Source organism: Octopus bimaculoides, chromosome 1, assembly GCF_046866305.1.
Source record: "Octopus bimaculoides isolate indiv1 chromosome 1, ASM4686630v1, whole genome shotgun sequence".
Lineage (NCBI taxonomy): Eukaryota > Metazoa > Mollusca > Cephalopoda > Octopoda > Octopodidae > Octopus > Octopus bimaculoides.
The window spans coordinates 96,475,283-96,547,371 of record NC_142928.1 but is presented as its reverse complement, the minus strand read 5'-3'; the positions used below and the strand labels follow the sequence as shown (position 1 = coordinate 96,547,371).

At 37.1% G+C, this 72,089-nt stretch overlaps 4 protein-coding genes across 7 annotated transcripts in view; 2 read left to right on the top strand and 2 right to left on the bottom strand.

The window, feature by feature from the left end:
- The window catches only part of LOC106876023 (protein O-mannosyl-transferase 2), a 3,226-nt gene extending 1,627 nt beyond the window's left edge, over window positions 1-1,599 (top strand). Inside the window, exon 1 of the mRNA XM_014924397.3 lies at window positions 1-1,599. This exon is cut by the window's left edge and continues 1,627 nt beyond it. Coding sequence (XP_014779883.1) covers window positions 1-1,202 — 1,202 coding nt within the window. The 3' untranslated portion in view covers window positions 1,203-1,599.
- A 17,036-nt stretch (window positions 1,600-18,635) lies between these two features.
- Window positions 18,636-43,160, bottom strand: LOC106876027 (coiled-coil domain-containing protein 157). 3 transcript variants are annotated; one of them, XM_089354377.1, is made up of 11 exons: window positions 43,033-43,160; window positions 41,003-41,324; window positions 39,574-39,766; window positions 36,002-36,456; window positions 33,444-33,652; window positions 30,201-30,391; window positions 28,108-28,284; window positions 27,122-27,290; window positions 23,569-23,717; window positions 20,139-20,550; window positions 18,636-18,746 (listed from the first exon to the last, which is right to left on the bottom strand). In XM_089354377.1, exons 2-11 carry the CDS (start codon window positions 41,263-41,265, stop codon window positions 18,742-18,744), a joined length of 2,223 nt encoding a protein of 740 aa, XP_089210503.1. In that variant the 5' UTR covers window positions 41,266-41,324; window positions 43,033-43,160; the 3' UTR covers window positions 18,636-18,741. The 3 variants fall into 3 exon arrangements, with proteins under 3 accessions (XP_089210503.1, XP_014779887.1, XP_089210508.1); XM_014924401.3 differs by lacking the exon at window positions 18,636-18,746 and adding an exon at window positions 18,796-19,126; XM_089354382.1 differs by lacking the exons at window positions 18,636-18,746; window positions 41,003-41,324 and adding an exon at window positions 18,796-19,126 and having other exon boundaries at window positions 43,033-43,153.
- Window positions 43,161-61,613: 18,453 nt separating this feature from the next.
- The window catches only part of LOC106876508 (translationally-controlled tumor protein homolog), a 17,820-nt gene continuing 7,344 nt past the window's right edge, over window positions 61,614-72,089 (top strand). The window contains exons 1-3 of one of the 2 annotated variants that reach the window (XM_089354350.1): window positions 61,614-61,886; window positions 63,259-63,329; window positions 70,290-70,468. In XM_089354350.1, the coding sequence (XP_089210476.1) occupies window positions 63,288-63,329; window positions 70,290-70,468 (221 nt within the window). In that variant the 5' untranslated portion in view covers window positions 61,614-61,886; window positions 63,259-63,287. Of the gene's footprint in view, window positions 61,887-63,022; window positions 63,179-63,258; window positions 63,330-70,289; window positions 70,469-72,089 lie in introns of those variants that run through there. The other variant, XM_014925084.3, reaches the window with a different exon arrangement.
- The window catches only part of LOC106876509 (FUN14 domain-containing protein 1), a 30,769-nt gene continuing 28,969 nt past the window's right edge, over window positions 70,290-72,089 (bottom strand). Inside the window, exon 5 of the mRNA XM_089354368.1 lies at window positions 70,290-72,089. This exon is cut by the window's right edge and continues 3,311 nt beyond it. The gene's annotated coding sequence lies outside the window, so the exon portion shown is untranslated.

Below are 72,089 nucleotides of genomic sequence, written 5' to 3'. Positions count from 1 at the left end.
TTTCTCTGAAACAAAAGAGAGCTGGTGGTGCTTACTTGCATTCCCATCACCACCTTTATCCAGAGGAACATCCTCCTCGACAGCAACAAGTTACTACCTACAGCCACAAAGATGAGAATAACTTGTGGAAAATTAAATATCCAGATAGAGAAGCACCATTTTCAACATCACCTCAGATTCTGAAAAATGGAGATCTGATTCGGCTGGAACATGTAATAACTCGTCGGAACCTACACAGTCACCAAGAAGTAGCTCCCATTACACAGAGACATTATCAAGTGACAGGTTATGGTCAGGATGGTGTAGGCGATGGTAATGATATGTGGATTGTTGAAATTGTTGGAGTATCTGATAGGAATTCTGTACAGACTGTACGCAGTAAAGTCCGTTTAATACATTACTATATGCGATGTGCTCTTCAGTCCCATGATATGAGATTGCCGAAATGGGGCTGGGAACAGCTTGAAGTCACTTGCAACCCTAATATCAAAGATCCCAAAACTTTGTGGAGTGTAGAAGAAGTGTGGGATTCACGGTTGCCTAATGTTAGTTTTGAGGTATACTCTCCTAATTTCCTAGAGAAATTTATTGAGAGCCATGTTGTTATGACTCAAGGCAACAGTGGCCTAAAACCAAGTGAAGGTGAACTGACGTCCAGACCCTGGCAGTGGCCCATTGACTACAGAGGGCAAACATTTTCTGGTAAAGATCATCGAATATATTTATTAGGTAATCCAGTGGTTTTCTGGGGAAATATTGCTGTCTTTGTGCTATTTCTCATCATTTATATTGTATATGTAATCCGGCACCAGCGAGATCCCACATATCAGGAGAAATTAATTAGTTTTAACCAGAGGACATTTAATTCCTGTTGGTGGTTGATTCTTGGTTGGGCCTTACATTATTTTCCATTCTGGGGTATGAGTCGTGTTCTATATTTCCATCATTATTTCCCAGCATTCCTATTCAATGCCATGTTCACTGCTATCATGCTTGATTATCTCATCACACATTTTACCATAAGTTTCCCTGAACATTTAGCAACAACTTTCTACCACTGGTCACTAGGATTGGTAATTTCATGCCTTGGATTCAGCTTCTATTTATTTGCCCCACTTGCTTATGGTATGTCTGGTCCAGAGGCTGCTGATGAATCAAGTAAAATGCATAAGTTAAAATGGCTGAATTCCTGGGAAATCTAATACATACAGAGATGTCTAGCTGTTATTTCCTTATGCAAACTACTGAGCTTTCTGAATACCTTAATTTAAGACCATTATATTCAATTACTTCATTAGTTTTGTAATTCCATTTCTATTACACACATGTGCTGAACAAATTACTAATTATGTTAAGTTCCTTCAACATAAAATGTTCTTCCTTAGTGGATATATTTAACTTAGTATGCTCTTAGAAATTTACACTTGTATGGCTTTAACAATTTTTCAACAAAATTTATAATTTCTAATTCTAATTTGGCAGCAATACTTTTTATCTTAAGCATACAAAATATTGTAATTTTTTGATAATTTATTCTTTCATTTATTTCTTTAATTTACTCAACCAATTTTTTTAATTACCTAAATGTATTTTCACCAATTGTTTTATTGTACACACACACACACACATCCATCCATGTATACACACATGCTATATATGTGTGTGTGTGTACTTTCATAGTCTTCTATGTCACATCTAGTCACTGTTCTTCCTATGTCACAGCCCTTGTTTCACTTGTACATGCACAGCATTTTTGGACCACATGTATTTTGTTCCCATGCTATTTATTTTGAGGCCAGATGTCCAACTCTGTTTGCATGATCTATAGCTTATCTGAGGTTTCCGTGATGGGCACTTTGTCACTATGGATTAGAGGTGATTAGTAACTCACCACTGATGTTGATGCCACCTTTCTGACCACTAATTACCATATCAAGATGTGAAAACCTTTGAAGAGATGGCATTTCCCTGTTTGGTTACTTTCCTGATTGGAACTCTTATGAGTGAGGATAGAAGATCTGTATTAGTGGTACATCCTGAATTCACTTCCCTGAGAAGTTTGATTTGTTGAGTGTTGATCCCTTGCATCTCCAGAGACTTCAGCACATCATTCACTTTGATGCTACGCATCAAAGTGAAGGAAGTGCTATATATATATATATATTTATATATATATATATATATATATATATTTAAAACCTCTCTTTCATTGGACACTGTGCAGGTGGCATGTAAAAAACACCATTTTGAACGTGGCCGTTGCCAGTACCATGTGACTGGCCCTCGTGCCGGTGGCATGTAAAAACACCCACTACACTCTTGGAGTGGTTGGCATTAGGAAGGGCATCCAGCTGTAGAAACTCTGCCAGATCAGATTGGAGCCTGATGCAGCCATCCGGTTCACCAGTCCTCAGTCAAATCATCCAACCCATACTAGCATGGAAAGCGGACATTAAACGATGATGATAATGATAATGATATTTAAAAGAAAAGTTCTTCCTCATATATATATGTGTGTGTGTATGTATATATATATATATATATATATATATATATATATATATAAATTTCTAAAATTTCTTTTGCTGCTCTATGTTTAATAATATATATATATATATATATATATATATATATATTTATTTATTTATTTGGATGAGAATTTAGCTGAGCAGTTCAGTAACTGAGAGTTATGATAGTGTTTCAGTTTATATAGTATTTTTTTATTTTTATTTTGTTTGGATGTATGTATGTGAAATGGTAGCAAACTGAGCTTACAACTATATTCACTGGTTGCTCACCTACTATACAGTACTTGCTATACATAGATACTGCATGTGAACATGTCATTATGTAATGTCTATGCATAGACACTGCATACTGACATTGATCCCACCAAAATGACATCTAAAATTCATTATCATTAATCATCATCATCATTTTTGTGTCTACTTTCCCATATTAGAAATGTTGGGAGGGACATTTTGAGACAGTGTGGGTTTTTTTTTTTTGGTTGGAAGCTTTTGCTGTACCAACTCTTTAGTCACTTCTTATGTTACACTGAGACTCAATGTACCTATTTTACTATATTGCTACACATGGACATGTGTACTTGCTACACATGGACATGTGTGCATTCTTTTGTTTTCTGAGGTTTTCTTTTATAGTGATTGTTACCCAGGTCATGCTGGAGCACTACCTTGAATATGTGTCTAGCATGCAAACAGAACCAACATGCAACATTTCTAAAAGAGTGTTATTTCTCACTAACTTAAAATAAATACATCCCCAAATACTCAGTTTTACACAAATGAAATTAAGATCATCAAATAATAAAACAGTGCTAAACTAAGCCAAGAGAGTAGGTGATATTTTCTTGATCTACGGTAGCAAGTTGACAGAATTGTTAGCATGCCAGGCAAAATTCTTAGCAGTATCTCATCTGTCTTTACGTTCTGAGTTCAAATTCTGCCGAGGTTAACTTTACCTTTCATCCTTTCAGGGTCAATAAAATAAGTACCAGTTGAACATTGAGATCACTTAGCCCCTCCTCCAAAATTGATGGCCTTGTACCAAAATTTGAAATCAATATTTTCTTGACCTGCTAGAAATAGCAACCAAATCTTCCTGAAATCAAACCCCCATCATCTTAAGCAAGGAAGAGCACTTTGTGGATATTGCTTGTCCTAGATGACCCTAAAAATACAATGTGATCGTGGCTGGAATGCCTTTCATTAAAGCAGTCTGGATCAAAGCTGACCTTGTGCTAAACAGCACCTACAATGCTAAATGATATACTTTTTAGGTATTTATCTTAATAACCATAACAGCACACTCAGTACACACCATTGTAAGCACGTGCAGATTGAGACATGTTTGAACACATTTATCTATATGAAATATCAATCCAAAAATTACATTGTGTTGCACTCATATTCATATTTTATTTTATCTTATTTACGTTTAAAAAAAATTTTTTACTATCTTTTTCTCTTTACCAGAGTCACAAGTACATTGTCATGTTTATTTTGAATTATTTTTATTGATCTAATTGTTTTGATATGCAAAATTTTTGTTTTTATATGAAATTTGGTGGCTTATGACAAAATTATTTAAGAACAGATATTTCATCATAAATTTGAAACAGACATTGTGTGTGTGCTTGTATATGTATATATGTGTGTAATATCTACCTGTGGTGGATGCATGTGCTTAATGAGTTTAACAGGGGGATGGCACATACACACACACATAGACATATTTATAATTGTATCACATATTGACCAGACTGTTCGATGTTCTTATACATTGCTAGTCACAATGCACTTACTTGTATTGTAGCTTACCCCTGAACAGAATGTCAGTCCATCAAAGTACAATCAAACAAGCTTTTGTCAACATCATAAAATGTCTTCTTACACAGTTAAAAGATTAATTTAAGATTTTCTGAATGAATTGTAATATCACTTGTGATTTTCATTACTCTGAGTGGTTGGCGTTAGGAAGGGCATCCAGCTGTAGAAACTCTGCCAAATTTAGATTGGAGCCTGGTGTTGCCATCCGGTTTCACCAGTCCTCAGTCAAGTCGTCCAACCCATGCTAGCATGGAAAGCGGACGTTAAACGATGATGATGATGATGATGATGATAAATAATTTGAAGGAATTTCCAAAATCAGGTTATGGACTTATCAAGGTTTTGTAGTCTAATCTATAGCATTTATCCCACCTTACAATATGTGTGTATATATATTTTTCACAAGGAAAAAGTTGACAGTGACACTGAAGTCTGATGAAGGTTAGTATATATATATATATATATATATATATATATATATATATATATATTCTTGGCAAACAGGACACAGTCGTGCATTTAGAGAATTAACATATATATTAGGGCTATTAGACAAAAGAAACAGGCTTGGAAGGACTGGAAGAATGGTGGTAGCAGGGAATTGTATCAGACTGTCAGAAGGGAAGTTAGGAGACAGGTTTATTTAGCCAGAGGGGAAGCAGATGAGAAAAAATTTGCCAATGTTCTGCGCCATGAGGACCAAAGACTTGAGGTATTTCGTGTTGCAAGACAGTGTGTGAGAGAGAATCGTGATGCCGTGGGAGAGAAATGTGTTTGCATGGATGATGATACACTTGCACTAAACGAGGCAGCAAAGAAAGAGGTTTGGAGATGCCACTACAAATGATTTCTCAATAAAGAAAACCAATGGGAGAAAGAGAGTCTGCCGAATGTCGACCCAACAGAGGGACCAGTGATTCGAGTTGACAGTACCATGGTAGATAAAGCAATTAAGAGTATGAAGACAGGGAAAGCCCCCGGCCTATCAGGAATCACTGCAGAGATGCTCAAAATATCTGGCTGTGTCAGCTATAGCCTAGTCATCCATATAGTTAACCAGGTGATACCCGAAGGAGTCATACCCAATGGCTGGTGTAGCAGCACCATAGTCAACTGCTACAAAGGTAAAGGTGACGCTTTAGATACAAATAATTACAGAGGTTGTTAGATCAGGTAATGAAAGTCATGGAGAGGGTCATAGCCCAACTAATTAGGGAGAGAGTTAGTTTAGATGAGATGCAGTCTGGGTTTGTGCCAGGAAAAAGCACCACTGCTGCTATATTTCTGGTGAGACATCTGCAGGAGAAATAAAACCTCTGTACCTAGCCTTCGTTGACATGGAGAAAGCCTTTGACAGGGTCCCCCGATCCCTTCTCTGGTGGTCAATTAGGAAACTAGGGATAGAAGAATGGTTAGTGAGAGCTGTGCGAGCCATGTACAGAGACGCTATCAGTAAGGTGAGAGTTGGCCAGTGGCACATAAAAGCACCCACTACACTCTTGAAGTGGTTGGCGTTGGGAAGGGCATCCAGCTGTAGAAACTCTACCAAATCAGATTGGAACCTGGTTCACCTGTCCTCAGTCAAATCGTCCAACCCATGCTAGCATGGAAAGCGGACATTAAACGATGATGATGATGATATGAGTATGTGTGTGCGTGTGTATATATATATATATAGAGAGAGAGAGAAAGAAGAGAGCCTTCTATATTATCTGTGCAAAGAAATCATTAGTTTTCTGTAATATCAGCATGTAAAAATTGCTTAATATGGAAAGCAATTTTTAGGTACCTTTGTTAAGAATATCCTAATTCCACCCTGAGATCTTTACATGGAACTATGTGTGTGTGTTTTTTTTATAACAAGTTATATATAAAAACAATTTGGCATTAAACTGAAGGATTATCCAATACATGTTAGTAGAGTACATATTTATTAAGTTTTACCAGGAAAAGGTTGACAGTGACTTCGAAGTTTCAGCATACTCGCCTTCATCAGACTTCAGTGTCACTGTCAACTTTTTCCTTGTGAAAAATATATATACACACATATTGTAAGGTGGGATAAATGCTATAGATTAGACTATAAAACCTTGATAAGTCCATAACCTGATTTTGGAAATTCCTTCAAATCATTTATATGTAATGAAAATCACAAGTGATATTACAATTCATTCAGAAAATCTTAAATTAATCTTTTAACTGTGTAAGAAGACATTTTATGATGTTGACAAAAGCTTGTTTGATTGTACTTTAACTACTGTAATATTTTCTCCACCACTTCTCTTATAAGTCTGCAGTATTAAAGGTATAAAGTTAAAATTATCATCATCATCATCATTGTCATCACCTTCATGATTAAACATTCATGAATCAATAATGTGCTTTTTCCCAAATAATGTCACTAATCTGATATTTCAAAATCATTTTCAAATTATTTGGTCGAAAGCAAACCAATATTTCATCCTATAATTGGTTTGCAAGATTCTTGATGTGGACTTGTGTGTTGAAACAGATTTTGTTATATCTTGTGATGTTCATTACACCAATAATTAATACATGCACTGGTTCAAATTCACTTATTTTATTTCATCATCTGGTTAGCTATTTAACCAACTAACTAATCAATTGTTTAATTAGTCATTCAGTTAATTTATCAATCAGTTGTGTTTGCCACAGTCATTTTGCTGCTATCCATGACCTCTTCAATGATATGTCCTCTCTGTCCCAGTTCTGTTTCAGGTCTGTTTGAGACATGTCTTTGAAGAGGTCACGAATGGTGACAAAAGAATTTTGGCAAACGCAACTGATTGATTGATAAACTGAGTGACTAAGCAAACAACTAATTAGTTAGTTGGTTAAATAGCTAACCAATTGATGAATAATAAAGAAGTGAAATTGAACCAGTGCATGTATTTATTATTGGTATAATGACCCTCTAAATATACAACAAACTAATAATTATGATATTTTCTTTGATTGGCACAAAATTGAAAATTGCAGTCATCATATAACTCAATTAAATTGACCCCAATCAATTCATTTAACAATTCCAGGGGAAGCAAAGGTAAAATCACCTCTGTAGGATTTAAACTTGGAATTAAAAAAATTAAGCTAAACATTGAAAGCCTGTTAATCTTGTGCTCTTTACATTCAAATATCAACTTTGCTTTTGTAACAGTAATGTTTCTTAGACATAAGGCCCATTTTATTAAAGAGGATAATTGAAATAGTCTGGGTACTTATTTTAAATATTCTACAAAGGTGAAAACCAAATTTCATCATTGCCATCATTTTTATATCTGCTTTTCTATGCTGGCATGGGTTGTATGGGAGTCTTTGAGGCAGTGTTTAACACTTGAATACCCTTTATGGCACCAACCCATTTAATTACTTCTTATGACATGGAAGAACACAGTGTACCTATTCTAAAAATCAAGAGGATACACACAGTTTAAACCTAAATCTAATAAATCTTACAAAATTCACCCTAAATGGTTTTTAAGTATTCACTCCATGGAACTAGCTTTAAATGGGTAAGTGAGTGTGTTTCTTGGAACAATAGTTTCTATAGCTGAATATTCTGCCTACTGCACAACAGTGAATTAAAAATGAAACTTGTTCTTCCTTTGTACAATTAGACCAAGTAGAGCAAGTACAGTTAGGTGCCTCATTCAAAGAGGTACCACAGTGACAACAGAGAAATTTTTCTAATACCTTAGCATATATGCTAAGGTATTAAACGTCAAACTTCTTGTTTATTTTCTTATCAATTTACCAAAGGGTTTCCTGTTTTCTGTTGGTTTGTTTTATTTATTCTTTAATCATCACAGATAATTGATTGACTTGCTAGTCTGCTGTCACGTATTATCTCAACTGAGAATGTTCTTTTATTTATGTCATTTCACCTTGACATTATTTTCAATTATTTTGATAACACAAACTCTGGATTTTTTTATTGATTTAAGCTATTTTCGTTGATGGCTACATTTGCAGATGGAATAGCAGTATGGACTGGATACTTTAACAGTAATTTAGTGACTGCTGTTAGTGGATTTAAAACCCTGCCAAGGTTGACATGAAGTTTGCCTCTCATCTTTTGAGAATCTATAAAATATGACTAGTAAATATAATAGAATCATTTACGCCAGTAATAATCTTTATGTCAGGCATAGGCATCCTTTTTCAAGAAGTGAGTCGCATGAAACATGGCTTATAATCTGACAGGCTGCACTACTAAAAGAAATTCAAGTTATATTTCACTAAGCATGTCATTCAGAAAGTCTTGCATGCTGCAGGATGTCCATGATGGTTTATGTCATCATTTTTCCTGCTAGAAATAGCAGCCAAATGTTCTTTAAACTACACATTATTATCTTAAAAAGGATGCCTTACATAATATTGTTAAAGGTATGCAACACCTGACAATAAGACATGATTTTCACAACTGGAATTACTTTGATTGTGTATGTGTGATCTGGGTCAGTTGGGGCCAAACTTCAACAACTGTGATCAATTGAATTAACTATACTCCCAAAATTGGCCTTGTCTCTAATTAAAGTAATGCTTTAAAAATCATTGAAAAATATAAACAAAAAACACAGTTCCACTGTTACGTGTTGCCTAAAGAAGACAACAGCTATGTAACAACTTCACTTCTGAGAACACCTCACTGAAATAAAGGAAGGATTGTTGGCAAAATGGGTCTGGCATAAACATAATTAGACTTTATATCTAATTTTGGATCTCATCACTTTGCATTCAAATTCTGCAATTTAGTCTATTTTGCTGGCTTTCATCCCTCTGAGAATCAGTATAATTGGTTCCAGTGATAAACTAATGCTAACCCAATCAACTATCTCTACTTCTATTATGAAAACTATTTTGTACTCTGGCTAAAGAATTAATTTTTTGTATTCATATAGTCAAAAAATAAATCATAGAGAAAACTGTGTTATCTCACTTAATTCTTTATGATTTGAATTCATATCTCATTGATGTCTTTCATTTTTATCTATTAAGAAGGCAACAATGACACAATCATTAGTACATCAGGCAAAATGCTTAGCAGCATTTTGTTTATCTTTACATTCTGAGTTCAAATTCCACTGAGGTCAACTTTCGGGGTTGACAAAATAAGTACCAGTTGAGTCCTAAGGTTGATGTAATTGACTTAGTCCTTCCTCCGAAATTGCTGGCCTTGTGCTAAAATTTAAAACCATTATTACCCATTTAAAATTGATAAATTAAATTATCAGTAATGCTGTGAGGTCATGAACTCTGTTAAACTCATTACAATAATGGCTTAGTGATTTATGAAAAAACCATTATTATTGTGGTATTTCGTCCTGTTTTTTTTTTTTTTTTCATTGTAAGTTCAAATCCCACGGAAGTCAATTTTGCCTTTCATCCTTTCAGTGTTGAAAACATAAACTACCAGTCAAATCCTGGGGTTAATAGCATTGACCAACCCCCTCCCACTAAAAGTGTTGATCTTGTTTTCAAGATTGACTTTGCCTTTCATCCTTTTGGGATCAATAAAATAAATACCGTTTAAACACTGGGATTGACATAATCAACTTATCCCCTCTCCTGAACTTGATGGCCTTGTGTCAAAATTTAAAATCATTATTAAGGCTGTGAATTGGCAGAATGGTTAGCATACTGAACAAAACACTTAGCAGCACTTTGTCCATCTTTACATTTTTAGTTCAAATTTTATCAAGGACTAGGGCCAATGTTATTGACTTCCCCTTCCCTTCAAAAGCTATTGGTCCAGTGCCAAAATTTGGAACCCTTTATCATCATCATCATTATTTAACATCCACTTTCCATGTTGGCATGGGTTGGACAGTTTGATAGGAGCTGTCCAGACTCCAGTTGTCTGTTTTTGGCATAGTTTCTATGGCTGGATGCCCTTCTTAATGCCAACCACTTTACAGAGTATGCTGGGCGCTTTTTACATACCATCAGCACAGATGTGGTTGGATAGCCCCAACATAAGTGCATTCGACATGGCATGACACTTACCAGACAAAGACCTCTCAGCTGGGAGAGGGAGTGGTGGCATGGCTATAGAGGCCATGCCTGTATGTATGGATGGCTGTGATTTTATTCAGCTTGACGTGTCTTCTCCTGTACAGCTAATGACCACAAGTCCCAGTCCTTTATCCCTTATCATCTCAGTAAGGCCCAGCATTTATTTTTATTATTGTTGTTGTTACTAGAGAAGGCACTAAACACTCTAACTAGTGGTTAAGGTGTTCAACTTATAAGATTTGGGGCTTCAATTCTTTGACTGAATGACATATTATATCCTTAAGCAAGGCATTTCATTTCACATTGCTCCTATCTATTCCTTTGTAATAAGTACCAGATGGGTGTTGGTGGAGCCCCACCTTCCTCCAGCTGTCATATCTCAGATCTTTTGTTGAGTTATGGATCAGGCAATAGGGAGGGTATCTATGTCTGCTCGCAACTGCATAGACATCTATAACAGTTAGCGAAAGCATGGTATGTATTACTAAGCCATGTTTATTAACTCACTAGTGACAGCTGGCTGTACATTTACTACTGCTACTTCTACTATTGATTTTTTCTTGTTGTTTAGTAGCCAACACTCCAGCAGATATCTGATCAAGACATTCCAGCTTTGACAATCCTGTCTCCCCCACCACTTAGATGGTATACCTAGAATTAAATTATCCAAAGTATATAGCAGTATTTGATTTGAAGGAGATTTGCCTCTTATATACAAATAACCATGTAGAAGGGGGTCCTTCTTTAGGTCATTGTACAAGAGAGTAGCAATTTAGCAGACACAGTGGAATACAAAGCTGTGTATTTTACTTTCTGCTTTTTCTTCTATTTGTGAAGTTTATTAAACTAGCACTTGTGATATACTAAGGCAAATTCAACTGTCTGTACTACATACACACACACAAATCAGAAATTCTCATTTAGAATTTGTCATCAGAAAAATATGTGCATCTTACATGTTTTAATCAACAATTTTTTCTAGCATAATGGGAATGTTATGATGATGATAAGGAGTTCAGTGATGATGAATGATTTGCTTCATTTTAATTATTTTATTTTTTAAAACATTATGTAAAAAATGACTTGGTATCATCCATTCCTTCTTTGATTATATATTTGTGATTATTATTGTATACACACCATTAAACAGTATTATAATTTAAGATTGGCATATTACACACAATCATTGCTATGGGCTGGTGCAATTGGATCCTGAAATACTCAAGTTTTGGTGTTAACTAATATTATAGTTAAAATATAACTCTTGGTTTTTTTGGTTAAGTTTAAAGCATTAAATTTTCAAGTCTTGAAATAGTTTCTATTTTTACACAAAATTGCATGAGAAGTAATTGAAATAATTTTGGTCACACTAGTATTTTAATTATAGTTACATTAGATGGAATGCTACTTTAACTATGACCTGCCAAAAGTATTAAATACAGCTTTATTTCTTTCATAGCTATGCACATACTACATTATCATAAACATTCTCATACTTTTACACCATTTTTTTCATATCTTATTAAAAGTATATTCAACAATAAAATGCATTATATTTCACATATTATTAATACCATTAAAACATTTTCTCATCTAATAACTTTTACTAAATGTATGTTTACAATTGTATTATTAATAAAATTCTGACAGTATTCATTCTCTTTTTAAAATTGAGAAATATTTTTTGCTGATGTGTGGTAGAGATAAAAGAAAAAAAAAAGAAATTTTCAAAATATTTTATATCTGACTTTTAAAATGTTTTATATGAAACTGTGATAAATATTTTCTCAATTAGAATGACTCACACTATTCATAAATTGATATCATAAATTGGTCTTTAATAACAAAGTTCTTTTGTTTTATCTAGAAGAATAATTTTATTTGTTATGTTTATCATCTGATAATGACCAATCAAACAAAATTTTCCAGTTTCAATTTGTTTAGAAGATAAAATAACTGCTTCTATGAAAATCCCCAAATTTTAACTATTTTATTTTTCTCTCACACACATGCCTTTTCCAATAGGGAAGTCAACTGTTTAATTAAAAGAATTTAACTTTACAATCTCATCAAGTTGTCCTAGTGATTTCTTGATGTCTTGTTTCACAGCAGTGAAGTAAATGACTGAAGGATCTTTTTTTTTTTTTTATACAAATCCTCTCAAGTTAAAAATATTATGAATGCTCTAAATTAATTATAATCACTAAATGCTATATCATTGTTTCTGTATATATCTACAGAATAAAGACATGTATCAGTGTTTTATTATTATTTTTTCTTTTTTATGTGTTTCTGTTATTCAGCTTTTTTTTATTCCACCTACTGGATGAAGCCTTAGTATATCATTGCCAGTTTATTTACACTGGCCAGAGAGCAATTGATGATACTGGCCAATTGTGGGTTGGACAAAATTGTTATGTGATTAACCTTGGTCCTTGGTAATCTTTCAAAATTATTGACCTTCCAAATATGCATATTGCCTAACTCCCCAATCAATGATGAAAATATATATCTGTGATCCTACATGGTGTATAAAATCACAAGTTGCAAATGTAATAAACACTACATTGGAAGTACCATCAGGCAAGTACATATATGAGTTAAAGAACAACTTTATACTAATGCTTCTTGTGTCCAAAACACAAGCACCTATTGAAATTCAATTTCCAAGATATCCAGGTTTCCATTGACACCACAGAATGAAACATTAGGAAGCTAAGAAGCTATCATAGTTAGCAAGACCAAACCACATACCAACAACAGAACTAAGTTGCATGCAGCTGATTGACTATGATGGCAATTTTATCTTGTGCGTGTAATGAAACCCTGAATATACACACACAACTGAACAGGGAAGTCTGCTCACAACGACTGAAGATTTCTTGAAGAAGGAGTCTTTACCCAAAATATTGAAATACAAGTTAAAAAAGTACAAACCTTATACTTGTATTATTTCTTATAACTTGCATTGTTTTGGCATTAAAATATTAAAAACATTTATATCTATCTACCTACCTATCTATCTGTCTGTCTGTCTGCCTATCTATCTATCTATCTATCTATCTATCTATTTGTGTGTGTGTTTGAAATAATGAAGAAAAGAATGTAGAGGTGAACAGATTGTTAAACAGTATAAGTAGGTTACTATTGATTGATTAGAAGTTTATAAGGAAATAGAAATAACAAGTTAGTGAAAGTTTCCTAGAGAATTCAGTGAGCTGATTTTCTGTAAGGAATAAGATAAATCCAACAGTGAGAAAGAGAATATTTTGGATCTTGTTCAAAACGGGGGCACCAGTATTTTCTTAATGAAACACTTTGAAACTTGGGACACTGGTAGAATGTGTCATATAAAATATCTTTTTCTCTTAGTCTTCTTAACAAAAAAACGTACATCGCAAGTTATTTTATGTTAAAGTTGTCGTATTTCTGTAATTTCAACCAATGACTGACGTCCATTCAGCCGAATACATTAAATGCTGACTACGTAAACAAACGATTCTCAAACGATTCTGGCGGTGATAAAATTATTATTTCCTTGTCAAAAAATGGCTGAAGCATATTGGCAGTAGGATTAGGGTTAGGGTTAGGCAGTAACTAATAAACCTTTCATACAGTTCAGGCAGATGTTAACGAAATTATAAATGGAGATTAAATACGCTTTACACCGCTTAAACTGCCAAAGGAGTAAGTGTAAACAGCTGAATACTTGTCAGTGATTGGTTGAAATTATCGAAATAAGACAATTTTTTACATGAAATAAATTCGAATACAAAAATTTTTTTCTGTTCTATAACACAAAATAGATAAGTATATGAAGTTTGAAAGTCTTTCGGTACCAAAAACACTACATAAAACATTAATGAAAACTGGTGCCCCCGTTTTGAACAAGATCCAATATTTTTTCACTCCTCACAACAAATCGACTTTTCTGCAAACTCATTCTCGATTATTTTTTGACAGACCAGTATAGATCAGTTTTCTCATATTTTAATGTAGGGTTTATACAAGAACAAATATATATCTATACTCTAATAAAACTTTTTAAAAAAAGCTACTTATTAATTAGTATGTATATGTAACTTATTAAAGTCTATTCTGTCCAGAAATTTCTTATAAATTACTATTTTAATATGCTTTTATCAAAATGTGGTTTTGAAAGTTTTTTATTATTGAAGATTTCAGCTTCAATAATAAAAACCTAGTTTTTATTCACTGCAACATAGTTATATTACACTGTGAGACAACTTCTTTGAATGTTTTTGTCCATACTTTGGCATAAAAACAGAAACGTACACCACTTAACTTTCTGAAAAATTGATATTTTTAAGTGAAATTTTCTACAAATATATTTCAGATGATGTATATTATAATATCAAAATTTAATGGGGGGGAAAATTAGAGGTGGGTTGCAATATTTTACGCATCTTGACTTGGTTTCCTCAAACATTTTAATGATGCAAATTACAGTTATGTTGAAAAAAAATTACTTTTGTGGGCTATTCCATCATTTCCTGAAAATTTTCTGAACAAAATCCTTGTAAAAAAAAATATAGATAAAATGCTAACAATAATTATTAAATACATATTTCTTTCATTATTTAATTGTAGTTGTCTGTCTTTATGTTCTGAGTTCAAATTCTGCCAATGTTGACTTTGCCTTTCATCCTTTCAGGGTCGATAAATTAAGTACCAGTTGCTTACTGGGGTTGATCTAATTGACTGGCCCCCTCCCCCAAAATTTCGGGCCTTGTGCCTAGAGTAGAAAAGATTATTTTATAGTAGTCTTAATCTTTGTGCTTTAAACAAGCTCAAAAGTAACCAATCCTCTAGCATACTAAATATGCTAGAAACAACAGGGATCATGTGGACTTCAGAACTAATTTTTTTCACTATAATTGTAATTTACATTATCAAAACATATGAAAAAACAGAGTCAAAATGCATAAAATATCTGCCCCCGCCCACTTTTTCTTTTCTTCTTCCTATAAAATTGTAATCATCGGAAATATATTTGTAAAAAATTTCCATTTTTCAGAAAGTTATAAGAAAACAAAGTTGGTAGTGGGAGTTGGGGGAGGGGACACCTTTCTGTAGTTATTTAGTGAACAAGTGGAGCATTATTAGGCAAATTAAGGACCCAAAAGAAAATTGGATATAAGAAATCAGAAAAATTTCACAAATTGGGAATCAAAAATGTAAATATCATTTGGTGAAGAGCAGAAAACTGTCTGGAAAGCAGTCTTTCTGCTAGCATTTATAAAGACTAACATATTTTTATTTTTCAATTATATTATATGAGTAACGTTGTCATGGTGATTTGAACTCATGACAATTTTGCTGATTGGAGAAAACAGTGTCCAGAATATACTGAGCTTATACATTTCCTATGCCGGAGTGGGTTCCAACACAGCAAAATAATGGAGCACTAATTAATTGTACAGAAGTCTTGATGCATCTTACATCTGTAAGCTATACCTCCACAGCTTTGTTAACTGACCTATTGAAAATTAACCAACTTCACCAGCACACTAATTGGAAATGAATTGTTAATCCTTTAGCAGATGTTTTGGGCCCCTCATTATTCAGTCTAGAGCCAAATTAATGAACTTGCTCAAAATAACATTTTAATCAGATTCATTTATTATGAATTATTCTCTTTTGAACTGACTCATATCATAAAAATTCATTCTTTCCTTCACTTTTCTCATAACCAGGTTTCAAAAAAAGTGCTGAGGTTGATTTTGACTAAACTTTTGAGACAGTGCCCCAGCATGGCCACAGTCTAGTGGCTGAAACAAGTAAAAGATAAATATATATTGAGTCATCCCATAAATAATGCGGTTTTTTTATACTTCTTTTATTTTTCAAAATTAAGATAAACAAATTCCATTTTTAATCTAAAATATACTCTCCTTCATTTTCTACAATGCTCTTCCATCTATCTGTTAGACATGCAAGGCCGCTTTTCCAAAATTCACTTGTTCGTAATGGAAAATACTCCTCCAATACTATCCTGACCTTGTCTACAGAATTTATATATTTTACGTCCAAATGATTTTGAAGACTGCGGAATAAATAATAATCAGATAGGGCAATGTCTGGCAAATATGGTGGGTGGGGCATCGTTTCTCATTCAAACTGCTCCAGCCTTTGGAATGCCATCCTCACTGTATGTGGCTGAGCATTATCCTGATGGAAGACACCTTTCATCATGAAACCAAAGATGGTCGTTTTTCTTCTAGCGCTGACTTCAATGACTGGTTGAAACACCAAATCCAAGCTTCTCTGCTAGTTCCTCAACAGTTACGATGGGATTTTGTTCCACCAAGGTTTACAGGACATCCTCATCAAGCTCTACAGATCTTTTAGGATGAGGTTCGTCTTCTAGGCTGCAGTTTCTGGCTCAGAATTTCTGGAACTACCGCTGACACTGGTTTATGCTTATTGTCCAATCCTCATATACTGCATTGATATTCCTTACACTTTCCATTGCATTGTTGCCTTTATTGAACTCATAATGCAAAATATGCCGAATATGCTCTTTTGTCACTTCCATTATAGCTTTAAAAAAATAACTGTTAAAATTGAACTGCACTCTAAAACTTACACTAAGGATAAGGACAAGGGAAAATTACTACCTTCTTTTATAGCACTTATATATACTTCACATTCAAATTTTAATGCCCCACGATTGTTTGCATTGCTTTCTGACAAAAGTCAAGACACATATTAGGTCTGATCAATAAGTATCCGGACTGTTGCCATAGTAACGAAACAAAAAGCATGCAGAGTAAAGCTGCTTGGCAGAGATTGACCTTGAATTCTGTTGTGCATATGCACTAAGTTTTAACGTTCTAGCTCACTTGCGCTGTTTACAACAGTGCTTGGAATGAAGGTGTGTAGCGTGTGACCATTGCATTGACCATAACAGAGAAAGTTGTCATGGCGATACCTGCTCAGAGGCCTATGCAAAATTGCAGAAAGTGTATGGAGAGGAGTGTATGAGCTGCACCCAAGTGTACAAGTGGTTCAGATGTTTCCAAGATGGCCAAAAAAATGTTGATATTGACGAACATTCTGGGAGACCGGCAACCAACATAACTGAGAAAAGCATCGCAGATGTGCATGCAACTGTGAGGGGAAATCATCAAATCACCATCTGTGAGTTATCAGAGGATATGCAGATTAATTACGGTTCAGTTCAGTCCATTATCGCTGAAGATTTGGGTATGAGATGCATGTCTGCCAAGTTTGAGCTAAAATTGCTTTCAGCTGACCAAAAAGATACCCAGGTTTCAGTTGCACAAGATCTCGATTGTGTTGAGAATGATGAAAAGTTTTTGAAAACTTTGCATAAGCCTCTGAGCAGGTATCACCAAGCTTCTATCAATATTTGTAAACAACACGTGTTATGTCTCCAATAATTTTCTTCCATGTAAATAAATCTTATTTAGCTGTTATTTTTAGCACACCTCACAACCACCAGTGTTTAATGCAAATACAATAAACATGTTACATGCGATAGACACACAACAATTTTAAACAAAGATTTAAAAGAATTAGATAAAAGTTCTCCAGTAATTTTCTTTCATGTAAATAACTGTTTATGTTAATTTAAAAGAAAAAAAAACAGTTAGTTTTAAATCTCTGAGCGAGATGTTGGCAAATAAAGTTTAATTTGAAAGATTTATCCCAAAACTCTTATTTAGCTGTTATTTTTAGCACACCTCACAACCACCTCAATGCTCAATGACAAAAAGAAACAAACATGAAACAAGCAATTTAAATATGTTTTATTACAATCTAAATATGCTTAAAAAAAACAAACATTAAACTTTCAGTTTTAATTTTTTAAATATTCTCCTCTGTTTTTAATGTTTCCATAAAAGAAGCGAAGTTACTAACACAGCGTTGAATTTATCAACACGTACTTCCTTGCAGATAAAAGACTTTTCAGACACTGTTCAGATTCGCTTGTTACTACGGTAACAGGCACTTGAGAGACAAAAGACTTCTCATGTTCTGCTTCTTACTATCGAAACAGCCATGAATGTGCCTATGGCTTATGCTTGGCTAAAATTACCAAAATTTTCAAACTTTAATTACTAATAACTCTTTATTTATTGATTTATAACGAAAATTACTTTCACGTCATTAATTAGTCTATAAAAGTGTATCATTACACTGAATATTGACGCTGGCAGCCGCTGGCAACCAAACAGAAAAGATCTACTCCAGCAATTCCGCTTGGAAAGTATATATATTATTACGCCAAATTTTAAAATTTTCGATTAACTTTAATTTTTGAAATGCTTGGCACCAAACCAACTAGATCCGCGCTTTCTTTCCATCACCCTGGAAAAAATTAAACTTCATCGGTAAAAAAAAATGAAAATTCAATATAATCATTATTTTATTATTTATTTAATAAAAGAATTTTATAATTTATTGAAAGTTCATGTTTTAAGAAAATATTGCCAGTTAAAGAATTATCTCCCTTAGTCTTCTATGCTGAAAAAACACAATGTTCATGAGAGTTTAGATAATTAGACATCAACATAAATGATCTGTGACAGGATAACAGTATCTCCAGTTGTTTGCTACTCAGCCTTTACAATAAAGATAATGAATTGACAGTTCTCTTTCCAGTAAGTATAATTTATCACAGTGTTTACATACATACGCATTACGTGGAGGCGGTTTCGTAAGTAATGTTTTTATTGTGGCAGATGTCTCTGAAATTAGTAACAAGAAGTTTTGTTTTTTTTTCAATTAGAAGAAACAAAAATAAAATATTTATTTTTAAGTCAGTCATCAATACCATCTATAAACCCAACGATAAATTAAATTTATTATGTTGGTGGTGGTGGTGGTGTTGTTGGTGAATAATTCTAAAGGTATGGTGCACTAATTCTAATTATTTGTAGTTTATGAACACTTCTCTGAGATGTAAAATATCACATTAGTTATATAATAACTCCAATCACAAAAATGAATATAATAAAAGGAACATCATAGAAAATCTTGGAAAAAATTAAAACAAACACAATATTGAAAACCTCATTAAATGTTGTGGTTCATTTAAAGTTCATTTTACTACAACCTGATGCTGTGCCCTATGCCATTCAGAAATTCCTCCATGGTCTTCCTCTCACTCACATAGTCCAGGGTGGGATTTTGTCCAAACCCCAGTGCTCTATGACCTAGGACTTGAAATATGCGGTCTTTATTTAAAGCTGTTTGGAAGTGTATTAAAAGACTACGTTTTAACCAGTTGAGTGACTATATAGATGTTCTTTTTTCTTGTTAGCATGAAGGAGGTGTACCATTCATTTATTCTGGTAAGGGTTGAATTTATTTTATCTGAGTGTAGTAAAGTACAACCAACCCACCAATTTCCAATTAAACACCACCAGGTGATTCTCATTCCTTGTAGCAAGTTAGTTTGACTCCCATTTCTGTATTATAACTCCTACTGTGTTAATATAGCTACCTCCATACCCATAACTACTGAAGTCATGAAATAAAATGTCTTGCTCAAGAACACAACACAAACCCTGGTCCAGGAATCAAATTCACTACTTTATGATTGTGAGCCTGATGCTCTAACCACTGAGCCATGAGCCTTCATAAAGTATTGCCTTGCTCTTCATATAGTACAATAACTACAAAACTGTACCACAACATATAAATAAGTATAAGTCATGAATTTAAAACATAACTCTTTAAATGATCAATTCTTTTTACCTGTAGTCTTTGGTCTTGAATTTCCATGGTGCATTTTACCTAACTGCTTCAAAACTTTATATGTTTGGATGCTGCCAGATGATCTTGTTGTTGTTGGTGGTAACTGCTGAGATTGTTGTGATCTGTTGGCATCTGAAGACTGGCATCTAGCTGCTGCTTGTTTATTTTTACCAGTTGGTTTTGACATCAGGTTATAATGGTCACTCATCCCAATCTCATACAGAGCTTTTGCCATAGCTCGTTCATCCTCTTCTTTATTTATCATATGAGAATATTTCTCTCTGCTCTGCTGAATGTATTGTTGCTGGTTATGTTGAGTATGTGTTATACTTTGGCCACCAATGGTCTGCTTATGATAGCTTCCTTCTCCATTGCTTGCGAATTTCTCAATATTCCACAAAGGAATTGGTTGCTGTAAATAACAATGAGGAAACTTTTAAAAATGCTAAAATATATTTGAATTTCTAAGATGATGTCACTATTTTTAATTTATCGTCTAGAACAATGTTTTCACTTTGGAGTAGATCTTTCTACATGTAAAATATCATGACATTTCACTTAAGCCCTCTAAAGATTAATTTAACCAGTTCATTTAAAACTCGTATTTAATATATTTAAATTAACTAGTTTATCTGCACATTTTAGTTAGTTATCTGGTTGAACTATTCTTATAACTAATTAACTTGACAATGTCTATTTTAATATTAATGACTTGTAGGGACATGGTATTTTGTTATACAACCATAATATATTATGAAGTATATTATGTTTTTATAAGTCAATACTGTGTCCTACCGTGTAGAGATAGATAACCATAACAAGTCATCATTATTATCATCATCATCATTTAACATCAGCTTTCCATACTGGTGTAGGTTGGATGGTTTGACTGCAAACTGGTAAGCTTGGAAGCTGCACCAGGTTCCAATCTGATTTGGCAAGGTTTCCTACACAGGCATGGTATATCGCCAAAGGTTTTGATCACCTGTCACTGCCTCCATGAGGTCCAACGCTCAACCAGTGCTTTTTCCGTGCCAGTGGTATGGATGCTAGATATGTGACACTGACATCATCCATGACTACCATTTCACTTAGCTTGACAGATCTTCTCAGTACAGCATATCACCCAATGTTTGAAGGGTGCTTTTTGCATGCTAGTTACACAACACTGGCATCAGCCATGAGTACAATCTCATTTGGCTTGACTGGTGTTCTCAAGCACAACATAATGCCAAAGGTCTCGGTCACTTGTCATTGCCTATGTGAGGCTCAACATTCAAAGATCGTGCTTCAACACCTTGTCCCATGTCTTCCTAGGTCTACCTCTTCCATGGGTTCCCTCCACCTTTAGAGTGCAGCACATCGTTAAACAGTTGTCTTCGTCCATACACATCACAAGACCATACCAGTACAGTCGTTTCTCTTGCATACCACAAATGATGCCTCTTATGCCCAACTTTACTCTCAGGATGCTTACATTCTGTTGTGCATGCACACTGACATTAATATCCAGCAAAGCATACTAGCTTCATTTCTTACAAGCCTATGCATGTCCTCAGCAGTTATAGCCCGTGTTTCACTGCTGTGCAGCATAGCTATTCACATACAAGCATCATACAGACACTCTTTGTTACCAGCTGAGGTAGGAGCTCTCTGAACTTTGCCCAGTCTATTCTTATTCTAGGAGCTACATATTCAGAGCATCCACTCCCAAATACTGACTTGGTCACATAGGTAACAGAAGTTATAGACTACTTCTACTTTTCCCCCTTGGCATGTGATGGGATCTATTTTCTGTACATTTTTAGTGTTAATGGTACCTGTGCATCTTTCACACACAAAAACTATTCTCCCTGTTAACTTTCCTCCAATATTGTTGCTGGTTATCTCCCTTTAGCATTATTACTGGTTATCTCCCTTCAGCCTGATTCTAGGTCCTAGTTACCGGATTTTAAAGAGTGGTACCATGTTGTACAAGTGTTTATCACTATAATCCATTGATATACAGCTGTCTCTTTATGTTGATCTCATTCATCATTCTATCTACTGAAAATCCAAAGGCAATGGAAGAGTGGTGATGTGTATAGACTTAACTATCGAGAAGTGCACAGTTATGCAGAAAAGTCATCTGACTGATTGTGGGTAGAAAGCCAGTAACAAGGAACCAAAAAGAGACAGCAATTCTCTGTGAAGATGGAGCAATCACTATATAAATGACATCTAGTTATACAGTTCATGTTAAAACCGTTTAAATCTTCTGCATTTAAATAGTTTTTGACTATTGAAATGTAGTATTTATATTAAGGTGACAGAGAATAAACCATCATAAGGAGAGGAAGAGAAAAGCAAATGAAAGAGAAAAATATTTGAATGTAATTGATTTTTACTGTTACAAATCAGTTTTACATATGATTAGACACAGACGTGGTTGTGTGGTAAGAAGTTTGCTTCCCAATTTCAGTTCAATCCCACTGTATGGCACCATGAGCAGCTGTCTTTTGTGATAACCTTGACCAATCAAAGTCTTGTGAATAGTTCTAGTAGATGAAAACTGAAGAACCCCAGAAACCCATTATATAAATGTGTGTGTTTGTGTTTCATCTTGACATTGTATAATAGTTGCAAATGATTGTTACTGTCATAAAGCAGTGTCCTTTATTTCCAATGTTCTGTGAGAACAAATTTGCCTATAGGAAAATATTACTTTGCTTGGTGACAGAAGGGGCATCCAGCTATAGAAAAACTACCTCAATAAACTCTATCTGACCAATGGAAGCATCAGAAAGTGGACATTAAAAAGTTGATGATGATGAGATGGTGATGAATTGAGCAAGATGTCATTATCATCATACCCCACCCCATCATTATCTTCAATTCTTTTAAAATTTAGTTTGAAGAAGTGTTGGGTAGTGCTTATAGTCATTGCAAGACTGTAACAAACTAATGAAGTCAAAGCAGTTGATATTACACAATTTGTACTTCTGCAAGCAGATATCTTTATAGAAAATATGGAAAAAGAATTTCCTGCCCACCACAACAGAATTGAGATCATAAAACCAAGGTGCCACGTAAAAAGCGTGTGTGCCAGTACCACATAAAAAGCACCCAGTATAATCTGTGGAGTGGCTGGCATTAGGAAGGGCATCCAGCTGTAGAAACCAAGTCAAAACAGACTATGGAACTTGATGTGGCCCCTGGCCTTGCCATTTCCTGTCAAGCTATCCATCGCATGCCAGCATGGAAAACGGATGTTAAATGGAGATAATGATGTAGTGTGTTGGGGCATAGCTTGATAGAGTAATGCGATGTTGGTTGACTGGTGTTAAGCCACTGGAATAACATAATGATAACCATAGTGAAGATGACAAGGGTTACAGCAACTATGGTAACAGTGATGCTGACAACAAAACAAGAAAGAATATGTCCTTACCAACTTAGCAACATTTTGTAAGATAATGGGATCAATACAAATCTTCTCTAAGGTATTCCTTAAAACCAGGTTTTGCTTCTCTAAAAGTTCGATACGAACTATATTGGACTTCAACTGGAGGGCCATGTCCTTTTCAAGATGACCACTGTCTGTTGGATAGAAAGTAGAGAAAGTACTTTAAGGTGTCAGTAAAATATCTTGTGCTAAAACGAATAGAAGCTTACTAGTGATAAAAGGATTTTCTCTAAATATGGAACTACTCTGCATATATATATAGGGTATGATGAATAAACTGTCGTCTAAATTAGGCAAAAATGAAAATAAAACCGACATCTCATTTTAACAGATATATTGGGTTGTCCGGAAAGTTTGTGCTGATTTTTAAAGGAAAGAAAAAGGTCAATAAATACTTGCCATTACATTTTTAATCAACCAATTATGAACCATTTTGTTGCACAATGTGTCTCCATCTTTCCTTTAACTTGAAAATACCCTCTTCCCAGAATTGAGGTGGTTTCATGGCAAAGAATTCATCAAGGTATCTTTTTACGTCATCCAAGGAATTGAAATTTTTACCATTAAGACTATTCTGCAAAGATCTGAATAAGTGGAAATCTGAAGGAGCAATATCTGGTGAATATGGAGGGTGGGGTAACACAACCCAGCCGAGCTGCAGCAATTTTTGTCTGGTTCCCAAAGAAACGTGCGGTCTTGCATTATGATGTTGGAAAACAACACCTTTCCTGTTGGCCAATTCTGGACGTTTCTCTTGAATTGCTGCTTTTAACTCGTCCAGTTGTGTGCAGTATTTCTCAGAATTAATTGTCTGGTTACTTGGGAGAAACTCATAGTACAGAATTCCTTTCCAATCCCACCAGACACAAAGCAAGACTTTTTTAGGGTGAAGACCTGCTTTTGGGGTGGCTAAGGGTGGCTCATGTCGCTTACTCCAGGATCGCTTTCTCTGAACATTTCGGTAGATAATCCATTTCTCATCACCTGTCACAATTTGCTTTAAAAAAGGCGTGTTTTCATTCTGTTTATAAAGCAAATCACAGATGGAAATGCGATCCAAAAGGTTCTTCTCACTCAACTCATGTGATACCCAAACATCATAGTGATTTGTATATCCAAGCCTTACCAGGTGCTCATGAACGACGGATTTTGATAGGTTGAGGCTTTCTGCCAATTCTCGGGTTGTGCAATGTGGGTTATTCTCAAATAATGACTTGATTTGGTCATCATCTGTAGTGGATGGTCTGCCTGATCGCTCTTTATCAATAAGGCTACAATCTCCAGCTCAGAACCTTGCGAACCACTTCCGTACAGTTCTTTCGGATAAAGAAAATTCACCATAAACTGCGCATATTTCTTTGGTTGCTTGTGAGGCATTTTTCTCCTTTACGGAAAAAGAAAAGCATCAAGTGCCGAAAATGAACTTTCTCATCTTCCATTTGAAAGGGTTACAGAATTAACACAGGTTATAGGAACATAAACCTTCTTCCACGAAAAGATAGTTTAAACTGTGCTCTAAATGGAGGTGTAGTCAAACCCTATTTTATAGACTCAACCATGTTCTAAACTAAGTCGAAAGGTAAGCTACTATAAATCGACACAAACTTTCTGGACAACCCAATATTTACCAAAATTACATAAAAATATCTTGAAATATTAAAGAGTAAATTTATTCAATAAAATCACCATTGGCTTCAACCACAGCCTCCAGATGATTTTGGAATCTCCTGAAACTCTTCTGGATGGTCTCCTTGTTTAAGTTGGTGTATGCTGCCATAATTTTTGTTCAAGGTTTGTTGGTCTTTCATTCAACTGCACCCCACACATAATAATCAAGGGGGTTGCAACCAGGGGAGTTAGGTGGCCAGTGTTGCCCTGGGTCAAGAGGGTGGTTGCTGGGAAACCCTATGTCTGGCAACAGGACTCTGCACCATGCCACACCAGCAGGAGAACCCAGTCATGGCTGTCAGACAATCTCTGTTGCCAGACATAGGGTTTCCCAGCAGCCACCCTCTTGACCCAGGGCAACACTACCTCCTCCAGGCACTTGATGTAGGCCTCTGTGTTGAGTCTGAACGTTTTCTCATGTATGCTATATCGATAAATTGCAGAAGGACTTAAGCGACCCCATACCACTTATATCATTGTCTGCTCCCCTGTACCCTTTACTTATTTCCTTATTTATTTATCTTTATTTACATATCCATTGTAACAATTTTAACTTATGCCCTCAGTTCAAATATAATTCGACCAATTGTAGAGATTGCTGGACTTAACCTGTCCTATTGCGGACAACAGATGGGGTTCTCTGTAATATTCCTGTGAGTACACTATCTTAAGCACCCTACTGTAATGTTTTGGATACATTCTAACTTAAGTTTTATCGTTAGCATAGGTAATACCCATAGTTAGTTTCCTTGTATTATTATTTTTTGATAATCTCTTTTTATAACTTTTAAAAACATCTTGGTTCCTCCTTATATTGGAATTACTCCCCAAATTTCTTTACTCCCTAGAACAGTACTAGTTCACCCTCTTACCTACGGACTTTTGTAGTCCTAGGATGTTAGATTATATTCCTTTAACATTTTGTGCTTCCAGACTTCTTTTCTAGGCCATGTTTTCTTTCCTATTCCTTCTTCCTTTTGCTTATTTTGGATGCTTTTGTTTTACTCTGATGAAGCACCGTGCCCTGATTCAAATGTCCTATGAAGATGAGGAATTTTATTTTCGCAATTATTTGTAAACATTGATCAGCACCGGATGCAGAAACAGCCATAAGATTTGTTATGTCACATAAATGTTATGCCATGTTCTGTATTAAATAATAAGCTATAAGTGTGGTCCAGTTGATGTGCTTGTTGATCTGAGGTTTTCTCCATTTTCTGATTATTTATATTTGTTTCCTGATAAACTTTTGTTTATTCTATTGTTACCTGTACTCTACGAGCATAGTGTGTGAGCATACTACCCATGCTTTGAGATAACACGAGTAATGGATACCGATAGTATATACATATATTTTATCCCTTAGTCGGTTATTATAACCGCTAACTCTGCTTACATTATACACACATACACACACACACACTATATGTATGTATGTATATCAGTGAGATATGTTTGTTTAGTGAGCAGATACTGAAGGCAGTAGATCTAAAATGATTGGAGAGGAACAAATTAAATATGAGTCAAAATTATAATGACAGTTAGCAGAATATGAACTCCAAAGGGAAAATCAGAGCTGACTGGACTTATAAGATATGTAATATTATGTGGTTATTCAAGTCAAAGGACACTTGTTGACACAGTAAAGAAGACTTACAGTAACTGAAACAAAAGAACTGCAAATAATTCTTGAGATGTGTTACATTAATTTGGAAAATAGATTAAGTGTTGTGAAGGCAAAGGAAATGTAGAGATGCATACAAAATTTGACAATGTACAAAAGGATTGAACAGAAGCAACACTAGCTACTTGTTCACGACAAGCCAAAAATGAAAGTAAAATAAAAAAAAATAATATCTGATATACTTACATAAATTATCATCCAAAACAGGGCCATTTAAGTCAGGATATTGCACTAAAAGGGTTTCTCGCTCCTGAGTCTTTTTCAGTTCTTTACTAATTTCTTCAACTTTTGATCTGACTGCTGTGAGCAATTTCTCATTTTCATTTTTTTCATCCATTACCTGCTGTTGTTTGCTCTACATTAACCAAAATATCTCATTATTCTTATTACAATTTGTGCAAATAAATGAAATCAAAAGATAAGTTGACCTATGCAGCACCTCCTTTGCTTTAAAATTCATTAAGAAGAGATGGATGCAGAAAGACATATGCAGACACCTATTTGGTTTACATGATCTCTTTAATAAAAATCATCCAAAAATGGAAAAAAAATATATACTGCACAGTTGTTGCATGAGTACAACAATCTACTTTACATAAGTATCCAAGGGTACCAGCATGAATAACATCTGCATTGTGGTTAAGAAGATCTACCCTCTCTGATTTAAATGAACGGCCGACCAAAGCCTTGTGAGTGGATTTGGTAAACGGAAACTGAAAGAAGCCTGTCGTATATATGCATATATATATATATATATATATATATGTATGTGTGTGTATATGTTTGTGTGTCTGTGTTTGTCCCCCCAACATCGCTTGACAACCGATGGTGGTGTGTTTACATCCCCGTAACTTAGCGGTTCAGCAAAAGAGACCGATAGAATAAGTACTAGGCTTCCAAAGGATAAGTCCTTGGGTCGATTTGCTCGACTAAAGGTGGTGCTCCAGCATGGCCACAGTCAAATGACTGAAACAACTAAAAGACTAATAAACTGTACTGTGATAATAACCATGAAACCTTTTAATACAATAAGAAAATTGACACTATTAACCTTTGACAGTCCTCTTTTCTGGCAATCAACTCTATCTAAATTTCACTACAAATTTATGCCCTTCACCTCCATCTATGCGGGAACTATTGCTCAAGCTAAAATTAATAAAGACAAGCGTTACCTCTTCATCCTTCAACCGTTGCTGTAAATATATTTTCTCTTGAAGTAATTCATCATATTTCTCCAGGTTTTCATCAATGTCATCCTGCAGATCTGCTAACTGGTCATGTAGAGTTGAATTTTCTTCACTTAATTGTTCAACTCGTTCCAACAATGAATCTTGTTTCTTTTGCATTGACTGTATCAATACAGAAATATTATTTCTAAAATGGTACATTACCAAAGAATATCTTATTTCTAATATGAAAATTAGATGATTTATTCCCAAATCAATTCTTATGAAGAACTAATAATTACTCTAAATCTTTAAACTATTAGACAATTTCCTGTTAATTTAATGCTCTGCCAAGAAAATATTTCTCTTTTTTGTTAACCATTATATTGACAAGTAAGTTAGTTCAAAAACTGTTGTTCTTGTTTAGCACCACATTAGTTTGATCAAGCAAACATAAGTCCAAAAACATTTCAGCCACCATTCAGTCAATGGGGAATCTTTAATTTTGTGAGCTACAACCTCACTAGTGCTGGTACTACAAAAAAAGCACTTAATACATTTTATAATGTGGTTGGCATTAGAAAAGTCATGCAGCTATAGAAACCCTGCCAAAGCAGACATAGTAGAATGATGCTGTCTTCCAACTTGTTGGATCCTTGCAAACTGTCCAACCCAAGCCAGCATGGAAGATGGATGATAAAAAACGATAGCATTATTATTCAGTGTATCTTTTCTTTATTTAAGATGGTAAGGTGTGATTTTTATGGAAATTTGGCTACTATTTCAAGCATATTGATTAACAAATAAAAGCTCAAACATTGGCCCAAAGGTAGAGAGTTTTCTTTCATTGCAGCTGTCACTCTACATATACAGCTAACATGCTGCTTCTTCAACTATTACAGCCATCACTTCACAGCTCTTATGTTAGATAAATGTGAGATAAGTTGTTTAGTACCTTATCCAGTATTATGAGCAGTTCACAAGTCTTTAACCAAAATATCAATTCAGCCTTTGAGACTTATCAAATAACTGATCGTAGAAAATATATTTCTAACAATATCAAACTAACTGGTTATATAATTATAAAACATGTAAATATTCCAAGGACTTGAAAGAAACTGGAAAGCTGATATAAGTGAATAGCATTAGATTTGAAGAATGATGTTTATTTCTTATAGTTAAGGAAACTGAGGTATATTGAATTAAGAAGTGCCCTACCCTGATGGCACTCATGATGGCAGTGACAATGACAACAAGCCTCATCATAACATTCAGTTTTCCAAGATGGCACAGGGCAGATGTATCTCATGCACATCACATCATCACACATCTTACTCTTTTGTCATTTATTTTGTGAGATCTATTAGTGGAGATTTGACCTCATTAATTTCTACATCTGTGCATTCTACTGAGAACAAATTACACCTTTTTCACACAACGCTTATTGGCTATTCACATTACATGGTCATGTCTCCTGCACACTTCAGCTGATGTATTTAATGATTAGCTGCTCTTGTGCAGTCTTTAATACAGATTAACATTATACATCTAACAGATCATACATACCATTTTTTTTTTTTTTTGCCATTTACATCATCCTTCAATTTAAAGAAAAGACTACAACAGATTAGAAAATAACTTATGAGCTGGTGGCTAGCTCAGTACATTGTCATTTCATCTTTAACAATACAATGACATGATTTAAAGAACATTTTGAAACTGAACCACTTAAATGCTGGATTGCAAAGCAGAAAATCTTGAGTTTAAACAATCCAACAGCCATGATGTTATAATAGAACATATCACTCCACTTCTCTTAGTTTACTTGGCTAAATACCAATTCCATGTTAAATGACAAAAGCTGCTAAACAAAAGCACATAGAACCACCTCTTTGGTTGTAGTTAATTAAATGACATTCTGAACTTCAATAGACAGTCATGCCAGACCATAAGTGACAACTTATACTTTGGCTAACAAACTTCACTTCAACAGACATCATGGAAAGTAAGGAGTAACATCATTATCATCAACACATCTACCATCAAATTCATTTTTTCTATATCAGCATAGATTGAACATGAGTAAGTATTCAACAAACCTCACTATGTTTCACTATACTCTTACACTTCGCTTGTGTTAATGCTAATTCTTTAGCTGATTCAGCAAGTTTTTCACTACATTCAGTGTTTTCTAATCTCAGTTGATTCACTTTTTCCTGAAATTTCTCTCTATCTTGAGTAACTTCTGTCACTTTCTCCAATTCTTCAGTCAACTGAGCTTTCACCAACTCTAAAATTATAAGATATTGAAGAGATTCACAAACTTCCTAAACTTAGGAAAAGAAATACAAACCTACATAATTATGTGTACATGATCATTGCCATGATATTGAGGTGGTAAGGGTTGAAGAAGCAGTGATGGTGATGATAGTATGTGCCATGGTGGTAGAAGTGGTACTAATATTGGTTTCCAATTTTGGCACAATTTTGGGAACAAAGAAGTAAGTCGATTACATTGACCCTTGTGCTCAACTGGAACTAATTTTATCAAACCCCAAGAGGATGAAAGGCAAAGACAACCTTGGTGGAATTTGAACACACAATGTAAAAATGGATGAAATACCACTAATTCTGCCAGCTTGCCATCTTAGAAGTGGTATTAATACTAATAGTGAAATGGTGAATGAACATAAATACTCCAAGCAAATATTTGGATTTGTACAGTGGTCTTACCAGCATGAAGATGAAAACAATAGATATAAAACAAGACACATGATACAGATGAAAAACCACTAAGCGTGTACCAGCTTGAAATAAGAATATCATTACACTAAACTAATCAAAGAATTTACAAGTTTCTTTTCTTTAAGATTCTTTCACACTTCAGTATAAAGCAATTAAAGATATGAAAACAGAAAAAGCCCCTGATCCAACAGGAATCACTACTGAGATGCTTAAAATATCTGGAAGAGTAGGTTATGGTCTAGTCACCCATATAGTTAATCAGATTATTCAGGAAGGTGCAATCCTCAGTGACTGGTGAAGCAACATCATACTTAGTTGCCACAAGGGAAGGGAGATGCCTTAAATAGAAGTAATTATAGAGGCATCAAATTGCTGGAGCAGGTGATAAAAGTTATGGAGAGAATTATAGCCCAATTAATTAGGAAAAGAATTAGACTAGATGAAATGCAATTTGGCTTTGTGCCAAGAAGCAGCAGTACGGATGCTATGTTTGTAGTCAAGCAACTACAAGAGAAGTATTTGGTTAAGAAGGAGCCATTGTACTTGGCATTTGTTGATCTGGAGAAAGCCTTTGACCGGTGGTCTCTGAAGTAACTAGGGGTAGACAGATGGCTTGTGAAAGCATTACTGGCCATGTACAGAGGATTAGTTAGTGAGATAAAAGTTAACCATGAGCACAGTGATAAATTTAGTGTACAGGTAGGTGTTTATGAAGACTTGGCCTGCAGTTCCTTCCTATTTATCATTATCCTCTGGGCCATAACATAAATTTAAGACTGGAAGCCCATGGGAACTACTGTATGGTGGTGATTTTGCTGTCATAGTAGAATCTATAGCAGAACCAGAAAAGTAATTCTAGACATGGAAACAAAACCTGGAATCAAAGAGCCTTAAAGTTAACCTAAGTCCTAGTAAGCAAGAAATCAGACAGGATGTTACCCACTTCAAGTAAATGGGCTTCCTCAATGTGTAGGAAAGGTGTAGGCAGGAATTCCATTCAGTGTACCCAATGCAAGCTATGGGACCTGCTACATCTTTGATGCCTTGCAGCTTGGCCATGACCTTGATCTTACGGATCCAGGTGGTCAATCTTCCTTGTCACAGAAAGGTCTGATGGCATCGCTGTGATCCTTATTTTCACTGCCATCTTGTGGAAGAGGACAACAACAACAAAGAAAATATATATATATATATATATGAGTGCTGAAATAGCGTGCAGTATGTGAGAAATGTAATGTGAGGAAAAAAGGTTCACCTACCTTTCAATGTCAGCTATCCAGCTGGGTTAAATCTGTAGCATGCCCTACCCATCTCACCTATACTAGAGCCTGCTACTAAAGTCCTTTCCAGTTCACTCATCTCCCTAATGTCCATTCCCTGCAACATCGCAGTGTGAAAGAGGACCATGCTGGTGCTACTTTCCTCACTTCATCTCTCCCTCTTTCTCTTCCAGTAGGGCCGATCAGCTATTGATGTCATTGCCCTTCTGGTTCACCTCATCCCTACAGACACTCTAAAAGTAGTAGATAATTTCTGCTACCTAGGTGACCTAATTAACAATGGAGGTGGCTGCACTGAAAGTGTAACTGCTAGGATAAGAATGGGATGGAGGAAGTTGAGAGAGTTTTACCTCTGTTGGCAACCAAAGGTCTCTCTCTCTCTCTCTCTGAGTGAAAGGAAATTTATATGATGCATGTATATGAACAGCAATGCTATATGGTAGTGAGATTTGGGCTCTGACTGCACAAGACATGCAACGTACAAGAGAGAAGACTATGCTGGTTTGGTCATGTGATGCATGTGGATAAGAACAGTTACATAAAGAAGTGCCAATAACTTTAAGTGGATTAAACTTGTGGGAGAGGGAGACCCAGGAAGATATGGGATGAAATATAGAAGGTCGATCTCAAAATGCTAAGCTTTACAAAGGAGATGACCAAGATACTTGACACCTTGCTGTACTCAAGAAGAGCTGATACCCTAAAACCACCTTTATCTGTCCTTTCTATACTATAAAGCTCTCAAATGGCACAAAGCCACTCTCCTTCTATACTACCCCACCACTCCCAGTTAAGGGGCTTTTGTTGTGCAAGGTACTTGGTGACCTTGTCAGTGATGGTGCCACATAAAAAGTCCCCAGTACACTCACTAAAGTGGTTGGTATTAGGAAGGGCATCAATTTATAGAAACCATGCTAAAACAGACAATGGAACCTGGTGCAGCTCCTATCAAACCATCCCACCCATGGCAGCATGGAAAACAGGCATTAAATGATGATGATACTTTGCACCATTACAAAAAATAGACAGATTATTTATAATTAATATTGACTTCACATTATGAATGAACCAATTTCTGACTATAATAGGAAATATAAACAAAAGAAGTATATGTTGTCCTCTCACAATCATTTCATGGGATTGATAAAGACAAGAACCTAATCTAATGAAAGAGCCCAGTCAAAATGTTATAGTTATTATTCTCCCTAATTGCAAACAAACTTATACTCCATTTGTTTATATTTTCTGATTCATACCAATATAAGCCAACACAAAACTGCCAACTCAACTCCAGAGATGATGATCCTTGAAACTCACTGAAGTCTTCTGTGTTCTTTTGTTCTTTTTTCAGATTCTCACGGCATATTTCAAGCTGATTTCCTATTAATTTTATCTGGAATTGCAGTTTCCCCTTCTCATCACAGATTTCTTTGAGTTTGGTCTGGTGTTGCTTTTGAAGGACAACATTTGTCTCCTTCTCTGAGGCCAGTTTTTTCTCGGTTGCTTTCTGATGGTTCTCCAAAGATCTAGAATAGTGAGAAAATGGATATGGAACCAACAATTTTGTTGTTGTTTATCCCCAAGTCAGTACTCATCAAAATCTTTACAAACCTACCACTCCATCTTTTTCTAAGCTACATAGCCTAATGTGTCCTTTTTTTTAAAGGACAGTTTGGTGCTATTTTAGGGAAATTTGGCTATTATTTCCAGCAGGCTGAGCAACCATACAAAGGCTCTTTCTCTCACTTTTCTCTCTCTCACACACACACATGCATGCGCACACAAACAAATAAGCAAACAATGTAATAAAAAAAGACAAAGTATTGAGACTTTACAAACTTGTGATATGGCTGTCATGTATTTGTAGTATACATACTACAGCATGTGACAAAATCCTAATAATAACATCAATTAATTGCTCTATAGGCCTTTTTAAACAGATGTTACACTTTGCAGAGTAAAATCAGTTTGTTTCTAAATACCAGAATATGCAGGTATTACAAGTAAGAAGCAACAACCAGCTCAACAAAATGAAAGAACAATGTAATGTTATGTAGAAATTTAGAGTAGTATGTAGTAAAGCAATGTAGCGTAGCTATTGTTTAACTTCTAGGCCAATTTTGATAGAGGCAGAGCTATCATCAAAAGCATTCCAACTGTGAATATCTTGCCTTTTGGGGTTTACCTTGGACAACATTATCTAATGTATTTTTCTCTTTTTTTTTAAGACTATAGAATATGATTTGACAGATATTTGATGGCTACTTCTACAAGGTTAAGTGACTATACAGACACTTCCTAATACTGTAATATAGTGTGGTGTAATAATTGTGGTTGCTATGTAGTCCTGATGCCTAGTTTGATAGTTTTAAATAACTAAGTGCAATTCACAGTATACTATGCTGCTGTCTGTTTGTAGACCACATCACATCCTTGTATGCAGTATGGGGGGGGGGGGGGGGCAATGGAACATTTTCCTAAATTTTTATATGCCTGTAATATCTGGCGGTGGCAACTGAGAAGGCAAGCAAGATGAACTGAGCCAGAGTAAAACTGGCTCTTCCTCAGTACTTTAAGAACTGATGAGATTAGTGATGCTGACATTGTGTGTGTGTGCATGTTGCTGCTACTGTCATTGCTGGTTATGGTATAACATGTGCATTGTAATATAATGTGGTTTTGGTGATTGGAGTGGTTTGTGCTTAAAATGTACATCAGGAGACATCTCAAAAGTTTTAACACACTCCAGTATTGCAATATTTCAAAAAATGTTCCTCTCAAATTGTTTCTTGGGTTGAATCATTCCAGCTGACATTATTTTGATTCAGTCCCAGTGCATAGCACCTTGAGCAAACATCTTCTACTATATAGCTCCATGCCAACCAATGCTTTATGTGCAATTTTGATAGATGGAAACTGTTTTGAAGCCCATCATATATGTGTGTGTGTCTTTGTGTTTGCTCTCTTGCCACCCCCACTTGACAACTGGTATTGGTTTATTTATGTCTCCATAATTTAGTGGTTCTGCAAAAGAGACTGATAGAATAAGTAACAGATTTAAAAAATAAGTACTGGGGTCAATTTGTTCAACTAAAGCCCTTCAAATGGTGCCCCAGCATGGCTGCAGTCCAATGACTGAAACAAGTAAAAGATAAAAAGAGATAAATATGGATTTAAACTCTAGCAATGACATCATAGTGGAAAGTAGACTACACTTTAATTTTCTGGCAGAAGTAAAACCAAAAAGGATCAAACTTTAAATCTCTTGGACAATGCCTGATTTTCAGGACTAGCCAATCTATGTTAGTATGGAAAATCCAAAAGAAATTTGAGGTAATTAACAAATATATTGAGTGAATTTGGAACCATAATATTCATTTATGTTTTATAATTATAACCTTAGACTTAAGAGATTTTACTTCATGACTTGAATTAAACCATATTACTATGAGTGGCTCAATTTTTTGATTCTTGGATATTTGTATTTTGTTGGAACAATTGAAGCAGGGTTCAATGAAGGATTGATGACTCATATTTGGTGATTAGTGTTGTGTTGTAGCCATGGTCAAGAACTTAACTCTCTGAAGCCCAGTTAATCTAGATATAAATGGGTACTATGGGCTAACTATAATTGAACCAATATAAACATGGCATCACTATCATGTATGTATTAGTTTGCAGTGCTAAAGACAATGCAAATTCTCAAAAAGCTAGCAGGTATCCATTTTGGGATATCTTCAACCATGAAGTAATGGTGGTTATTAGCAGCTAAGCATATTTAGGCATACAATGTAATGAGACTAGAGGCTTATAACAGTATAGAAAAGAAAGAGAAGGAATGATTTCTTGAACCAAAGAGTGTAATATTGTTATACTTGTTTTTCTTTTCCACCAATGCCATTTCCGTTTTCAGGTGCTCAGTTTCAGTCACTAATGTTTCGATCTGTCGGCAGATAACACTGAGGTCTTTGTCCTGTTCATGACTATACTTTGAGATTTCGTTGAATGACATCCAGGAATCATCTATATCTGGCTTTATTATTAACTTGTTGATATTAGATGGCAAATTCAATTTTTGGCATGTCTTGAAAATGGCGAATGCAGATCTTTTGAAACTTCTCTGAATGACGGAACATGACTCACATGGCACAAAGGCAGTCTCAACTGTTTGAGTTGACTTGAAACACACATCTTTTGACATGACACTGTAGAGACTTCCATCAGGTGACATAGGCTTGCGAGATGAAGAAGAATGTGAAATATTTGGTGCTGATTTACAAGTGCTGGTTTCAGGGTGTTCAGTAACATGCTGCTTTTTTCTATTTTTTAACTAAAGAAAATAAACAGAATTAAAATAATAAGATTAATAACTTCATAACGATACTATTTTACCAAAAATAAGGAAAGATTAAAACAGTATTCCAAAGGATTTGTGAAGATGATGTGACAAACAACAGATGGACACCTAGAGAGATGGACAGTGGAATAGACACAGAGTAAATGAATATATAAAATAATGGAATAACTGATGGATGTATGGATAGTCAGATGGTTAAAAGGAAAGGTGAGCACACAAAAATTGAGGAATAAGGTAATTGAAAGGTGCAGAGAAGTTCGGGTAAAAGAAAGAGATAAATGGAAGAGTTGATGGACAGACAGATGGATATTGTTTCTAAAAAATGAAAGTAAACAATTACTGGATATATTTTAATGTCCAGAATAGCAATTGCATATTGTGAATAAATTCTGAATTTCATATCAGAAGTGAAACTCATCAAAAGACAAGTATCCAACAATTGAAACTAACAACTATTACTAAAATGAATGAACAGACAAAGCTATTTGATTAAGAAGTTCATTTCATAGCCTTGGGCTAGTATCCTGTATTATAGCTTCAGCTTAACTTGTGAGTAAAATTTGGTAAATGGAAACCCATCACACACACACACAAACATGCAGGTGTAGCAGTGTCGTTAAAAAGCTTACTTTTCAACCACATGGTTCTGGGTTCAGTCACACAGCATGGCACTTGAGCAAGTGTCTTCTACTATAGCTTTGGGCTGACCAAAGACTTGTGAGGGTATCTATTAGACAGAAACTGAAAAAATGGCCACAGTACATGCATGTCTGTGTGTGAGTGTGTGTGTTTGTGTTTCCTTGTCTTGACATTGCGTGGTAGTTGTAAATGAGTGTCACTGTCATATGAGCAGTGTCTTTCATTTCTAGTTTCTAATTTCTACAAAAACATACCTGGCCATGAGGGAATATTATCTTGCTTGGAAACAGGTGAGGGTTGGTAATAGGAAGGGTATCTGACTATTAAAAAATCTGCCTCAACAAATTCTGTTCAGCCCATGCAAGCATGGATAAGTGGACATTTAAAATGAATGATGAATTAAGTATATATATATATATATATAGATATATATATATGTGTGTGTCTGTGTGTATATATATATATATATATGTGTATATATATATATATATGTGTATATGTGTGTATATATATATATATATATATATATATATATATATATATATATATAGTATTTCACACTCTAAGTAGCCCAAAATAAACTGCAACATTGGATGGGAGCTACAGGAAGATGACCAAAATGCACACCATCAGAAGGAATCAGCCTTGGCATTTTACTCGGAGAAATTCGCTATCTACCTGGATATCATATTCCTCCTGTTACTATATGTTGTAACGTAATTTGTTATATACAATAAATAAGATAACCGGTCAACAGTAAAATCAATGTAATGAATTAACAAATTCTTTATGAACCAACAATCAATATTCTTTGTGAACAAACCAACCGACACCTTCCAACTGCACACTGAACTAATGCAAACTTCACTCAACACTATTTATACTTTACTCAGACCAGTCTATCTCTCGCAAGGGGATGTTGTAACTCTCATCACACCTCCCCATTTGAGATTTTGACTACTGTCAGAAAGTGGAATTTCTTTTATTTTTTTCTTTCCAGCACCTCTCCCTCTTTTTTCTTTTTTAACTTTTGTATCTTAATTGTTGCCCTACTTTTAAGGTAGTATTGTTTGTTGCACATAGCACTTTTGTTAGCACTCTTGTTTTTTTTTTCTTTTTTGAAAATTTAATATCTTTTTCCAGATATTCAGTCTGTTTTCGCTTTCTGAAGCTAATTCTACAGGGTTCAATATTTCTCGGTGCTGGCACTTCAAACATATCATAGAAGACTTCCATTGGTATTATCCTTAATTTTTCTGTATGTCTCATCTTTAACTGGTTAAGGTGTTTCTTATGTTCCGAATGTTGTCCTTTAATTAAATACATCATGTTACCTAATCTTTTGATTACACAGCCATCCTCCCAACCTTCTTTATCATTTTTGTAATTTTTAAAATGAACTTTAGTCTCCTACTTTGAAATGTTTTGTAATATTTCTTTTATTTCCTTCAAATGTATTTTTGTCTTTCCTTTATATGTATTTTTTCCTGGCAATAATTTATCAAAGATCAATTTTATTTTACGTGTGAACATTAACTCAGCTGGTGACTTTCCTCAATTAGTATTTGGATTTGGCATTATTCAATATACTCTCAAAACTTTCATTAGTGCTTTGTCATTATGTAGCTCATTCCTAGCTTTTCTTAGAGCTCTTTTAAATATATCAACAAATTGTTAAATAACCTATGTGAGCTTTGAAAACCTCGTTGCCAGAAATTGTAATGTAATTTGTTACATAAATAAATAAGATAACCAGTCAACAGTAAAAACAATGTAACGAACTAACAAATCTCTTTATGAACCAACAATCAATATTCCTTGTGAACTAACCAACTGACTCCTTCCAACTTCACTGTAAACTAACACAAACTTCACTCGACTCTGAACTCTGAACCTTGACCTCACTCGGATCATTACTATTTATACTTTACTCAGATCAGTCTATCTCTTGCAAGGGGCGTCGTAGCTCTAATCACAACACTATATATATATATATATATATATATATATATTTATATATATATATATGTATAGATTTAGATATGTGTGTGTATGTGTAGGTGTATAGAGATATAGATATAGACATAGATATTATCATTATCATCATCATCATGCATTATAATTGGGAAGGATAGTGGAAGGAGTAATGAGATATGAGAGGTGGAGGACGAGGAGAAACTGAGTATGCACATATATGTAGTGTGTATAATCTGAGCCTGGAATGCATATGGAGAATTCAAATAAAACATTAGAAATAAAATGTAAACACAAAACCAAATAAGATATAATAAATAAAATGATACTACAACAAATAAGGTAGGAACTTGAAGGATTCAAACCAATCAAAGAACTTAAAAGTTTCTTTTTTTTAAGATTCTTTCACACTTCTCTTTTATTGTAAGTGTCTATTTGAAATATAGAAAAATAGGTGTAAAAAAAGGAAAAGCTTACCTCATCCAAAATCTGAAGTAAAGTTTTCTGCAGGAATTCATGCAAAAGCCAGGTCTGACGAGCAACAAGTCCTACAGAATTGTTGCCAGCTTCTAAATTTGAGTTATTTAAGAGTAATATGTTCTTTCCTTTTGTTAACATTTTCAAAAGACTTTTACTAAATTCATTTGAAACATGAAGAAGATAGACCATTCTGGAAATAAAGAAAAAATTTAAAGTATTTTCTATCACTATTAACAACTGGTTCAAGCATTGAAAAGCACACTTGTTTTTAAATTAGTCTCATTTTAAACTATTCTTTTTGAACATATTGCCTTCAAATTTTGATACAAGGCCAGTAAATTTTATTAACCCACAAAGATGAAAGGCAAAGCTAACCTTGGTGAAATGCTGCTAAGCATTTTACCCAGCATGCTAAAAGCTCTGCCAGCTCACCTGATCATATTAATTACATAATACAGTACATAGCATTTTAGGTTATCCTTTATCAAAGAGCATTGCTCCAAATATAAGATTTTCATTCTCTTCATAGGACATGAACATAGTCTTTTCATTTCTTAGTTTGTTTATAGTATTACAGATAAAGCCATGCTGGTGACCCACCATATATGATTTTTATCAAATCAATTCTTGCCAACACAGACTACCAATAACACTAGTGATTGTGTTCCATTGTAGAATTTCAATAATATATTACATGCAATAATCAGATTAATATAAGTTTAGAGACAACCAGTAATAGAGAGCTTAATTTTACTTTCCTCAACAGTTTAACGAGTGCTGTGAATAATTGAGTCAGTGTAGTAACAAACGATAACCATCAGAAGACTAGTCATTTACTTTTCACTCCAGCTGTGCTGCATTTATGGCTAAGATGCATAATTCTTATTAGCTCAGTTCACCTAGTTGTAAATGCAAATTTTTATGAATTTATACTACCCTTTTTAATTGAACAACTGAATTAGTTGATTTGCTAGAAACAGCAGTTAAATCTTCTTTAGATCACATTCTACCATCTTGAAAAAGGAAGGATGTATTTGGATAATGTAATCTTATTATGTCTGAATAAAAGTTTATTTTACCACGACTGAAACACCTTTGAGCATTAATCTGTTCATTCATAGCTGATCCTGTGGTTAAAGAATTACAATCAAAACAACTTGGTGTTGACTGACAATAACAATAGAGATGATGGTGGAGGGTGGAATAGATTACATTTGTAACATTATAAACTTAGCAAGTGTGTTGTTTGCTCACAGCGATAAGCTTGTTCTTCCTGTGGAGTTCAACTGTGAGGGAAACCTTAACATCAAAACCATTATTTCTAATTTTATTACCACCATACCATTGTGAACTCAAGATGAAATCAGACAAATAGAGAAAATAAAATACACAAATATTCAAAGAACCAACAGTAAACTTTCCTCACCTGTCAATGAGCAAATCATAAAAAGCAATATGAGCAATTTGTTTAGCTTCCAACTGGTTTTCATCAGATATGCTCGTAAAATTTAAATAATGAACCAATAGCTTTTCAATGTCTATATCTCCAGCTTGTTGACTTGGGAACTTCCAAGATGGGTAACTGAGAGGACCAAGACGAGAACTGTATTCACTAATAATTGCTTGCAAATCAAAAATATCCTCCTTAAGTGAGTCTAAGCAGGCAGCAGAACCCAGCAAATCAGCCATTTTATTCAAAAGAAACTGTTTCTTGTTTTTAGTTTGTTTTGGATTTAGTTAATGATGACCTAAAAAATACACAATAGTATTAAATGAAAAGGAAAATACATAAAGTTAGGGCTTTTATCATGGCCCAACCTCACAGCAATAATTTATTTACAAAGCATTTTGTCCATTCATTATAGCTTTGTATGAGAAAAGGTGTGATACCATTTCATAAAAATATGGTCCTATGTCATCTCCTATCACCAGATTGTGAAAAAATATGTTGTCATTGGCATCAAATGCTTCCAGCAGATCACAGCAGACTTCAAACTGAATACCAACTGGCACAGTACCTCATTTTCCCACACTTTCCAATGCCCAGTCTTCTGTCTCCTGTAATGCATATTGATCACAGTCCAGTTGTTCAATAAATTCATGGATTGTGTCTCATCTGTCAGTATGAATCATCACTGGTGATTTGTGTCAGTGGTTGCAGTTAATGGTCTCCCACAGTTGTTGTTGGCACTCCGTCGCTTATGACGTCGAGGGTTCCAGTTGATCCGATCAACGGAACAGCCTGCTTGTGAAATTAACGTGCAAGTGGCTGAGCACTCCACAGACACGTGTACCCTTAACGTAGTTCTCGGGGGAGATTCAGCGTGACACTGTGTGACAAGGCTGACCCTTTGAATTACAGGCACAACAGAAACAGGAAGTAAGAGTGAGAGAAAGTTGTGGTGGAAGAGTACAGCAGTGTTCGCCCCAATCCCCTGCCGGAACCTTGTGGAGCTTTTAGGTGTTTTCGCTCAATAAACACTCACAACGCCCGGTCTGGGAATCGAAACCGCGAGTCCGCTGCCCTAACCACTGGGCCATTGCGCCTCCACCCTCCCACAGTACAGTTTATCTTTAATGCTGATTTGCTCTTGTCAATGATATCGATTCTATAAACAATCCATAGCCTTCTATGGATGTTAGACAGCCTGTACCCTTCATCAATAAAAAACTCAATGATAGCATGTTGCTTCTGCTTGGAAGCCATTATTTGCTGGAAATACAGACCAAGAAGACTTCTAGAGAGGAAGAGTTACTCAACCAACATGTGCGATCTGAACAACCAATCTTATTTATGTACATATTTACATTAGTCTCAATACAACTCTCATATGTGTACGTACGTACGTACACACACAAAGAAATGATAAAAATTATGTAAACAATAAGCAGGATAGATAGATAGACAGACAGACGGACGGACACACACACACAAAACTCACATTGCTTTCAAAAATAATCCTGTTACAACAATGAAGTTAATTACAGAAGGTTGACTATAGTTACTTTTATCATACTGGAAAAGTTACAAAACGATCCAAGAAAGATGAACATTTCAATGAACTTTCGCCACACCAATACAAAAACACATTTTAAGTATCAATAATTTCTCATTTTGGTACAAGACTATAAATTGATAAACAATTGCGTATAATCGATTGCCAAAACCAGGTTGGTGTTTATGAATTAAAGGCAATATACACCCAGGTAGTATTTGAACTCAAAACGTAAACAAATGTAACTAAAATACTGCTCAGTCTTCAAAATAACACTCTACCAATTCTGCCTACTGCTCTCACTTTTTTGTGGTAATGAAAATAGAAGTAAATTACGTGTCTGATTTTCTTGTTTTACTTCCATCGTTGCAATAAAAATAAACACTTATCAACATTTTAATATTCTCCTTTGAGAATTACCGTATTTTTACCACACTCCAACAAATACACATACACTTACTTTGTTTCCCTCTAATTGATAGTGAAACGATATCAAACCATGTAGTACTACTTTTAAGCTATAACTCGTGTCCGCCGAAGTTTTGAGCGCCATTTTCCAACAAGTGACGTTTCTTAGCAACACTTAGCAACAACACATAGAAACAACAATCAATGATAATATTGCTTGACATGCTTCTTCAATGTCGTGATAAAAGTAAAAAGTAGAGAAAATCGATTGGTTCTTTAATAAATCGCGTAAAATATTTAATGCATAGTTAACATATTTTATTGGACTTGAATATATTCTAACGAGTTATTTTTAGTTTCAGTTTCCGAATATTTTTCCATCTGTGATTCCCTAATTGTCAGGCTCGTCACTTTTAGTTACATTTATTTTTCAGTTTGATATTGATTTTGGGGAAGCATATGGGCAGACGTAAAGAACGTGGACTGCTGAACTGTTTAGAAATCTGCAGTAACTCCATGTGGACTATTTCTTTACATTTCTTCCAACAATTACAGAAGCACTTGGTTTCGTGGCTAACTGCCTCAGTGCCTGCCCTGAGAAGCTGGGTTACACAAAACCAGGAAGAATATGAAGCAAATGCCTATCTGAGGCTGTGGTAAAATACCCCTGTTTAAGATTCCGCGCGGCAGCTTCGAATCCAAATCTCTGCGTGATCTTTCTGAATTGACGGGCGCCAATATGACACATTCTACCAGTATCCCAAGTTTGAAAGTGTTTTGTTCAGAAAACAAGTGGCGCCCATCAATTCAGAAAGATCCGATCTGCGAAATTGCGATGCAAACTTCTTAATACATTTACGCCTTAAACTTCACCCGGTTGTCATTAGCAGTAAGCTTATTTTCCAACTTGGCCTCAGTTATGATATCCTTTTTGGCATTATTTAAGGGTCCTGTGGTCATGAATAACTATAGCTCACAACTCGACCTCAGAGGAAAATGTTTCCCACGGTCAAAAGTTTAGTTTCCCACACATTCAAAACTAAGGAAATTCACCATAGATAACAAATGTCAAGGAAAATGTTTGGCTAAAATTAACGGCCAAAACACATGACCTTCGACACCATAAATCAAGGGAACGCTAGCCAGACATAGCTTGACTTGTCAGCGCTGTGACTGGTGTATGTGTGCGAGTAGATGTAATCGCCTTACCTCGGTTTCCTTTCGTCGACTGTGAGTCTGTCTTGCGGTATCCGATCCTTGAAGCTTGCCCCGACCCAAAGAACACCAGGAATAGCAGCTGCTTCTCCCAAACCTAGACCGTCGCTTAACACGTCTTGTCCTGACCACAACCCCGTTCGAAAAGGGCACGAATCCCGATCGAGGCTCCCTCTGCCCTTTTTCCCCTTCCGGTCGACTCGCCCTTTCAGTCAGCCTCCCCAGACACTGACGTCATACCACACGCCACCCTGATCTTAAAGATCACGTTCACCCCTACTCCAATTCGAAGTCCGCCATCCAACCGGGCGGGCGCCTTACACGTCGAGATCTTCTCAAGCTAGGTGGCTCGTTTCCATCGCACTCTTCATCCGACGAAGTGGCTATCCTGCGCAGATCCAGCACGTGACGCGGCATTCCATCCACAGATACATTGTTTCTGGAATTGACCGCTGTCACTGTTCCCCTGCCCCATTGTGATGTGCAGCGTGCCTTCGGCGGCTTGACCCAAACTTCCTCGCCGGCGGGTCCTTTCTCTCCCTCACAGAACTCCGGCGTCTTACTGGGATGCCTCCATTCATATTTGAACACCGCTCTGTGCGGCACAGACTCTTCCGCTTGTCCGGATCGGGGAGACATGTTGTACCAGTAGACCGCTTCCAGGGGCGAAATGTGCCCCCTTTCAGCCATGGCCTTAATCGTCCGATGGTGCCTCTCAACGATTCCGTTGCCACTCGGCCTATACGCCGCTCTAAATAATCGTCGCACCTTCCACCGGTCAAGCATTTCTCCCAACGCTTCCGAACGAAACGCCGCCCCGTTGTCCATTAGCAGTTCTTCCACAGGACCCCTCTCCAAGAATATCCCGTTCAGAATGCGGGCAATCTCATCGGCAATGCCTGTCCTCAGCTCCCTCCAAATGGCCAGCCGGCCCGGCCTGCAGTCGACCATGCTGAGATACATTTCCTAATGGTAGTGCGTCACATCCACAGCCAGTCTCCTCCAGTTGCGCTCTACTGAGAGGTTCCCCTGCTCATGCCCACCCGGGGCGGGGTCAATGGACTGGCATCTGTCACATTTCGCGACCACTTTCTTGACGTTTCTCCTAGTGACGTCAGCATCAACCATTTTCGCCAGATACAGGGTGTAATGAAACTAACACCTCGATCGCCATTACATACAAAACTACCTATCGCCATTAGATACAAAACTACTATCGCCATTCTTCTCATTTAAATATAAACAAGCGCGGGCGTAGCGGAAAACACGTTCCTTGTCATCACGTGACTGATTATTATTCGAAGCGGCAACTTCTTCGAACCGTTCCCGCCAGAACGCAAACTGACCAATCACGGCCCCTAATAAGGTCACATGATAGAGTATTTTTCTGAAGCCTTCGGGAGCCGATAGTTTGTTATAAATAGCTTTAACTCAGCGGCAAAATTGGTCTCGGTTCAGTTCTCTTTGAGATCTGTTCCGTGTACCACACGACAACAGCAGCAGCAGTTCCAGCGACACATCAACAGCTTCGTCTAACGACTCCGCCACATCAGCAACACGATTCTACGATTACTACTAACCAGCATCAATCTCCACCAGAGTCAACACGACTTTCTATGTACACGAATCCAAACCACCGCGGCACATCTCTTTCTTCGATTCTGTTTGGTGACTCAGCTTCACCACGATAAATAAACAGACAAGAATTACAGCCTGCGATAAACGTCTGTCCTCAAGATTCCGGCCTGGCATGGAAACCCACACACAACTAGTGATCAGCACTGCCACACATACGCCTCAACTTCTTTCTCATACAGACTCTTCCTATCGTGTACTCAAGAACTGATATAAATGCTCACGTGTTACTGACTCTTTCTATCTGCTGTAATATCTTACATACACATACATGTATCACTCACATACACTCTTTTCTTTGTATGACGGCCTATCTTTTATTATGTTTTTATATGTCGCATTCCCACTCACACACAGACATACATCTTTAACGCCATAATAAATATCTCTGTTATTCATTTCATACGGTTGCCTTCTATCGTCTCTTCATTCCTGGTATTTACGAATTCACTAATGTTATCGTAGTATAACATTATTTGTATATCATCATTGGTATAATTATTTTGTGTTCGACCGTGTGACGTGTTTTAAATAAAAGGAGTCCTCTGTTTTTCCATTCGTCACCATTTTTCCTTTTTGGGTTCGCACGGTCGTTCTTACAATTGGTGACCCCCGACGTGATTCGATTCATACAGTCCTTCTGATATGAATCCGACGTGATTCGATTCATACAGTTCTTCTGATATGAATCCGACGTGATTCGTCCATACAGCCTTATGTGATCGTTCAGATAGCTTTTCAAAAAATGGTGACTAAATTCCAGAAATAGACCAACCATTCTTTCAGTCTTTTTCACTTCCTTTTTTTTTCTATTTCGTCTGTTTGCCTTCGACAAACCGACTGGTGCGAGGCTAGTGTAGTGAAACTAACACCTCGATCGCCATTACATGCAAAACTACCTATCGCCATTAGATACAAAACTACTATCGCCATTCTTCTCATTTAAATATAAACAAGCGCGGGCGTAGCGGAAAACACGTTCCTTGTCATCACGTGACTGATTATTATTCGAAGCGGCAACTTCTTCGAACCGTTCCCGCCAGAACGCAAACTGACCAATCACGGCCCCTAATAAGGTCACATGATAGAGTATTTTTCTGAAGCCTTCGGGAGCCGATAGTTTGTTATAAATAGCTTTAACTCAGCGGCAAAATTTGTCTCGGTTCAGTTTCTCTATAGAGACTGTTCCGTGTACCACACGACAACAGCAGCAGCAACAATTCCAGCGACAACAATAACAGCTTCGTCCAACGACATCAAAGACATCGCCACATCAGCAACACGATTCTACGACTACTACCAAGCAGCCTCTTCGCCACCAGCGTCAACACGACTTTCTATGTACACGAATCCAAACCACCGCGGCACATCTCTCTCTTCGATTCTGTTAGGTGACTCAGCTTCACCACGATAAATAAACAGACAAGAGAATTCAGCCAGCGACGAACGTCTGTTCTCAAGAGCCCGGCCCGGCATGGAAGCCACCACATCACAACTAGTGATCAGCACTGCCACACACAGCCTCAACTCCTTTCACATACAGACTCATCCTATTGTGTACTCAAGAACTGGTATAATTGCTCACGTGTTACTGACTCTTTCTATCTGCTGTAATATCTCACATACACATACATGTATCACTCACATACACTCTTTTCTTTGTACGACGGCCTGTCTTTTATTATGTTTTTATATGTCGCATTCACACTCACACACAGACATACATTTTAACGCCACAATAAATATCTCTGTTATTCATTTCACACGGTTGCCTTCTATCGTCTCTTCATTACTGGTATTTACGAATTCACTAATGTTATCGTAGTATAACATTATTTGTATATCATCTTTGATATATATTTTTATGTTCGATCGTGTGACGCGTATTAAATAAAAGGAGTTCTCCTTGTTTTTCCTATCGTCACCATTTCTCCTTTTTGAGTTCGCACGGTCGTTCTTACAAGGGTCCTATCCACCCCCAAGTGGTGCATAGCATGTAGCTCCTTCAGTTCGGAGTCACCCAGCCGACACGCTGCCGCTATCCTTTTCCTTGCTTCCTCCGGTTCCTCCAGCCACGCCCTTTTCACCCTGGTCAGTGCGTCCGCCCTGTTTCTTTCCGAAGGCACGAAAACCACGTTCAGCTTCAGTCCGAACTCGGCGATCAGCTCTCCCAGAACTCCTAGGCGGCGTTTCACCAACATCTCCGCCGCACCTTTCGTCCGGACTCTCTTCTCGCTGGTAATTACTGTTCCTACCCAGCCGACCACGGTGGCCGAATCCGTCCGGATCTCGATCGAACGCAGTCCCCATCTCAGGGCCAAGTTCACCCCTTTCAGCACCGCATCTAGTTCGGCGACATTGATGTGGTTGAAGTCGTCCGCTTTCCGTAGCCAGGCCGCATCCTCCACCTCAGCACCTTCGATCTCCAACACAACCCCTATTGCTATACTGCTAGCATCACACCAAACCGTTCCGCACTCCGTCTTGGGCACATACCGGTTTCCTCTGACCGGGTCTTCCGCTCTCGTTCTCTCCAGGATTTCCAGCATCATCGCCACCGTCGCCTCTCCCACCTTGTCACTCCAACTCTCCCCCTCTGCTCGTCTCTTGATGTAACTACATGCAATGCGCAACCAACCAGCGATCGGGTAGTGTCCAATCAACTTCCCACAAACCGAGAACAACTCTCTCCTGCTGACGCTGGAACTCAGCTCTGGGATCTCGTTTCCTCTCCGGAACACCAGCTCGCCCGATCTGTCTTTTTGTAGCTTCAGCCCCAGCGCAGCTCCCCCCACCATCGATTCAGGCGGCTTCGCAATCAGCCCGAACCTCTCCATGTGTCTCACTACCTCGGTGGCTGGCACTACAGTCTCGTCAACCAAAATGTCGTCGATGTAGGAACTGGTGGCCTTCCTTATCCTCTCCTCTTTCCCTAGGATGGACTTGAGCACCATCGCCATAATTTTCGGAGCGGAATTCAGCCCGAAACCCAGCCTGGTTAAACAGTACGTCCGGCCCTTGTACCGCACCAGCTGGTATCGCCACAGCTTGTCACTCACACGGAGCTGCAAATATGCCGACTTCAAGTCGACGATCGTCGCTGCCTTGGTCGACTGTCTCCACACACGTAACGTCTCACCGCAAACGTCCGTTGCCTCGCCTCCCGTGTGGCACGATATATGGTCGTTCAGCTCCCTAAAGTCCAGCACCGGTCTGACTTTTCCTTTCGTCGGCTGCACCACCGCCATCAGAGGCAGCACTCCACTCACCACCTCCTCTTTCCACGGGACAAGGACTCCTTCCTTGATCCATCTCTCTACCTCCTCGTCGAACTCGACGCCGGCGTGACCTTTCAACGTATGCTGGTTGCAGCTCATCCTGTTCTTTAGTAGTGGGGGCTCGTCCTTCCATCGCCACTCTATCGTCCCCCTCCGACCATCAAACGCCGCCTGAAAATCTTTGTCTTCGATGGTGTAAGCGGCGCTGTCTCCGACGGGGCTCTGCTCTCCCTGGCGGTCCCGACTCACGGCGCACGATGCCCCCACGCTTCCGAACGTGACCTCATCTGCAATCCTAACGCCACCAAGACGGTTGATGGCGTCCATCCCCAACACGACATCAACCCCGTCTATCACATAGTCGATCACGATCACCCGTAGCCTCAGCGACGCGCTCGGTAACGCTATCTCCAGACTGGAGCTGCCCCTGCAACGGATCTCTCTACGGTCGACCACCCGGACGCTACTCGTCCCATCCCATTTCTTCGCCACCCTTGGCGTCACGAGGGTAGTCGTGCAACCCGTGTCCACGAGGGCTTTGAACTTCTTCCCCTCGACCTCGACCACGGGCAGCGCCTCCACAAGCGCCCCTACTTGGTTGCGGGGAAAGTTTGAGAGGCAGCAACTTCCCCACGGTCGTAATCACGGGCGATGTGCCCAGTCTTCCTGCATCGATAGCAGACGGGCCCCGATTCGGTGCATTCCCTCGCCATGTGCGGCCCCTGACATTTGAAACACCGGCCCGAGAACGGCCGCTGTCGTTGCTCGGTAGGCTTCCTCACGCCTTTCTCAGGCTGTCGTCTGTCGGAATGCGCCTCCGTCTCCGCCATCGCTATCGGCTTTCGTCTGACGTGCTGTGTCAACACGCGAGCTTGTGCTACTAGCTCGCTGAGCGCCATCTTTCTTCCTCCAGGCAACTGCTGCAATCGGATCCCTTCGTCGTCGGGAAATCCATTCACAAACGCCAGCCGCGCCGCTCTGTCCAGGCCTTCTCCCGTAAACCCAGCCAGCGTGGCCAATTTACGCACTTCCGCCGCGTACTCATCCACCTGTTCTCTCCCCCCCCCCATCTAATAGTTCCTAGTTTAACGAAGGCAACGTAATCGCTCTCCGTATACGCTTCCCTCAACCTCCGTTCGATGTTCTCCGCATTTAGTCTCTCTTCCTCGTCCATTTCTAAATACAGGGTCAGGGCGCTCCCTTCCAAGTATAGTGCCATGAGACTCGCCACATCACTTATTCCTTGTAGCTTGGCAACGAGCCTAATTTTTCGCATCCAAGCCATCACATCTCCTTCGCCATTAAAAGGCCTGATCACATCGCTGGCGATTCTAATCTTGGCTGCCATCGCGGCGAATTTCTACACGTGGGGCCGAAATAGCTTGTGGTGTATGCGTGCGAGTAGATGTAATCGCCTTACCTCGGTTTTCCTTTCGTCGACTGTGAGTCTGTCTTGCGGTATCCGATCCTTGAAGCTTGCCCCGACCCAAAGAACACCAGGAATAGCAGCTGCTTCTACCAAACCTAGACCGTCGCTTAACACGTCTTGTCCTGACCACAACCCCGTTCGAAAAGGGCACGAATCCCGATCGAGGCTCCCTCTGCCCTTTTTCCCCTTCCGGTCAGCCTCCCCAGACACTGACGTCATACCACAGTGACCACCAAATATGTATAGAGACATTTCGGCCAAGAAGCAGAGAGAGTTGGTGGCACGGTCGCATACTCTACGCTACGCAAGAACGATTATCTGTCTAATTAAGACGTTTTTTTGACTGCTGACTACAACTATTAATCTAAGAGCACACACACATCGCTAGAACAACAACTATTCAAGTAAGGTTCTTTTGCACACACGCTTTGTCTTGCCAAACACGCGAAAACACAAACAACAATTTATACATCACAAATACCACAACTGCATTTGTTTCTTGTAAACATTTTTTCATTTATTATTGTTTACCTACTGTGATATACCAAATGTTACCATTTTAATAAATAACTTATAACGCATCTTAAAAGTTTTGTCAACTTAATGTTCTACACCGCACTCAACCAATTCTACACCTGATTGAACATCGGCTTCCTCCGTGACAGAATCTAAACACCTTTACACACACACACACACACATATATATATATATAGCAATGTTAATTCTCTAAATGAAGTATTAACAGTAACTGCACGATAAAGTGTAGTATATTGCCACTTAAGTGTGGCTGGCCCCTAGGGGTGGATGTTACTGTTGCTTTTAGCCCCAGGAGGACATCTCCTCCAGCTGGCTTATCGACACACGACTGTGTCCTGTTTGCCAAGGGAAGTTATCCCTCTCACCACGATCTGCAGCACGAACGGATCCGGATTTCAGGGTTTGCAGTTACTGTTAATACTTCATTTAGAGAATTAACATTGCTTGTTTTCACCTTTTCGATATCAGTGAAGAATTTCACTGGAAAAGTAGATATAAGATTGCCAGGTTTTTGTCTCTCTCACCAAGGTCAGCAGCTATCGAACGCCGACGAAGGGAAATAACCCTGAAATCCGGATCCGTTCGTGCTGCAGATCGTGGTGAGAGGGATAACTTCCCTTGGCAAACAGGACACAGTCGTGTGTCGATAAGCCAGCTGGAGGAGATGTCCTCCTGGGGCTAAAAGCAACAGTAACATCCACCCCTAGGGGCCAGCCACACTTAAGTGGCAATATACTACACTTATATATATATATATATATATATATATATATATATATATATATATATATATATATATATATATATATATATATATATATATATATATATATATATATATATGTAAGAACGACCGTGCGAACTCAAAAAGGAGAAATGGTGACGAATGGAAAAACAGAGGACTCCTTTTATTTAAACGTGTCACACGGTCGAACACAAAAATATATATCAATGATGATATACATAAAATATGTTATACTACGATAACATTAGTGAATTCGTAAATACCAGTAATGAAGAGACGATAGAAGGCAACCGTATGAAATGAATAACAGAGATATTTATTATGGCGTTAAAGATGTACGTGTATGTGAGAGTGTGAATGCGACATATAAGAACATAATCAAAGACAGGCCGTCGTACAAAGAAAAGAGAGTGTGTGAGTGATACATGTATGTGTATGTGAGATATTACAGCAGATAGAAAGAGAGTCAGTAACCGTGAGCAATTATACCAGTTCTTGAGTACACAATTGGAAGAGTCTGTATGTGAAAGGAGTTGAGGCTGTGTGTGGCAGTGCTGATCACTAGTTGTGATGTGGTGGCTTCCATGTCGGGCCGTGAGGACAGACGTTTATCGCAGGCTGAAATCTCTTGTCTGTTTATTTATCGTGGTGAAGCTGAGTCACCTAACAGAATCGAAGAGAGAGATGTGCCGCGGTGGTTTAGTTTGGTGTACTTTGTAAGTCGTGTTGACACTAGTGGTGATTGATGCTGGTTAGTAGTAATCGTAGAATCGTGTTGGTCATAACGATAATGCTGGTTAGTAGTCGTAGACTCGTGTTGCTGATGTGGCGGCGGCGGTGGTCATCGTTGGACGAAGCTGTTGATGTGTCGCTGGCTGTCGCTGCTGTCGTGTGGTACACGGAACAGATCTCAAAGAGAAACTGAACCGAGACAAATTTGCTGGGTATGAGTTGCTCTATTTAAAGCATTCAGGGGGCTCCAAGACGGTAGTAGAAAAACACTATCACGTGACCTTATTAAGGGCTGTGATTGGTCAGTTTGCGTTCTGGCGGGAACGGTTCGAAGAAGTTGCCGATTCGAATAATGATCAGTCACGTGATGACAAGGTTGATGTTTTCCGCTAGAATGGCGATAGGTAGTTTCACTACATACATATATATATATATATATATATATATATATATATATATATATATATATATATATATATATATATATATATATATATATATATATATATAAATATATATATATATAATTAAGGGATCAGCAAACAGTTGCTTCACCACATACCGAAGTTCAGAAATAGCAGCTAAAATGCTGAGACTCCAACAGATAGCATTACTTGTAACTCACAAAGGCAAAACAAGAAGAAAAAACAATGAAAACTAACCAGTCGAAGTTCGACTGGTTAGTTTTCATTGTTTCCACTGCTATTTCTGAACTTCGGTATGTGGTGAAGCAACTGTTTGCTGATTCCTTAATTATATTTATAAATGTATAAGAACTTTTAAATAAGTTCTCCACCGATAATGGTGTTTACATACCGAAGGGTTTGGTAAAAATTATTAATTGTTAATTTATTAATAAATTGATAAACTTTTACCCTTTTAATTGTAATAATAATATATATATATATATATATATATATATATATATATATAAAATATATACTTTTATAAAACAAATTTTACAAAATATATAGTATCTGTTAACAGTCTTAGCCAAAAACTCACAGTTGAGTTTTTGTATATATATATGTATACATGTCTCTTAAAGGATAGAGCTCAAAATCAATGCATTGAAGATACTTTATTGCAGCAACAATTATAATAACAGAAACAACCACAATAGGCCAAACCTATGCACATTTCAATAGTGGTTTATTTTTCCGGGATACCCTATTGAAATGTGCATAGGTTTGGCTTATTGTGGTTGTTTCTGTTATTATAATTGTTGCTGCAATAAAGTATCTTCAATGCATTGATTTTGAGCTCTATCCTTTAAGAGACATGTATATATATATATATATATATATATATATATATATATGCACATCTGTGTGCGTGCATGCAGAAGTACATGCATATATATATATATATATATATATATATATATATATATATATATATATATATATATAGGAATCTTGCAGGCATGAAGTGGATTCGATCCACTATACCCAAATTTGAATTAACACTTCGTCAGAACTTTTCCCGCGGTGGAACAACGGTTTTGATCTGACAGCAGTTAGATATGTCCCAGACGCCTTTAGCTAGGCCCTTTCTGACCTCTTCTACTCCATCAAATCTAGAATAGAGATAACAAGACCGCCAGCTAAATCCTTTGCACTCACTATCCTTCTAGATAGCTATAAAAACAGGAGACCTCCAAGCAAAGTTTCTTTTTAGTCACCAGTCGGTGACGCCTCGACAGCTTAGTCACCAGTCGGTGACGACTGGACATCTAGATCCATGGACACAAGCAGGCATACGAGCTCGCATCCTTTTCTCTTTAACGCTACCATCTCTCTCTATATATAATTACTACTATGAAAAAGTGTACATACAGATACAGGCCGAAATGCTTAACCTTGTATGCTTTACGTACAAACTGTGATACTATTACACTGGCCTACTCGTCGTGGTATGGCAACATATAAAGTAACGGTAAATAAATATTTCTATAAAAATGTTGATCATCTTCATCGTTCAATCAATAACCGTTACATATATATATATATATATATATATATATATATATATATATATATATATATATATATATATATATATATATATATATATATATATATATAGGAAAGTGGGTTATACATCATTAGATGTACACCTGCTTTCCTATATTAAATTAGAATGAACGGAACGCAGAACTCCAAACTATCAACTCAACAATATTTATTTATGGTGGTAAATATACAGCTTTAATCTTGTTTGTTGAGGCGCCTTCTGTGTGTGAGAACATGGTTGTTGGGACGTTGGTATGTTGATGTGAGCTGTCTAGCGTAAGTTCGAAAGATGGAGCGAGCTAGACACGTCCATGCTCAATCGCTGGCCAGTAAGAAAGAGACAGAATAAAGCGGGAAAGCTTGGATGTTGAAATCCAGGCATGCGTGAGACTACGCATGCGCACGGCGTTACTACAGGGCTCCCCTCGCCAGTGTGGAACGCACGATAATATAATATTTTTTGTTGGAACGCCTGAGGCAGGATGGCCACTGAAAACCACCCACAAGATGTAGCACAAACACACACAAAGAAAAATGAAAGAAATGAATGTGCACTCGTGAGAACATGCATGCAATGTACAAATGAAAGAAAATGTGTGAGTGCACAAGTGTGTGTGTGAGTGAAAACACAGAACATATTAAAAGTGTCTGTAGAGACAAAAAACTATATATCCAGTTCGTAAAAGAATTACACAAGTTGAATGTCCGTACACAGGAAGTCGTGGTCAGTTGGCAGAGCTGTAGTTGAGCATCAATGCGAGATTGCGACCTGTTACCTGGTACTAAATATCCTAGTCGGCTAGCTCTGACTGTTGTGCGTGAGGGGAAAATTCCACTCATACAGTGAAGATAAAACCAAGTGTGTTGATCTGGTGTGTCCCTGGTGGTGGGGTTGTTGGCGCACGACATTGTGGTAGACAGTACATTGATGGAGAAGACATTGGCGCAGGAACTGTAATATAGCTGTGTTCTGTATGTGTGGTGGTAATGATGTTGACGGTGGTAATGATGTCCTGTTGAAACTGTTGGCGACGTCGGGAGAATGCTCGTAGTTGGTAGTAGTTGTTGTTGTCGTCGCGGTGGTAATCTTGGTTGAACGAAGCTGGTGGCGAAAAGGCTGCTTGGTGATGATGGTGTTTGAAGAGGTGCGCTTTTACAGACGGTCGACAGACAAATCTCTGTACGACCATTAGCGAAAACCTTGAAGAAAAATTTTTTAACCCAAGATGAAATTGTTCGCATGTGACGAGCATGTTGCTGCTATTTTTAGCAAGTAGACGACGCTGTGTAAAAATGAATTTGACGTCTCGTATAGTATTATTGGTTGGTAGTCCAGAATCCATGGCCGCGTTTGTTCTTTAGTCGGGGTCACCACTATAGGAAAGTGGGTTATACCTCATTAGATGTACACCTGCTTTCCTATATTAAATTAGAATGAACGGAACGCAGAACTCCAAACTATCAACTCAACAATATTTATTTATGGTGGTAAATATACAGCTTTAATCTTGTTTGTTGAGGCGCCTTCTGTGTGTGAGAACATGGTTGTTGGGACGTTGGTATGTTGATGTGAGCTGTCTAGCGTAAGTTCGAAAGATGGAGCGAGCTAGACACGTCCATGCTCAATCGCTGGCCAGTAAGAAAGAGACAGAATAAAGCGGGAAAGCTTGGATGTTGAAATCCACGCATGCGTGAGACTACGCATGCGCACAGCGTTACTATATATATATATATATATATATATATATATATATACATATATATATATATATATATGCACACCTGTGTGCGTGCATGCAGAAGTACATGCATTCGTGCATGCATACATGCATGGATACCTACCTACATACATAGACACACAGAAACATAGATTCGTGTGTGTGTGTGTGTGTGAAGGTGTGCGTTAGAATGTTGTACTCACGTGCGCTAGATCATAATTTCGATTCTCGAACCAGGCAGTGCATTTTTCTTGAGCAAAACGCTTCATTTCACCTTGTTCTACGATCTTTTCGACATCTGACGTGTAGCACATCGTGCATCTGTACAGCCATTGTTGACTTGATGTATGGAGTGTATTGTACAGCACAAACATTTGATCACATAAAACAAATCGTTTGTGCCTGATGTTCAGCAACAAGTTGCGGAACCCTCATCTGTCGTTTATGACAGCAGAATCCACTGTATACATATGTGTATGTATGAGAGATGGGGGGAGGGGGGAAAGAGAACAGGCTTCTGCTTAATTTCCATGTACCAAATTATTTCTGCATGAAGCAAATGCCTATCTGAGGCTGTGGTAAAATACCCCTGTTTCCACGCGGCAGCTTCGAATCCAGATCTGTGAAATTGCGAAGCAAACTTCATAATACTAAAGACAATAGTCTTCCAAAGAATAAGTCCTGGGGTCGATTTGCTCGACTAAAGGCGGTGCTCCAGCATGGTCACAGTCAAATGACTGAAACAAGTTAAAGAGTAAAGAGTATACATACATACATACATACAGGATATGTTAGTTTTAGTTTTTGAGGTCATTTGTATGAATTTAGAAAAAGACGCATAGCTCATCAAAGAAAAGCTGTATTTGAAAAATTGATACAAATAATTTTGAGAAACCTTTTCTCACACCTAAATAAATTAGCATCAATGGCTTCTTCAATACGGGGTTGGAAGTGTTACATGTCTGAATCAGATGATCTTTATCAATTCAGAACATAGTGCTAGCCATAGCAGACTTGAGAGTTTGTATGATGTTATGGAGGTGTTGATAGATTCCCTCTCGACTATGCCCCATACGTAATAATCCAATGGATTGAGGTCTGGTGAGCTAGAAGGTCATGTGTCTGGGAGAACATGATCATGGAGATGAGCATGCATCCACGTTTGGGTAGTTGCAGCCTCATGAGACGGCGTAGAGTTTTGCTGGAAGACGTACTCTGTCTGTCCAAGGCCTCACAACTTTCTCCAACACCTCTGTGTAGACAGCCGCTTTTACTCTTAAGTTCTGTGAAAAAAAAAGTGAGGAAGCATGACATCTCCCTTGTTGCAGACGACAGCCAGAACCATCACAGTTGCTGGGAACTGAGTATTCGTTTGAATTTCATTTGTGTCTCTGCACAACCACCAGTCCAATTTGTACAGGATTTCCTCACACACGACTCTTCTGATGGTGCATTCTGAAACCTTGGGGCTCTTTGCAATGGCTCTGATTGACTTTCCAAGGTTTTAACGATTATTTCTTGAACTTTTTGTACAAAGTTATGTGTTCTGATGGTATTAGAACCCTGCGCATACATTTTGCATTTATCTGCTGATATTGAATCCTTGTCAGCAACTCCCAGCACCTTATCTGACAATGAAGAATCAGGCAGCGAACTGTTACTACCCCTATGCTGTGCTTTTAATGCCACACTTACAGCGTCCCTTTTCATTTGCTGAGTCAACCTGATGTCTAACATCATTTATCTGAAAAAGTAAAAGAAGGAAATTAGAAGAAAGTTAGAGCTCTTGAAAGAGATGCCCTCAAAACATGTATGTATGTATGTTGCCACGGAAAATGGCCAGCGACACTCGCTGCGGCAACCATCCCACTTCTCAGGATTCATTTCTCAGATGGGCCACAGCCATCCTGATTGTAAGAAGGAAATCAGCTATGTGGGGTCCGAGAACACCTGACGTCTTATGAGACTAGGCAAAGAACTTCTAAAAATATATTCCGAGTTTACAGCTGCACCATGTGAACCAAGAGTGGCTAAACTGACCAACTTTAATAAAAACGTGGAAGAGAAATACTCTTCATGCTAGCAGAAAGTTATGGATGGGTACATATCTCACTTACTAGAGAATGCCAACAACATTAACAAGAATAGTGGCCTCTCCAGAACCTGTAATATATACTTCACATCTCATCTAGAAGGCTATGCCTTTGCTATCCAAAGGCATATCATAATTACAAATATCTAATGAACGAAAGCAATAAGGATGCTTCTAAAACTTCCACGTTAGCCCGTCACCAGACTTTGGTGCCTGGGAGTGCTTCAGAATATTCTGCAGGGTTTGTACATCAGGACGAGACGAAAAACGTGTGTGCCAAAAAGGTTGCATGTGCGGGCTTCCGTATTTTCTGGGCATGTAGCTGTCGAAATGTTGCGCATATAGGCTTTCATGGTCGGCGAGGTAATCTTCCAGTTTAGTGAGGTAAAAAACGTAAATAAAAATACAAGGGAAATAACTTAACGTCTTACTAATATTATCCGTACTCCCCCCACCCCACCCGTTCGCGAGCGCGCATTTTTTTCTTCATATTCGTTCACAGCAAGCTGTTTTACACCTATTACACTAATTTTTTTTTTTTTTTGAGCTCGGGTCAAACGCTTTAGATTGACCGTTATTTCCCTATACTGAAAGATTACCATAAGTTGTGCAGCCGGTACAATGATATTCAATCACGTGTGTGATTTATATATAAACAGTTAACTTCAATCACGTGTGATTTATTTATAAACAGCTAAAAAAAACAAAAAAAAAAACACATTTCGGAGTAGTACGAATAATTCTAGTAAGACGTTATGTTATTTCCCTTGTATTTTTATTTACTTTTTTACCCCGCTAAACTGGAAGATTATCGGTCGGCAGTGTTGCATTGTTGTGAAGTGCATCGTAGATTGCATCGCAGTATAGTGTTTTCTGTAGCAGGTCGATGGAGGGTGCATCTTGGTGGTGACGAAGGTTGTCGTTAATTTTCTTTGGTTCAGCGACTGTAGATATGAAGACTGTAGTTCTTTAGTTCGAATCAGCAAAAAATGTAGTGGTATCTAGCATCAGGAGCGTTTGATCCGAGCTCAAAGATGAAAAAAAAATTAGTGTAATAGGTGTAAAACAACTTGCTGTGAACGAATATGAAGAAAAAAATGCGCGCTCGCGAACGGGTGGGGTGGGGAGAGTACGGATAATACTAGTAAGGCGTTAAGTTATTTCCCTTGTATTTTTATTTACCTCCCTAAACTGGAAGATTACCCTATTTTGGATATATTTCCCATTTCCATAATTTTTTTTTTAGAAATTAGGCATCATTTTTTTGGAGAGGTGCGCTTCTAAAGAAGCAACCTTGTTAACACCCACCAGACTTGTTTATTTATTTATTTTTTTGTTCCCGGTGAAGATCTTTATGACATGCTAAAAATAACAGCTACAGATCTGGTACACAGAAAGATGTTATTAAGATGAATTATCTGTTGCATACGATCTCTCTCTTTTGTTTGTTGCAGTCATTTGACTGCAGCCAAGCTGGGGCACCGCCTTTAGTCGAGCAAATCGACCCCAGGACTTACTCTTTGGAAGCCTAGTACTTATTCTATCGGCCTCTTTTTGCCGAACCGCTAAGTTACGGGGACGTAAACACACCAGCATCGGTTGTCAAGCGAAGTTGGGGGGACAAACACAGACACACAAACATATACACACACACACATATATATATACACGACAAGCTTCTTTCAGTTTCCGTCTACCAAATCCACTCACAAGGCTTTGGTCGGCCCGAGGCTATAGTAGAAGACACTTGCCCAAGGTGCCACGCAGTGGGACTGAACCCAGAACCAAGTGGTTGGTAAGCAAGCTACTTACCGCACAGCCACTCTTTTTTTTTTCACTTTTAAGTAAATTCCCAGGTAAACGTTTCTAATAGAGAGGCAGAAGACACCAGAAGCAAAAACAAATAATATACACGCACAGTTAAATATAGAAGTGTAAAGTATAATTTGTTACATAATCTCTACAGAATTAATTCTCCGTTTGAACATTTTAATTACATATATGTGGGTGTGAGTAGTAGAAATCTACGGATGCACAAACGCACAAAACGGAGAAAGGAAATAAATATGGACGACTTGTTCTGAAACACCCTCGAGTGGGGAACGGTTCTCAAAAATAACCTCCAGTTGTTTTCCCCACCAAATTCCTATGTTCTAGGAATGTACATAGTCCAAGGTATATATGTAGAGAATTTTGTGAAAGTTAAGACGAACTGAAGTGGACGCCGGTGAATTTTCCCTAATTCCCCATCCCCCCTCCTACCCCCCACAAGTTTTGTATATTCGAAATCTACATGATATAACACATTCTTTTTACTCTTTTACTTGTTTCAGTCATTTGACTGCGGCCATGCTGGAGCACCACCTTTAGTCGAGCAAATCGACCCCAGGACTTATTCTTTGGAAGCCTAGTATTTATTCCATCGGGTTTTTTTTGCCGAACCGCTAAGTTACGGGGACGTAAACACACCAGCATCGGTTGTCAAACGATGTTGGGGAGACAAACACAGACACACACATACATATATATATATATATATATACATATATACGACGGGCTTCTTTCAGTTTCCGTTTACCAAATCCTCTCACAAGGCTTTGGTCCTTGCCCAAGGTGCCACGCAGTGGGAATGAACCCGGAAACATGTGGTTGGTAAGCAAGCTACTTACCATACAGCCAAAAAAATATCCATTTTTCTGAAAGTTATGATCATCCAAAGTCGGGGGGGGGGGGGTGCAAAAATCTGTAGTTATGCCAATTAAAAAAATCTGTGCATGAGGTGGAATAGATCCGAGACGGGTTCCGTTAGGGGACTGCAAAACTTGAAGTAGTACTGAAACTGAATCAAACTGTTTTAAATAATACATGTAAGGCCTACTAAATGAGTTAAGTGCTCCTTTCTCGTTTGTCCATTCACACGCATATTTTTGCGTTTTTCACTCACCAGCGCTTGACAACCGGTGTTGGCTTGTTTACGTCCCTGCTGTAACTTAACAATTCGGCAAAAGAGACCACACTTTAAAAAATATGATTCATACAACTAAAACTCTTTAAGGTGGTGCCTCAGCACGGCCGTAGTCCAATGACAGAAACAAATAAAAGATTACAAAAGATGCGTGTGCGTGGTGGTGGTGGTGGTGGGGGCTAGTGCATCGGATAATCTGCTTTTTGATATTTTTGCGATTCTTTACGAAGGTACTACTAAAGCAGCACGGTCCCGAACGCGCTAGCTAGTCGTGAGTGGTCGATCCTAACCATATCCCTAACCCGCGTGTGCAAATGAATACGTGTTTAGGGTTAGGGTTAGGATCGAACACTCACGACTAGCTAGCGCGGACGCGCGACTGCGCGTTCGGGACCGTGCTGCTTTGGTAGCACCCTTTAGGAACGTATATTTGTTGTTATTTCGTTTTTGGATAGCAAGATTCTTTATGTGAGTTCGTGTGTCGTGTGTTGAAGCATTTTTACCTTTCAAATCATTCTGTGCGATGAAATAAATTGTCTGTAAAGTAAGTTAATTTTGCTTTTCATCGGGGGGCGAATAATATTGCTGGCCTTGTTGCTAAACGAGAAACAATCGCCTGTCTTCAAGTTCTTAGTTCAAATTCTCCCGATGTCGGCTTTGTCTTTCGTCCTTTCGGTGTCCATAAATAAGTACCAAAACTTTCGGGATCTTGTGCCTATTAAAGGAAGGGTTATTTTTCGTTATGTTATTATTAGAGATTGTGTCATATATAGATAACCTGCTCACTTTCTACACCGTTTAGTAACATGTTAATAAGTTTTTAATGGTAAAAATGATTTCCACTATGTAATTATGACATGCTTAATAGGTCAGGTCACTGAGTACAACTCCGAAAAACAGATATATAAGTACCTCTAGAAAACCATATTATATTAATACACATAGTTATGTATAAATAGTTTACATATATCTTAATTATATATATATATATATATATGAATAATAATAAATAATAAATGGAGCAAAACGCATATAAATAAAAGTTCCTTTAATTCCCTTTATTTATATGCGTTTTGCGCCATTTATTATTATTATTCATATCTTCTCAAAATATATCACTTTAACTTGGTATCTCTACCTGTAAAACGGCTGTGATATCCTGTTTTTTAGTGTAATTTTGCTACCTCTGGTAACTATTAACATATTTACATTAATCAAAAGTTTTTTTAATAACTGAGATAATATTAATATATACATAAACTAATATATATATATAATAATAATAATATTAGGGATAAACTCCAAAATTACAGGTAAAAACTCAATTAAAATCAATTTATTAAAAATTAAAATAAGTTTCACAGTATAAAATATATTAATATAGGGAAAAAACCAAGGTCTATGAACTCATCGATGAAAATCCTGTCACATAGAAAAAAATTATAATTAAAAGTACAATTAAAAGTATATATATATATAATACAAAATGGGACAAGAACGCAAAACATCCAGAAAGTTAGGTGATACAAGAAAAGGATAACAAAACATCCAGATAGATGATACAAAGAAAACAAGGACAAGTCATTCGGAGTTTTCTTTCTTCAGTCGAGTTCCAGATTATCTTATATATATATATATAATCCGTGGAAGAATGAGCTGTTAATTTAAAGCTCTGAATAAGTCTTTTACTTTACAAAAATTCACTGCGCAGACTCAGTATTTTCTTCATATGCTTCCTTTCTGTTAAATCTCTGTTGTAAGAGGTTGTGTATTTCGTGTCTCTGGACAATCGATTAACATCCGCAATTATGATTATCTATAAGGACATTGTTACTGGTAAATATAAATATAATATTTTCGGTAAATTTGTATTTCTTGTAACTTTCGGTTAATTTTTCGACTTTATCGTTCTTCAGGAGACGAACTGTTCAGCGATGCATATCCGATGAAAGAATTACATGGTATAGCTTTTGAAGTGGAAGGAAAGGTACTTTTTTTGGTTTCTTTATTTGAAAAGATTTATTTCATTCCTTTCTCCGTATTAACTTTTTAATATTGCGGTGCCTCGCAGAAATTTGATGTAAAGTCAGTGCTCTATCGTGAGAGAGATGATTGAAAAGCATGTGTCCTACCCATTCTCTTTTGCTTAATTACCACTTAACTCATTCTCTTCAAGTCATTAAACATAGGTTGATACTGTAAACGAAGGAAATTCCATTAACATTTTCATAGCACTTGTATTACAGCTTATACATTGACTAGTGTTGTCTAAATAAAGCTCCGTCACGTCGATGCGTGTGAATGTGGAGAACCTGTGTGATGGAATTTTGTACTTACATTTTTGACTATTTTTAGAATTTTGTCTGAGATCAGAATACAAGTAAGCTTTACCTTACATATTCCTTTACGTTTCAGTTACACAAAAGAAAAGGTTTAGCAATATTGACTTGCAATTCAATATTGTTTTTGATTTCGAACTTTTCATTACAATTTATACGTCATGAGTGTTAGCTAAAAAAATTACTTGCCAGCCACTTTAGAACCTATGAATGATGTCATCATAGTGATTATCCACAGTAATGGACGACGGAAAAAATATAGTATAATTATATATGTACTAGAATAGCCGTGCTGGTCAGAGATGTCGAGAGTTAGCAGAGGTAAAGACAATGAACCTCACCCCCTTTGGGATGTTTTTAACAGGGACCCACTATATCGAGTGCGGAGATTCTGAATCTGCAAAAAAATCTGCATTTCAAAATTTTAATCCCTCTCCCTGCAATTTGTTAAATTTTCACTTTAAAAAATTTTTTGGCGAAATACGCAGAAAAATACGGAGATTATGGTTCCGTAAAAAAATTTTTTTGTAAAATTCAAGTTTAAAAAAAAAAGCAAAACAAAACACCCCCTCCCTCCTATGACAAGAAGTGAAATTAAAGTGTTATCTCTACTGTTTCACGCACGCATAGAATTATAAAATAGCAGATACAAAAAGTATCTAAACAGAAAACTTGACATGCTAGAAACAAGTTTTCAAATTTTTTATACGAATTACCAAAGAAAAATTTCGAAATTTAAATTCGCCCAATCAGGAAATCTGATAAGCTAGAAACAACAGCCAAACTGAGGATCAACTTCCTAAATACGAATTACGAAAGTGAAAAATATTTGAAATGTCACTTTGTTGCGTGTGTGTGAGCAAAAAATCTAATTTTTACATTCTTCCCTTAATTCCAAAAGACCCTGACCACAACAAGTTGGGTTATGTTCGTAATAGGGTCAAGGGTGTCTATTTTTTTTTTGAAAAATTGAAATTTTACAGAATTTTCTTTTTCATGATCTTAATCTCCGTATTTTTCTATGTATTTTGCCAAAAAAAAACTTTTTTTGAAAGTGTAAATTTAGGGGGGAGGAACGGGATTTAAATTTTGAAATGTAGATTTTTTTGCAGATTCGGAATCTCCGCACTCGATATAGTAGGTTCCTGTAAAAAAAAAAAAACGAGTGTTATTAATGATAGTCGCATCAAAACAATGACAGAAGCCATTGATAAATGTCGGCAATAGAGTAAATATATGAACATAAACATTATTGAAATGTGAACTGTCTGATACCGTCCACGTAATTACATATGTGGGGGCTAATGCAGTTTCGCACCTCTCCTTGAAAAGTATTTTTTTTCTGAAAATTCCTACGTCTTAGATGTCGGAGATTACGAGGGGCTAATGCATTGTTTCTTGCTAACTGCCATAGTTTTCATCTTTTTTATGTTATTTCCATTCCATATGGTTCTCCGTTTTTATTGACTGCATTGGCTAATTGCTATAACTCAATCGTAGTCTTAATACAGTATCAACCTCTTCACTCGCAATACCCAATTTGTTTATAGAAGTATGATTGTTAATTATGCTTGTAGGCTTTCTTCGCCATTAAAGTTTAAGCAGGAGTTTCTATTAAATCTTAATATACTAATATATATTTGATGAGAAACTTCTGCCTCTGGACACACAAGTCTATTTTTGTAATTCCCTTGATCGTTCAGTTATCGTGTGTATATTATATCTAAGGTCGTTGGATGTTTTTTGCCTTTACAGTTTAGTTACATAATGGCTTATGTAGCTGAATTATTTTTGTATGTCCATGCGCTTCGATATAAAACAGGAATTATCTAGCAGCCAACTCTGTAAATTACATCTTGCTTTTTAACTTAAAGAAACACATTGAATAATGTAATATATTATTGGGGTAGAAAATAAAGAAAAATTAAAACATTGGATAGTTACAAAATCAGTGACATGGCCGTACTATTTGAATGACATGTTCAATCCGTTTTCCATACTTCTTCGCAGTTTCCCTCACAAAGTGTGGGTCAACTCGAAGCTATAAAATAAAAAAAAGACATTTGCCGTAAATACTACGCATTGAAATCGAACCTGGGGACCTCCAGTTTCGAAGCAAACTATCATGACGCGCCTGCGACACAGAGTAGAGAAACTTGCCGGATATGGATGTGTTCTAAGGACCTTGACCTCCAATGCAAAACGGAAATGACGTATCAACCTAAGCCGGAATCCGTGAATTCTAAATCTCTTGGTATGCATTCAATCAGAAAACGAATGTATGAACTAAATTTAATCACTTAGCAGTGCGTTGAATTTTTTTACTTAGTACGGCTCATATGGCAGAGATATAAACGGAACCCGGAAAGACCTCATCGCCCCCCATTTTTTTCACCAAAATCCTCCGTTTTCATATACGGAGATTCCGGAAAATTGCAAAAAAATCGGCATTTTGGAATTTACGTTCGCCCTCCAATTTATTCATTTTTCATTTTTTCCGTAACCGCAAGTACAAGAATTTTTGGAAACTTTTTTTCAGAATCATAATCTCCGTATTTTTCCGCATATTTTGGAAAAAAGTTTTTAAATGGTGGTGGTAGGGGGGTGATTTCAAAATGCCGATTTTTGCAGATTCGTTTTCTCCGTAGCCGAAAACGGGTTTGTGTAGAAAAAAAATTAAAGTAAAAAAAAAAAAAAAGGGTGTTTTGGGAAGGGTACAAAAGGAAGTCTTGCTCGGAACCCTTCGCCCTTAAATATTTTTTACGGAATCCTATGTTTTAGGCTATGGAGATTTCGATTCTGAAAACAATTTTCAAAAATCCCTACTTCACAATTTCAATTCCCCTCCTCCATTTCTTCATTTTTTACTTTTTCCGGAAATGTTTTTTGAGGAATATGTAAAAAAAGTATACGGAAATTATGATTCTGAAAAAAATTGTAAAATTTTAATTTAAAAAAAAAATTTACCCCCAAACCCTTCCCCTCCTGATTCTACAGCCTTGCTCTTCAAGCAGGCTATTCACATGCTAGAAATAACAACCAAATCTCACAAAACTGTGGTAGCATAAAGGAAGAAATATGTAATCAATCTGCTCACCTTTCTGCAAAGATTTCTTTGAGTAATTTCCTGCAGTAATACTTTTTTTTTTTTTTTTTTTATAATTAAGAAAAATGTGAGTGCATAAATAAGTCTTTTGAAAAAACAATAGTAAAATTAGCAAAGAAATACTGTGACAAAGTGAAATGAAAGTCTTCGTATTGTGTGTGCAAACACGTTTTACTTGTGGCAGCAATACCGTTTGTTTTCAAAAAATTCATTTTTTTCTGGAGAAAGCTGCTTCGATATTTCCTCAAATGAACTGTTTATTTTCACTTTGTCATATTACTGCAGGAAATTACTCAGAAAGAAATCTTTGCAGAAGGTAAGTCATTATGTAATTGCAGTTTTGTGAGATTTGGCTGTTATTTCTAGCATGTGAATAGCCTGCTTGAAGGCCAGAGCCATAGAATTGGGAGAGGGTTCCCCCCCCCCCCCTTCAGAATCATTATCTCTATATTTTTGTATTTTGCAAAAATTTCTGGAAAAAATGAAGAAATGGAGGTGGGTTGGAATTTTGAGGCTGCAATTTTTGGAAAAAAAATTTCAGAATAGGAATCTCCATAGATTAAAATGTTGGATCCCTTAAAAGAAATTTTGAAAGGGGAGAAAGGTTCAGTTTACATCTCTGCTATGTGATCTGCATTCTCTTATCAATTTTTATAATTAACAAAAATCTGATTTTGAATTTAGTGCAATGCAGTGTCCAGTGATGTTGTGGATGGATACAGTCTTTAATTGAAAACCACGTGTCTTAATTGTTGGGCATCCATGATCAATAGATTAGACAGCATGCAGAACAAAGCTTTCTTTTGAATTGATTTTCTACGTGGATGCCTAAGTGTTCAAGAGAACTCTGCAGACAACCCAACTAAAGATTACACTTAGTGGAAATGAATGCTACACAAAAGCAAAAATTCCGGATGAATCCAAACTGGTGGTACTCATAGTCCTCTGTGGGGCAGACCTCCATTGTAGAATGCAAAACGTTCGATCCAGCAATAGAATACCTGGACTCCAAGTTTATAAAGAAAAGGTTCAGCCATAATGATGTCCTATGCTACGAATTCATAAATGAAAGGAAAACTAGTCTATAGAGGAATTTGTCGAGCCTTCAGGTGCTGGTTGAGAAGTGTAAAATCCAAGACCAAGCTGCAGACCACTAATTAGGTTGACTTCTTGAGTCATCAAATGACAGTCTGGAAGCACTTTATAATCTTGCTCAAACCATGGTGGTAGCCACTGAGGACAAACCTATTGCAAGTCTCAACTAGTAAGCGGTCAACTACTCATCTTCACTGTCATGAAATTAAATGTGGTGAAGACATACATAAAAAGTTCAATGCCCAGCAGGAAAGGCCACTGGGAGATCTCTTTCTCAAAAATTGCCACCAAGAAACAAACAAAACTCACCAAAATAGCAAACTCCAACTAGGAAATACCTGTAGTGTTAATTTCCTTCAGATTATCAGAATCTACCAGTCAGCAGTTAAAATTGACTTAAAGCACACTCCCCAGCCTGTGTCATTCTGCATAACCTCAAATTCACAATGTGTGAACTACTTCCAGGCATTGTCCCTGGTGAGCTCAGTGCTTTGTGACATCCAGCTGAAGAAGACTGGTGGTTGACTACTCAGGCACTATAAATATCTACATGCAGTTGGATGCCTGTCCTGTTCTCTGGATTGATTTGATAATCTGAATGAAATCACAGCAGTGTTGGAGATAGCCATGGCAACTGAAACCATCTCAAGGTAGTTGTGGTTGATGATTAGATAAAACCCTTCTGGCAAAGACTAATTCAGTCCTTACTACCCCATTCAGGTGAGGCATATAATAGGCTAATGCTTGTTGTTTTGGGGGCAAATGAACTTTCCAATGTATTTTAAACATTTACATTAGAAATTAAATCAAAACTCGTTACCCACCTTACAGGCAAATAAAATTACAAGTAAATAAAAAGTAAAATGTAGTAAATTTGAAAAATATTTATACAATCTAATCATACATACAGACAATATTCACACAATATTTTTGTGGAAAGTTGTAATATATCCCACTGCATACTGCAACCTTGCAGAATGCACATTGGAAAGATGTTTCAAATGGCCTTCCACTGGGAGTTTTTCTTTGTTAATGTAGACATTCATGGCACTGCCTTTTGTGACACCCATTTTTTCCCTAATTTATGGAGATCAGCTGAACTCTGGTGCCCATGTACTTGTATAATTGAGGTTCACAAATGGGGTGCCATTTTCATCTACACGTGGTTGTGCACTGGTAGATAGAAAATTTATCTGCCTCTTATCTCTTTATGTCTGTGGTCACTAGCAGATTTCTTTTCTGCCATTGGATTATTTCACTTTTTTTATATCCAATGACAGCTCTTTTCTACTAGCAATTACTGTAGCATATGTATATGTTGTCACAGCTAAATCCACTGCAAGTTTGACTAAACTAAAAAATTGGTCAAAAAATGTATGGCCCTGGTTGTATGGAAGTGATAAATTCAAGACTTTCGTACCCTTGGCCATGCTGACTAACATTGTTGTCTCTTCCCAGTATGAAAATTAAATCCATAGCAGTACCCAGTATTTACTTCACAAATTTTCCAAAATTTTGACACCCCCCACTTCGTGGGCTTTCTTGGTATATGCTGTTGGAAGCATATCCTTTCTTTATACCTCACCATGCCATCTTTGACAGATAAGTATCTCTCAGAACTTTTTACTCCATTTCGATGTAAAATCGTCCTTGCTGTCGCTGCTTTCAGTTTCGGATACAGAAATATCCGATTCATTCTCGTACACTGTGCTTCTGTATTTCCTTTTTCTCTCTCTATCTCCATATCTTCCGTTGATAAAAATCACAGAAAATGTGGAAAAAAAAATCTCCCAAAATTCACTGAGTTCAGATATCACATCAATGTCAGATATTATAACTCAACTATTTACAAAGTGAAATGGTGTCATTTTCACAAATGTACTAACAAGATTCATTTAAATAACAATGGGTACTCTCAGCCAGGTTGGTATCGAAAGGGTTAAACTGGAAACGACAGACTGAGATGTGGTTCTAACAAATTTCACTGAATAAGAACAGTTTTAAATCGTGACAACCTATTCCAGCATGGAGGAATGAAAGTAAAAATGGTATAAAAGCATACACTGCCTTATAAAAACATGTTAAATTTTTATTTGATTATCTTGTAACTTTTTGTAGTCTTGGTTATTCAGTATACATTTGAGTTTCATTTATCATGGTTTGTAATTAAAATGTTTGCATTGTTTTAACATAAAGCTCTTCCGGCAAACTTTTTCATCATGCCATAGGTGACAGAGGAAAAGATCCCAAGTGTGATTGTATTTGATCTTTTTGAAACTTTGATTGCGAAAATGATTGAGAGGTTATATTACAACTTGAAATAACAGTCTGTGGTTTAGTGAAGATAAAAGCCTTTGAGGCACCATTTAATCAAGTTGCTTCAAAGTTATAAATTTCTTTATTGCAGTATATTACTGGACAGAGTGAAACATTTGACATTGGTGCCAATCCTTCAGCTGAAGAGGCTTCAGAAACCTATAATGATGTGGGTGCTTCAGGAATTAACATTGTCTTATACCACAGGCTGGTGGAGGTTTATATAGACAAACCCTACTTTAAAGATCATTTGAAATCCAGTACCAAAAAGTGAGTTTTACACTTTTATGTAATTTTAAATTCATATAAAGTTTTATACATAGAGGTCTTGTAATACTTTCAGATTATTCTGCATGCAACGTTAATAACTGAGTCACCATCATCTATGCATGCATGAGTGGGACAACTGACAGGAGATGGCCAGGTATAAGACTACCCCAGTTCTCCTTTCACATTGTGTGCATTAGCACACAGTATGCTTACTATTAAGTAAACAAAACATCACTTTATACAAGTGGTATTGCAATTTTATCTGAAAAGTTATAGCTGTGTGGTTGATAAGTTTCTTTCCTAACTGTTATCACAGGCTCAATACCATTCTGTGGCACTTTGAGCATGTCTTCTTCTGTAAACCCTGGGTTGACCAAAGCATTGTGAGTGGATTTAGTTGACAGCTTTGTCTTGACATTTGATGGTTGTAGATGAGTGTCACTGTCATTCCAGTGATGTTGTTTCCAGTCTTCCATAAGGAATTTGTCTAACCGTGAGGAAATATTGCTTTGATTGAAAACAGGTGGGGGTTTGGTGTTAGTGAGAGAAGGGTATCTAGCCTGATCTTGCAGATGTATATTGTTGCATACCTCTCTTGCCTTTGCCCCCCCCCCCCCCCCAGAGAGTAGAGTCTTAGCTGTTGCAATAAGACAATCTTTTTTGTGAAGCTTCGCTGGATTGCTTCAAGGTCCACTGTTCATTTTACACTGTTGAGTGAGCATAGCTGCGAGCAGTAATCCAGGCGACTGGGGACGAATGTCCTCCAGATGACCATCATGGTCTTCTTTTCTCTGGTTCTGGACGTTCTCAGGATCCATCCAACCAGTCGTCTGCACTTTGTTGCCATCCTGGTAATGTGTAGTTGGAAAGAGGTATCATCACTCATCGATACCCAGGTCCCTCACTGATTTAGGCTCTGGGATTGAAATTCCCTGTGGACCAGAGTACCCTGTAAATTTCATATTCAGTTTTGGATGCTGGTAGTGCAGGGCTTGGAATTTTTCAGCACTAAACTGCATATTATTATCCTCAGCCCATCTGTAAATTGAGTTCAACTCCTGCTGCAGATGTGCAACATCGCTGGGGTTTTGTATTTTCTGTGAGACTTTTGTATTGTCTGCATAGCTAGCAAGGGTGGCTATCCGGGCAGTTGAGGGCATATGAGAGGGCCACTGTGAAAAGCAGTGGTCCTAAGACAGTGCCCTGCGGAATACTGCTCACTATCTTAGTTTTCATTGACGTGACTCCTTTGGCCACTACTGCCTGACCAAGTTTTCCAGCTATGCCAAGATCACGCAGTTTGTGGGATATCATATCATGATCCACTTTATCAGAAGCTTTTGCAAAATCAAGGTATATTACGTCCACATTTGAGTTGAGTAACTGCCTCAGCACCCAATCATAATGGTGTAAGAGCTGGGTCAGGCAGCTCCTACCTAGTAGAAAGCCATGCTGGGTATCACTCAGCAAGTTATTTTCTTCAAGGAATGCGATTGGTTTCCCTCTGACTATCCGTTTGCTGATGTGTGAAGTCAAAGAAATGGGCCTATAGTTTTTGGCATCTGCTCTGCTTCCCCCTTTATGGATTGGACATATTCCCTCCTTCAACTTGCTTGGCAGC

Coding starts and splice junctions, on each gene's coding strand:
- LOC106876027 (XM_014924401.3), bottom strand. CDS start 41,265: ATGGCTGATTTGCTGGGTTCTGCTGCCTGCTTAGACTCACTTAAGGAG. Junction 23,718..27,121: donor TGTTTTGGATGATAATTTAT/GTAAGTATATCA, acceptor TCTATCCAACAG/ACAGTGGTCATCTTGAAAAG. Junction 19,127..20,138: donor TTCAAGACCAAAGACTACAG/GTAAAAAGAATT, acceptor TACTAATTTCAG/AGACATCTGCCACAATAAAA.